The sequence below is a fragment of the Coregonus clupeaformis genome, chromosome 29 (assembly GCF_020615455.1).
Source record: "Coregonus clupeaformis isolate EN_2021a chromosome 29, ASM2061545v1, whole genome shotgun sequence".
Taxonomy (NCBI): Eukaryota; Metazoa; Chordata; class Actinopteri; order Salmoniformes; family Salmonidae; genus Coregonus; species Coregonus clupeaformis.
In genome coordinates, this window is record NC_059220.1 from 35289193 (window position 1) to 35361281 (window position 72089).

The window sequence follows — 72089 nt, forward strand, 5'->3', positions numbered from 1 at the left end:
TGCGTTGATCAAGTCGGCGCAGCTAAGTTTGTGAGCAAATTTGACCTGTTAAAGGGCTATTGGCAGGTGCCACTGATGAGTAGGGCACGTGAAATCTCTGCCTTTATTACACCTTTTGGTCTGTACTCGTATTAGGTTATGAGTTTCGGCCTGCGTAATGCACCTGCCACTTTTCAGCGACTTATGAACAGGGTTGTCTCTGGTCTGGCCGGGTGCGCTGTTTATCTGGACGATGTAGTGATATATGCAGATACTTGGGAGGAACATTTGTCCCGTATTCAAGCCTTGTTGGAACATCTGGCTGCGGGTCGCCTCACGATAAATTTGGCTAAATGTGAGTTTGCTCAGGCGACTGTTACATACCTTGGAAAGGTGGTTGGGCAGGGTGAAGCGCGTCCTGTTCGGGCTAAAGTGGTAGCTATTGATGCTTTTCCACTACCAACTACTAAAAACGAACTGATGCGTTTCTTGGGAATGATTGGGTATTATCGTGGTTTTTGTAGGAACTTCTCTACTGTGGTTGCTCCCTTGACAGATTTGCTGAAAGCTAAGGCTGTGTACGTATGGTCTTCTCGTTGTCAACAGGCTTTTGAAGATGCAAAGAGGTTGCTTACCTCAACTCCGGTACTGGCTGCTCCTCGTGTGGATTTGTCATTTACCTTGCAGGTGGATGTTAGTCATGTGGGGGCAGGTGCAGTTTTGCTGCAAGCAGATGTGGCTAGGGTTGAGAGGCCTGTTAGTTTCTTTTCCAAAAAGTTTAACCATTATCAGTTGAACTATTCGGTCATTGAAAAAGAAGTGTTAGCACTCATATGGGCGCTGCAACACTTTGAAGTGTATGTCGGGTCGGGAGTAGTACCTATTGTGGTCTACACCGACCATAACCCTCTCACCTTTTTGAGGTCCATGATGTGTCCTAATCAGAGGATAATGAGATGGTGTTTATTTTTACAATCCTTCCATCTAGATGTGCGGCACATCCGGGGGACTGATAACGTGATTGCTGATGCGCTCTCTCGTGCGCCCTGTTCCTGAATGTTTATGTGACTGACGATTGTTTGGTTTTCAATTCAATAAATTTAAGATGTTAAAGGGATATTTCCCTTTTTTACACCTTATAGTCAGATGGCTAACAAAAACAAATATGGGGGTGATGGGGGAAATTAGACAAAGGTCAATGTTTGTGGTCAAATCCCCTCAATTTAATAGTGGCTATTTAAACAACTTTGAATCATGGATTACAGTTTCTCCTGGCCCGTGGACTACTTTTAGGGTAAGGAACCACCTGACTGACTATAAGGTGTAAAAAAGTTAACTATACCTTGATTGAAGTTACAAATCAATCATTGCAAATAGGGCATTCATGGTCAAGGATTTCTTATTAAACTGAATCTGATAAGTTTTTCACATAAAGGTTTTTCCATTTTAAAAAAATGACATGTATGACCCCAAACCCAACCCCCAACTGCTCTATGTGCAATTTATCTTAATTTGTTTAATTTCCGCCACAGATGCTGTCATGAATTGCTTCACCGGCGCAACAAAGGGACAAGTGGGAACGGCTTAAAACAGTAACATGGCATTCAGAAAGTATTCAGACCCCTTGACTTTTTCCACATTTTGTTACATTACAGCCTTGTTCTAAAATTGATTAAATACATTGTTCCCCTCATCAATCTACACACAATACCCCATAATGACAAAGCGAAAACAGAAATTTTAGCACATTTATTAAAAAAACAAAAACAGAACTAGCTTATTTACATAAGTATTCAGACCCTTTGCTATGAGACTCGAAATTGAGCTCAGGTGCATCCTGTTTCCATTGATCATCCTTGAGATGTTTCTACAACTTGAATGGAGTCCACCTGTGGTAAATTCAATTGATTGGACATGATTTGGAAAGGCACACACCTGTCTATATAAGGTCCCACAGTTGACAGTACATGTCAGAGCAAAAACCAAGCCATGAGATCGAAGGAATTGTCCTTAGAGCTCCGAGACAGGATTGTGTCGAGGCACAGATCTGGGGAAGGGTACCAAAAATGGGAGAATCTTCCAGAAGGACAACCATCTCTGCAGCACTCCACCAATCAGGCCTTTATGGTAGAGTGGCCAGACAGAAGCCACTCCTCACTAAAATGCACATGACAGCCTGCTTGGAGTTTGCCAAAAGGCACCTAAAGGACTCTCAGACCATGGGAAACAAGATTATCTAGTCTGATGAAACAAAGATTGAACTCTTTGGCCTGAATTCCTCCACGTCTGGAGGAAACCTGGAACCATCCCTACGGTGAAGCATGGTGGTGGTAGCATCATGCTGTGGGGATGTTTTTCAGCAGCAGGGACTGGGAGACTAGTCAGGATCGAGGGAAAAATGAACAGAGAAAAGTACAGAGAGATCCTTGATGAAAACCTGCTCCAGAGCGCTCAGGACCTCAGACTGGGGCGATTGTTCACCTTCCAACAGGACAACGACCCTAAGCACACAGCCAAGACAACGCAGGAGTGGCTTCGGGACAAGTCTCTGAATGTCCTTGAGTGGCCCAGCCAGAGGCCGGACTTGAACCCGATCTAACATTTCTGGAGAGACCTGAAAATAGCTGTGCTGCGATGCTCCCCATCCAACCTGACAGAGCTTGAGAGGATCTGCAGAGAAGAATGGGAGAAAATACAGGTGTGCCAAGCTTGTAGCGTCATATCCAAGAAGACTCGAGGCTGTAATAGAGGCTGCCAAAGGTGCTTCAACAAAGTACATTGACATTTTAGTCATTTAGCAGACACTCTTATCCAGAGCGACTTACAGTTAGTGAGTGCATACATTATTTCTTTTACTTTTCATACTGGCCCCCCGTGGGATTCAAACCCACAACCCCGGCATTGCAAACACCATGCTCTACCAACTGAGCTACATCCCTGCCGGTCATTCCCTCCCCTACCCTGGACGAATTGTGCGACACCCCATGGGTCTCCCAGTCGCGGCCGGCTACGACAGAGCCTGGATTCGAACCAGGATCTCTAGTGGCACAGCTAGCACAATCACAATTCCAGTGGGTCAGAAGTTTACGTACACTAAGTTGACTGTGCCTGTAAACAGCTTGGAAAATTCCAGAAAATGATGTCATGGCTTTAGAAGCTTCTGATAGGCTAATTGACATCATTTGAGTCAATTGGAGGTGTACCTGTGGATGTATTTCAAGGCCTACCTTCATACTCAGTGCCTTTTTGCTTGACATCATGGGAAAATCAAAAGAAATCAGCCAAGACCTCAGAAAAAAAATTGTAGACCTCCATAAGTCTGGTTCATCTTTGGGAGCAATTTCCAAACGCCTGAAGGTACCACGTTCATCTGTACAAACAATAGTACAAAAGTATAAACACCATGGGACCACGCAGCTGTCATACCGCTCAGGAAGGAGACGCACGCGTTCTGTCTCCTTGAAATGAACGTACTTTGGTGCGAAAAGTGCAAATCAATCCCAGAACAACAGCAAAGGACCTTGTGAAGATGCTGGAGGAAACAGGTACAAAAGTATCTATATCCACAGTAAAACGAGTTCTATATCGACATAACCTGAAAGGCCGCTCAGCAAGGAAGAAGCCACTGCTCCAAAACCGCCATAAAGCCAGACTACGGTTTGCAACTGCACATGGGGACAAAGATCATACTTTTTGGAGAAATGTCCTCTGGTCGGATGAAACAAAAATAGAAATGTTTGGCCATAATGACCATTGTTATGTTTGGAGGAAAAAGGGGGTTGCTTGCAAGCCGAAAAACACCATCCCAACCATGAAGCACGGGGGTGGCAGCATCATGCTGTGGGGGAGCTTTGCTGCAAGAGGGGCTGGTGCACTTCCCAAAATAGATGGCATCATGAGGAAGGAAAATTATGTGGATATATTGAAGCAACATCTCAAGACATCAGTCAGGAAGTTAAAGCTTGGTCACAAATGGGTCTTCCAAATGGACAATGACCCCAAGCATACTTCCAAAGTTGTGGCAAAATGGCTTAAGGACAACAAAGTCAAGGTATTGGAGTGGCCATCACAAAGCCCTGACCTCAATCCTATAGAACATTTGTGGGCAGAACTGAAAAAGCGTGTGCGAGCAAGGAGGCCTACAAACCTGACTCAGTTACACCAGCTCTGTCAGGAGGAATGGGCCAACATTCACCCAACTTATTGTGGGAAGCTTGTGGAAGGCTACCCGAAACGTTTGACCGAAGTTAAACAATTTAAAGGCAATGCTACCAAATACTAATTGAGTGTATGTAAACTTCTGACCCACTGGGAATGTAATGAAAGAAATAAAAGCTGAAATAAATCATTCTCTCTACTATTATTCTGACTTAAAATAAAGTGGTGATCCTAACTGACCTAAGACAGAGAATTTGTACTAGGATTAAATTGTGAAAAACTGAGTTTAAATGTATTTGGCTAGGGTGTATGTAAACTTCCGACTTCAACTGTATGTAAATATGATATTTAATATATTTGCTAAAATCTCTATAAACCAGTTTTTGCTTTGTCATTATGGGGTGTTGTGTGTAGATTGACGAGGAAAGAAAATAATTTATTCCATTCGAGAATAAGGTTGTAACGTAACAAAATGTGGAAAAAGTCAAGGGGTCTGAATACTTTCCGAATGCACTGTAAGTGTATACAAGGCAGAAATATATATCACATATATGAAAACGGCCAAATCTTGTAAATGTATCCACATCTATGCGTTTATTAGGTACACCACCCCGTTTACAAAAATGGTTAGATCCTACAGACAGTTACGTGGCCGTTGCATGAATTATAAAGCAGGCAGACTGGCATCGAGGCATTCAGTTACTGTTTGTTTGAATTTTAGAATGGGCAAAACGAGTGACTTAAGCGACTTTGAGCGTGGTATGATTGTCGGTGCCAGGCACGCCGGTTCCAGTATCTCAGAACAGGCCGGCCTCCTGGGCTTTTCATGCACGACAGTGTCTAGGGTTTACCGAGAATGGTGTGACAAACAAAAAACATCCAGTCAGCGGCAGTCTTTTGGGCGAAAACAGCTTGTTGATGAGAGGTCAAAGAAGAATGGCAAGAATCATGGAAGCTAACAGGCGGGCCACCAACAGGTAAATAACGGCACCATACAATAGTGCTGTGCAGAACGGCATCTCGGAACACACAACTCATTGGTCCTTGTCACGGATTGGCTATTGCAGCAAATGACCATACCCGGTTCAACTCCTATCAGCTAAAAACAAGAAGAAGCGGCTCCAGTGGGCACAGCATCATCAACACTGGACAATTGAGGAATGGAAAAGCATTGCCTGGTCCGATGAATCCCGGTTCCTGTTGCGTCAGGCTGATGGCAGAGTCAGGATTTGGCATAAGCAGCATGAGTGCATGGCCCCATCTTGCCTGGTGTCAACGGTACAGGCTGGTGGCAGTGGTGTAATGGTGTGGGGAATGCTTTCCTGGCACACGTTAGGTCCCTTGATACCAATTGAGCAATGTTTCCATGCCCCAAAGAATTCAGGCTGTTCTGGAGGCAAAGGGAGGTCCGACCCGGTACAAGATGGGTGTACCTAATAAACTGGCAACTGAGTGTATATTGCCATATATTACTTTTCCATATGGGCAGATCATTGCTAAACCATGCTGGGTGATGTCCAATTATCAGATCTGATACAAAATATGACATTTAACTATGTGTACTTTGAGTCAGCTCTTAAAAATGAGGAAACGTTTGCCAATAGAACTTAGCAATTTATTACACATCAATAATTACATGACTTCTCCACACATATAGAACACTAGGCAACATGACAACACAGGGTTGGTGAAAAACAACTAGCAACAATCAAACACTTTAAGGAAATGACAATCACTTCAAATCAAAGTACTATATACAAAATACATTACAGTCAATTACACACATAGTTACACACATAGCGCAATGTAAAGAAATATCAGAAAGAGGCTTGGCTGAGCAGTGTTCCCACAAACTAAGTTCTTTAAACAGAACCATCATGTTGGATATTAGGTCCAAAACAGCCAGCTAATACTTTTGGTACAAATTTTAAAAAGATTTGGCCAAAAAGTTATCAGAAGTATCCCTGGTGGATAGTGTGAGGCATGGAGAGTGGTCTATGCTTCTCCAGAGTGCTTTCTGAGAGACCTACAGATGTAGGATCTTAATTTGAGACAGTTTGCTAAAGCAGGAAAATAATCCTGCAGCAACAGGAAATGTGAATTATTATGTGGATTATAATAAATTGACATTTTTGTAGGGGTTGATACATTTCATTCATTAGGGAAAATTAAGTCTGAAATTTCAAAGTGGAAATTACAAACTTTAGAAGCCTTTTTAAAACTGAAATACACTACAAGTTTGCATTTCCTGCTTTGCAGTAAAATTCTCATCAATAAAAAAGTGATCAAATTAAGATCCTACATCTGTAAACCCACCCTGGACTTTTTCTAGTGAGCAGAGAGTATTCTACTAGAGAGTGAGTACACAGGATATGTTTGTGGTTCCAGGGGGTTCTGTTAGAGCTGATCACAGCTCAGTGCCAGGGTGATGTCACAGTGATGTCATATCCTCTCTCTCAGAACCAAACAGCATTGACTTTGTCCAGACCTGAAGAGAGCGTGAGAGAGCACAACATCAACTTTGAGATTAAACAAAATCGTAGCATGCATGTAGACATCAGTGGAGGCTCCTCAGTGAATTTCATAAAAATAAAAAAAAACATTAAAAAAGTTATGCTTTTTAGATAAAACTATACTAAATATATTCACATGTCACCAAATAATTGATTAAAACACACTGTTTTGCAATGAAGGTCGACAGTAGCCTCAACAGCACTCTGTAGGGTAGCACCATTGTGTAGCCAGAGGACAGCTAGCTTCCGTCCTCCGCTGGGTACATTGACTTCAATACAAAACCTAGGAGGCTCATGGTTCTCACCCCCTTCCATAGACTTACACAGTAATTATGACAACTTCCGGAGGACGTCCTTCAACCCTATAAGAGCTCTTGCAGCATGAACTGACATGTTGTTCACCCAATTAAAGAATCAGATAATGAATCTAGTACTTAAAACATAAGCTACAGCTAGCTAGCACTGCAGTGCATAAAATATGGTGAGTAGTTGACTCAAAGAGAGAGAAAGACAATAGTTGAACAGTTTTGAACAAATTAATTTCTTCAAAAATGAAGGATAAGCAAAAGAGATACAGAGAGAGGGAGAGAGAGAGAGAGAGAGCTATATTTCATCATTTATTTTCACTTTCACTTACTTAGCTAGCAAATGCAGCTAGCTAGCTAGTTTTGCCTACTCAAACACCTGGCTCAAACAGAGGGATGCTATGTTAGCTAGCTGGCTATGACTATTCAGCACAACAATGGAACTCTTCCAAGTCAAGGTAAGCGTTTGGTTTTACAAATGTATTACCACTGGGGCCCACCTGTGTAACTGCTAAACTGCTTATTGAACTGTACACTGTAATGTTACCGCATGATTGTAGCAGGTTTACTAACGCGTTATTTCTATTAGCTATGTTGACTATGATGTTACTTTAGCTAATATGGTGACAACGATGTAGGCTGTGTGTAGCGGTTATGATTATGCTTTGGCTTGGAAACTTTTTTTCACCTGGTCACATACAGCTGATGTGTTGTGCATTGAAGTCCACAAGCGAAGGGAAAAGGTGAGAGGAGGAGAGCGCATAGATGCAAGAAGGAATACAACGTGGCTGCTACGAAAGTGAACTGTGTTTACATGTGATCAGGGGTGTATTCATTCCACCGATTCTGTTGTAAATATTACTTCAACAGAAGCAAACGGAACGAAAACGGGGACAACTGTTGGATTAATGATTACACCCTAGATCAGAATGCCAAGAGTGTGCAAAGCTGTCATCAAGGCAAAGGGTGGCTATTTGAAGAATCTCAAATATAAAATATATTTTGATTTGTTTAACACTTTTTTTGTTACTACATGATTCCATATGTGTTATTTCATAGTTTTGATGTCTTCACTATTATTCTACAATATAAAAAATAGTAAAAATAGTAGGTGTGTCCAAACTTTTCACTGGTAGTGTATGTGTGCTCCAGGTCTAAGGCTTACCTGAGTCGTAGATATCCAAGGGTGTGTGTAGAGCTGCTGGCCAGGCTGAGAGGGTCAGGGTGGGGGGTTGGGGCTGGCCTGCTCCACCTCTATCTTCACATCCCTGTGTATCCCTGGGCTCTGGCTGCTGTGTGTGGCACTCTGTGTGCTGTGTCCAGCAGGGCTGTGGGCTAGGGGGCTCTGAGTCTTTACACCAGGCAGGAGCAGAGGGCTGAACCTGGGGTCTAGGCCTGGGCCATGGGACAGGTGGGGATGTAATACTGGGTAGGTGTGGCGGGGGTGCATGTGTGTGTGAGGGTGAGTGTGTGTGTAGACATCGTGGGCGTGTGTGTAGCTGGCAGAGGTCTGAGGGTTGAGGCTGTAGGCCCAGGGGTCCGGGAGAGAGGCTGGAGGAGGGAGGCTGGGCTGGGGCAGAGCGTGGCCCGTCCACAGAGCACAGTCTGGGGCATGGAAGGCTGCTGGGCTGGGGGAGAAGTCTGGGTGGATGGAAAGACAGGGGCTGGTCTGGGACGGGTAACCTCCATCCCACAGAGAGGAAGACAGTGAACCACACTGGGCCTCCGAGAGAGATACACTGTCTGTGAGAGGGAGGGAGGGAAAAGGTTGTAGAGAGTTTACTGACAATTCTAGATAAAAGTAACAAAAAAAATTAATATCAGCAAGAAGAGGTACGTAAATTTATGGCGCACAGAGAGTAAATTACTGTAGATTTACAGGACCTTTACTGTAACAAATTTACAGCATATTACTGGAACACCTGACTATAGTAACATGCTGTATTTCTATAATTTACAGGGCATTACTGGAAGCACAGTGGTTAGTAAACTGTTGCAGACTTACAGTGCAGGTAGCTAGTGCCAACGACAGGCAGTATTTCTATTACATGTGTTTGATATAGATATTTAAACACTTTCAATACCTATTTTGTCATTTGTATTTCACTGGCCTGAACTACAATTGATGTATCCTATTTTGTAACAGTTTAATTAGAATACATGTATTTTGTATTTTCTAATACAAATATATACTTGCAAGTAGCCCACTTAACATTCTCAGTAACGCTAACATAATCTCTTTACTTGCTATGACTGTGGTATATTCTTGTTTACCTTAGTTTTAATACACTCACTGTAAGTCGCTCTTGATAAGAGCGTCTGCTAGATGACCAAAATGTAAATGTGAAAATTAACACTTGCTAAGCACACTGCTCCGTATTATTCTAATGACATCCGCCCCCAAACAAGGCCACATTTTATTAGAATAATACCCAGCAGTGTGCTTTGCAAATGTAAATTTTGACATTTACATTTTGGTCATTTAGCAGATGCTCTTGTCCAGAGCGACTTACAGTATGTGCATTCATTGAACGTTGATTAAAAAAACACATACAATGCCTTGCAAAAGTATTCATCCCCCTTGGCGTTTTTCCTATTTTGTTGCATTACAACCTGTAATTTAAATTGATTTTTATTTGGATTCCATGTAATGGACATACACAAAATAGTCCAAATTGGTGAAGTGAAATGAAAAAAATAAGTTGTTTCAAAAAATTCACAAAAATAAATTACTCAAAAGTGGTGCGTGCATATGTATTCACCCCCTTTGCTATGAAGCCCCTAAATAAGATCTGGTGTAACCAATTACCTTCAGAAGTCACATAATTAGTTAAATAAAGTCCACCTGTGTGCAATCTAATTGTCACATGATCTGTCACATGATCTCAGTTATATATACACCTGTTCTGAAAGGCCCCAGAGTCTGCAAGCGGCACCATGAAGACCAAGGAGCTCTCCAAACAGGTCAGGGACAAAGTTGTGGAGAAGTACAGATCAGGGTTGGGATATAAAAAAATATCCGAAACTTTGAACATCCCACGGAGCACCATTAAATCCATTATTAAAAAATGGAAAGAATATGGCACCACAACAAATCTGCCAAGAGAGGGCCGCCCACCATAACTCACGAACCAGGCAAGGAGGGCATTCATCAGAGAGGCAACAAAGAGACCAAAGATAACCCTGAAGGAGCTGCAAAGCTCCACAGCGGAGATTGGAGTATCTGTCCATAGGACCACTTTAAGCCGTACACTCCACAGAGCTGGGCTTTACGGAAGAGTGAAAAGCCATTGCTTAAAGAAAAAAATAAGCAAACACGTTTGGTGTTCACCAAAAGCCATGTGGGAGACCCCACAAACATATGGAAGAAGGTACACTGGTCAGATTAGACTAAAATTGAGCTTTTTGGCCATCAAGGAAAACAATATGTCTGGCGCAAACCCAACACCTCTCATCACCCCGAGAACACCATCCCCACAGTGAAGCATGGTGGTGGCAGCATCATGCTGTGGGGATGTTTTTCATCGGCAGGGACTGGGAAACTGGTCAGAATTGAAAGAATGATGGATGGCGCTAAATACAGGGAAATTCTTGAGGGAAACCTGTTTCAGTCTTCCAGAGATTTGAGACTGGGACGGAGGTTCACCTTACAGCAGGACAATGACACTAAGCATACTGCTAAAGCAACACTTGAGTGGTTTTAGGGGAAACATTTAAATGTCTTGGAATGGCCTAGTCAAAGCCCAGACCTCAATCCAATAGAGAATCTGTGGTATGACTTAAAGATTGCTGTACACCAGCGGAACCCATCCAACTTGAAGGAGCTGGAGCAGTTTTGCCTTGAAGAATGGGCAAAAATCCCAGTGGCTTGATGTGCCAAGCTTATGGAGACATACCCCAAGAGACTTGCAGCTGTAATTTCTGCAAAAGGTTGCTCTACAAAGTATTAACTTTGGGGGGCTGAAAAGTTTGCACGCTCAAGTTTTCTGTTATTTTTGCCTTATTTTCTTGTTTGTTTCACAATTATAATTTTTTTTGCATCTTCAAAGTGGTAGGCATGTTGTGTAAATCAAATGATACAAACCCCCATTTTAATTCCAGGTTGTAAGGCAACAAAATAGGAAAAATTTCAAGGGGGGTGAATACTTTCGCAAGCAACTGTATCACAGTAATAGCAAGTAAAACGTTTATGTAACCATTACTGGGAATGTAGTTGTAGTTAAGGATACTTTGGTGTTCAAAATATTGTGTATTTGTAACAAGATAACTTCACCCATCTTTGGCTAGTGCAAAGTGCGTTAATCTAATTTTCACAGTAACGTGCCACCAGTTTACTGTGACTTAAAGGAAAATGCAGAGCAATGACGCAATACAATACTGTAAAATTAGCCTACTATACTGTAAGAAAGGAAATGCTACTGTAATCATGTTGGTATTTTACAGTATTTTACTGTAATTAATAGTGATGGGGAAACAAAGCTTCCTGAAGCGTTGAGGCTTTCCAGCCGATTGTGTCAAAAATAGGTTAATTACTCTGAGCTTTATTATCTGTTCACAATGCACATTAGTGACATCTGGTGGTCAGCAATAAATAGCAACGTGTGAATATCAGATAGATTTTTTTCCCTCTACTAATTTTATCAAAATTCTGTGGCACAGCGGTAAATCGTTGGCTTACCAGGTTCACATCATGCTTCCCTTTTTTGCCTTCAAGTTTACTCTTTTTCTAAAACAGAATCTCTGGCATTATTTAGGATGCTTAAGACAGCTTATACTATACTAAATAAAACAAATTATTTGAACAACAGTGCAGAAGGTGTGGTTTCACATAAAACTATTTTCTAAATAGTGTGCCTACTCTACCTGCTAAGCTACCGGTCAGGTGTAATTACATGTACAAAATCCTAACTAGATGTATAAGTACTGTATCCAGTAGAGGTCAGAGTTTGAAAGCAGCTTAATCTAAGAAAGCACCGGAAACACTGTGAAATCAGTGGGATCTCGCATTTTGCAACACACGGTTTGAAAAAGCATGTGATCGAACGAAGCGTCGGACGTCATTGATGACGTACTTCTGATAAAGTGATACACGCATCGGCACACTGCTTCGAAGTTAGCTGCTTAGCCATTTCGACGCATGCCTCGGAGCTCCAGTATCAAACGTAAACTAGTAATTACATGGGATTAGTGCAAGCAGGTTGACTGCTAGGTATTTGTATATTACAGCATACCAATAAATATTTGGTGTTTTATATCACTTGCACTTGTAAAGGCCTTAACAAAGGCTTCTAAACTGGCAGTGACTACAAGGTGAAACAGATCAAAAGGGCATGGCTAAACACTCAACCATTAAAGGTTTGAGACTTGCTGCCACTCTGATTTTTCCCCTATATACATTTAATTGTTAGGAAACTACTAGCACATATCACTTAAATTGGTACAGCACTTTCACTAACAGGTACAACAAGTATAGCCTCTTACAAGGCACACCTCAAAATGTGTTAATGAGCCACAACATCACCATGCACCAACAAAATGTTTTTGGCGCTCAAAAATTACAATATGGTACTGTATTCTGTGGGGGTGGTACTGAATTACAGTAAATTACTGCAGAACAGGTAATACAGTATTTCATTGTAAAATTGCATTGCTCTTTATAGTACTGTACTGTAACATAGAATTACAGTAGCTAACTGTAAACGTTTTGCTGTAAATGTACAGCAATTTGTTACAGTGAAAGATAATATACCTATATGAATAAGACTGTTTTCAGATGACATAATTCAAACTATGAGTAATGATGTGAAAGTCCCTGTGTGTTCCTACCTTTCCACAATCCAGCCGAGGCAGAGGTGTGTATGGGAGTGCTCCTGGAGCTCTTAGTCTCTCCAGTGAAGGCACTGGTTTGGCTCAGAGCCCTAGAGAAATGTTCATCCACCACATCCCCAATGTCACCATGGAAATAGGTGAACAGGACACACCTGGAGCTCAGGTACTCTGCCTCAGCTGGCTGGCTGTCCTTCCCAGTACCCCCACAGCCCCCCAGCCCAGAACCCTCCAGGCCCCGTTGGACCCATTGCTCCCCAGCCAGTCTCCCCCCTCCTCCCCCACGCTGTTGTTGCTGTCTCCCCCCTGGACACTGCTGCTCCACGCTGTCCTGCTGCATCCTACTGTACACACCCAGCTTCTTCTACAGAGAGAGAAAGAGAGAGAGGGAGAAAAAGAGAGAGAGAGAAGGTTAAAGTACGAAAAATGGTTCAGCCATGAGAGCACCAGTCTGTCTGTCTATTTTGCGCCACAACGGTCAAACCACATGATTAAACGTGTATGCCACATACACTGAGCAAAATAGCCTACATCAATGCCGTTGTTCAAAGTCATACTATCCGTTACAAACTTCAATTCTCTATGACCTCCATTTTAAAGGAAAACGAAATTGAAGAATGGGCAAAGTTACAGACCGAAGTTTATTCAAGAAGTTGTAGGAGTGAGACCGAAGTTTATTCAAGAAGTTGTAGGATGTTTCTCAGTGTGTGTTCTGGTGAAAGTATGTCGACTATGCAAATGCTCGTGGCCGTTCCAAAATAACCATTATCAACAACATTCCTGAGAGACAGTGACGAGTTGTCATTAGCCTACATCACCCTTTTGACGGAACGAGGAGATTAATAATCCGAGTCATTATGCATGACCTTCTCTAAATACACGGCGAGAAACGCTTCAATTTTTTCAAATGGTAACGTTATGAGTTTTGTGTTACTCAGGAGTCAGTACTCTTCGCTGTGAACTGACATCTGCGACGTGCCAAAACATTCAGCACGGAGTGTATTCGTGCCTAAAGCACCGTGCGAATTATGGGAACACTAAAATAGTCTAGTATTTAAAAAACAAACAAATATTACGCCGTCAACAAACTATTTCAGAGCAGTGTGTACGTCTAGTCTGGACACCCACCTGCTGCTGGTGCTGCTGCTGGTGCTGATGATGATGGTAGTATGCCGCTTTGTACGCTGCTGCCGCTGCTGCTGAAGACGCAGGGAGGTAGTGAGCTCCATAACTCTGGTAAAACATCACATCCAGACAACTCATGGCTGGGCTGGCAGGGGCTCAGAGAGAAACACAGCCTGGATCAGTGCTCCTCAAACGGATGTAATCCTCACGTCCACCGCTGCCTCCATATAAACCATGACTGTGACAATAGGCATGCTGTCGGTGAAAGGAGCTGTTTGCATAAAGACATTACCGAGCCACTAGGACCAACACCTCGTACTATGCCAAACCAAACCCGAGTGAAAGTGATAATATACATACCCGACAAACTCCACTTGGCCAAGTTATTAGAAGCTAAACTGATTGGAGGAAAGTTTTAACGGTACTGTATGGACTATGGAGGGAGAGGAGGGATGGGACTCAGCGCGCAGATGCCCATGGAACTCATACACGCGGCTCGAAGTAGAGGTATGATGAGTGTAGCTGCCACATTTATTTTATTTAATAAATCCCGTTTTACATCAACAATTGTCACAACGTGCTTTACAGATACCCAGTATAAAACCTCAAGACTTGGCCTCGAGGTTCAGTGAATTGTAATTGTAAGCATCTTCAGATAAGTGAATGTAAATATTCAGCATTGTGTCATGGACTATCTTTAATTGTATGTTGATTGTCATTTTAACCCATTGATTGTAGTCTATCCATTGAGTGTAGTCTATCCATTAAGTGTAGTCGTATATGTTTGGGGAATTACATATACTAACCTATAGTAGAACATTTGGCCTAGTTTTCCATTAAACTTGGCAGGCTCTGACATGACCCCAAAACAGGGAGAAAAAAGAAAGTGGCATATTTGACTGCAGTATAAAAGACTCCCATCAATTCTGTAACAGAGGGATGTCAACATTATTATCTACTTATATAACCATATTCATACTTCACTGAATAAACCAGTGGAACCAACGAACTGAACCACACTGACTGACTGGATTCACCTGACTAGCCTACTCTTTTCCCAATTCCAAATCAAAAGATTTTGAATAGGAATCAGGAATACATTGCTTTTCCAAACACCCACTCCTTTTAGATCTATAATAAGAACCTGTGTGAAGGGGCCAGGGTTTGGTTTGGAACATGGCTCTTAGCTGTCTTTGGTCCTTTGACTAGTGAGGAACTCAGTGGAAGATGTCAATGAGTGATCTGCTGCCACCTGCTGGTGACATCCAAGAGATCACAGCTCTCAGACCGTCAGAGGTCTCACAAGAGAATTACGCCATAGAATTACATATCACTTAATTGAATAGGATCTCTGTGGGTCTCACCACTCCTCTCTGACCCTGAGTAAATCTTGTGTTTTTTCACATGGCTGGTGCTTCTGTTCCAGGCTCCCAGCTATAGACCTGAATAAAGATTGTAAATGGTCCTGGCCTGTGATTTCAGCACCAACTCTGTAGATGGTGTGTCCGTGTCAGTTTTTGTAGAGCATAGACAGCTGTTCTTGAGAGGCATTTGCAGTGGAGAGGAGAGGAGAGGAGAGGAGAGGAGAGGAGAGGGGAGGGGAGGGGAGGGGGGGAGAGGAGAGGAGAGGAGAGGAGAGGAGAGGAGAGGAGAGGAGAGGAGAGGAGAGGAGAGGAGAGGAGAGGAGAGGAGAGGAGAGGAGGTGGGAAGGGAGTGGAAGAGAGGAGAGGAGAGGCTGTAAATAACACAAGTGCTGCTGAGGATGATGGTGATGATGGGTATTATGAGGATATTTGTAGGAGAGGAGAGGTGAGCCTGCAGAGCCAATTCAGGTGCTGCCTGGTCTGGTTCAGACCCTTAGTGTAGAGTAGAGCAGGATAATGAGAGGACTACAGATAACAGAGAGATGGCTGAGTTCGCTGAGTCCACTTGTCTCTCAAGTGAGTTCCATGATGAAGCCTGACGTCCTACGCTGCTGTTCATACACACTGGAGGAGCAGCTGCCCTACACACACACACACACACACACCCACACACACACAGAAATGACGCATACACAGACACACACACACACACAAATGACACGTAAACACACACACACACGAAAACACACACACACTCAGGGGTGAAGATATCAGTGTGTATATCCTGAAGGGCTCATTCCCACTGCTCATCTCATTACAGAAAGACTCAGTGTAAAGGGTCTAATTTACCTAATTCTGCTGTTTTAGAATCCCTGTGATTCTCTTCCTTATGTATGCCATGTATAAATGAATGGGATCTTGATATTATTTTATTATTGATATCAGTGTGTGTTGTTTTGCCCCAGTTTTAGAAAATGGGGTCACACATATGAGATGCAGGAACAGCATATGCTGTGTCTGTATTATTGACTATAAGAGCTGTACAGGTTATGGGGCAAAGCTCTATCTCTCTATTTTATTTATTTCTCTTTATCTCTTTCTCTCTTGCTCTCTCTCTAGCTCTCTCTAGCTCTCTCTCTTTAGCTCTCTCTAGCTCTCTCTCTAGCTCTCTCTTTATCTCTATCTCTCTTGCTCTCTCTCTAGCTCTCTCTCTTGCTCTCTCTCTAGCTCTCTCTCTGCTCTCTCTTTATCTCTTTCTCTCTTGCTCTCTCTAGCTCTCTCTTTATCTCGATTTCACATACACAGTTAGTATGCCACATTGTGCGGTAGTTAGGAAAGGCAATATAGTGGTTATAATATTGATTTCCTGGTTCAGCCCTCTTCCCTGTAGCTGTCAGATATGATGATGCTGTGTGAGGGGCTGAGGCTAAGACAGGCAGGAAACTGTTCCATTCACTTTGATGATGCCGCACGCTGCAGATGGAGGGTGAATTATTCAGTCTTGGTTTGATGATGTGTTAGGCCTGGAACTGTGGCAGAGACAGTGGCGGGTTTTGATGATGTGTTGTTGGGCTGTGGAAGTGGGGCAGTGTTACAGATGGAGAAACACACACACACACACAGAGCTAAAGATTCCCCACAGATGCTTCAGTCCTCAGGGTCTCTCACTAAACACATTTCTCTCAGGGTCTCAGTCACATCTGGAGGTGCGATTCTCTCCTATCCTATCCTCTCTTCTCCTTGCTCTCCTCTTCTCGCCTTAATGAGATCATTATTAGGGGATGTTTAGAAGGGAGGAGAATTACAGGGATTAGAGGAGGCGGGCATGCAGGGATTTACATTTACATTTAAGTCATTTAGCAGACGCTCATATCCAGAGCGACTTACAAATTGATAAAAGCAGTTGTTTGTTTTCTGTCCATGTTATCCTCAAAGAATGAAACTCATCCACTGGGTTAGATCTCAGAGGGCTGTAGTGTTTTGGTCTAAAATATTTTCTTTAGCCTTGTGGAAAACACAGCTCTGATTCACAACAGAAAACAAATAGAGCATGTTGTTAGATGTTTTGGTTACAGTCTCTCTTCAGTACAGTAGTTGCCGTATCACTGGAAATAAATACCATCCTAGTCGTTAGTAGTGAGTAACTGCTGACTGTGAGAAGCTGCAGGTGTGAGTGTTATTAGTAGTAATACGTGATTAATAAGGATGGCATCCTTCATCATAAGAACTGCAGAGTCTGGAGTTTGTAACATGGATGTTGCTCTATTGTAATCCCTTCTGAAGAACACCTGTCTCTATAGGTCTCTCCAGAGTCTCTCTACACTTGATGATGATGATGACCATGATGCTCTAATGGTTCATATCATCTCTCTAATCACCCAGCTACAGTACAAACTAGTGTGTCAGTGTGCTGACTGAGGAAAGGAGAGGGGAGCGAAATACATGAATAGCCAATTAAATAGCCATTAGTACAGCTCTAGTTATTAAAATGGTTGTGTTATATACTGATACTGATCACTGTATCACCGCCTGGTACGGCAACTGCACCGCCCGCAACGGCAGGGTTCTCGAGAGGGTGGTGCGGTCAACCTAACGCATCGTCGGGGGCACACTGCCTGCCCTCCAGGACATCTACAGCACCCGGTGTCACAGGAAGGCCAAGAAGATCATCAAGGACCTCAGCCAACTGAGCCACGGCCTGTTCACCCCGCTACCCTCTAGAAGGCGAAGACAGTTAAGGAGCATCAAAGCTGGGACCGAGAGACTGATAAACAGCTTCAATCTCCTGGCCAGCAGACTGTTAAACAGTCATCACAAGCCGGGCTCCGCCCAGTACCCTGCTCTGAACCTTAGACACTGTCACTAGCCGGCTACCACTCGGTACCCTGCAATGTAAAACATTTCATGTAAATTCTACAGTAACTTACTGGCAGCAATTGGCCAGTAAGTTACAGTAATTTATTTTACAGCACAGCTACTGTCATCCATTTTACGGTAATCCTTTGTACGGCACCAAAAATGTTACTGTAATCTAATTGACAGTATATTACTGGAATTACCCATGCAGCGACATATTACCCAGTGTTCTTTGCAAGTTTTCATTTGAACAGTTACAATTACATTTTGGCTCTTATACATAGCAACTTACTGTTACAGGAGGGGGTCGCAGTTCCGGAGCGATCCACTAGGTGTCCTCCTCCTCCTTATGCACCTTCTCACTCACAGTCTGGACTAATCATGATCCTATTGGTGTCACCTGTGTCTACCTGTTCACCTGTGTATATATGCCCTCACTTCCCCGTGTTCCCTTGCTCAGTTTTCTCTGCTAGTTTCTCTGTGCTCAGCAGTACTAATCAGTGTCTGATCTGAAAAGTATGTACAGGTACTTGAGAAGTGTTCTCCCTGTTTCTTTATTATTTCAGTCGTAGTTACTATTTCGTATTTTGGCTGTCAGCCTGTTTTTGGAGACTTATTTGCTCCACCTTTCTTTTATCGTGTTTAGTCCGTTGTTTTGTATCCTGGCTTTGGGACCACCAGTAAAGATCCTTGTTTCACCATCTCTGCCTACTGCCTACTGTCTATCCTGCACCGCACCTGGGTCACACCTCACACCAACCCTTACACTTACAGTCAGTGCATTCAACCAAGTTAGATTTTTTAAAAACATATCACAGTCATAGCAAGTAAAACTTTTCTGTAACTGTTTCTGATAATGTTGTAGTTAGGATACATTAGTCTTCAAAATAATTGTAATTACAACAAGATATCTTATGATATATCTCTGACTATCGCTGGATAGTGCCAATACAATACTGAGATATTAATAGTAACTTGATTCCAGATTAATGAAACACAGTACAGTACAGTGAAAGTGACTATTAAACTAACACAATTATTTCTACAATATTTTACTGTAATTATAAGGGATTAGAGAAAGCAGGTTGTCTGTATGCATTTGCATATCACAGCATATTAATAAATACTAGGTGTTTTATATCACTTGCACTTCTAGAGGCCTAAACAAAGGCTTCCAAACCGGCCATGATTACAGAGCAAAACAGATCAAATGGACATTAAAAAGTTTAAAACACTCTACCACTGTGATCTGTTCCATATATACTTTTAATTGTTAGGGGACTACTATCACATATCACTTAAATTGGTACAGGACTCTCACTAACGGGTGCAACAAATATAACCACTTCAAATATGTTAATGACCCAGTGATTCCTTCTCCTCCCACAATATTTCGCCACAATGCACCATTATTTACAGTATGCTGCAGTAAATGTATAGCAAAACAGCAATAGAGTACTTTATTGTTGAATTGTATTGAAAATAATATTTGGTGTTTTATATCACTTGCACTTTAGCCCTTAACAAAGGCTTCTAACCAACCATGAAAGGTTTGAGACTTGCTGCCACTATGATCTGAACCCTATATAAATGTTATTGTTAGGGAACCACTACAACGGGTGTGACAAATATAGCCTCTTACAAGACACGCCTCAAAATATGTTAATATACCATGCACCCACTAGTGTTCAAAAGGTTTTTGGCACTCCAAAAATGCGGTATGGTACTGTATTCTGAATGACAGTAAATTCCTGGCAGCAATTGGCCAGTAAGTTATTGTAGAGTTTCAGAACAATTTTTGTAGAACTCTTAAAATACAGTATACTGTATTACTGTATTCTGTGGGGGTACAGCATTCTCACTCATGGGTGCTACAAATATAGCCTCTTACAAGGCATGCCTTAAAATATGTTAACGAGCCAGAGACTCTTTCCCTGACAAAAACATTTCCCCACAATGCACCATAATTAATACTGTAAAACACATTTACGGTATTTTACTGTGCATTCTACAGTGTTTTACTGTTGAAATTACAGAAAGGTCTTACAGTGTGCTTGTGACACTCTGGCTCCACGGACCTTGATATTTGAGCCAGGGTTGTTTAGTTTCATTGTTTGGGTGTATTTCTATGTTGGGGATTTCTGGTTGTGCATTTTCTATGTTTGGTTAATTGTTCTTGATTAGTCGTATGACTCCCAATCGGAGGTAACGAGTGTCAGCTGTCGGCTCGTTATCTCTGATTGGGAGCCATATTTATACTGTGTGAGTTCACTTTGTGTTGTGGGTTATTGTTTCTTTGTTGCTGTTAGTAGTATTCAGTATAGAACTTCACGGATCGTCATTTGTTGTTTTCTTCGTGGTTGCTTTAGGTTAATAAAGTCATCATGTTCACTCGCAACGCTGCGCATTGGTCTCCTCCTTCAGACGAGCGTGACAGAATAACCCACCAAAAAAGGACCAAGCAGCGCGTCCAGGAGCAAGGGGTCTGGACACAGGAGTTATGGAGGCCTCCTAAGGACTTTTGGACATGGGAGGAGATTCGGGCTGGAAAGGGTCCTTGGGCACAACCGGAGGAACATCATCGCCCTCGTGAAGAGCTGGAGGCAGCTGCAGCCGAGAGGAGGTGGTCTGAGGAGGAATATCACCGCCCTCGTGAAGAGCTGGAGGCAGCTGCAGCCGAGAGGAGGTGGTATGAAGAGGAAGCGCGGAGTCGAGGCTGGAAGCCCGTGGTTACTCCCAAAAAATTTTTTGGGGGGGCACATGGCTTTAGGCGCCTGGGCAGCAGGAGGCTGCCACAGGGAGAAAAGGAGAGAAGGCTATCGGATTACGGGAGCCATTGGCGAGTAGAGGGAGGGAAGTTGTGGTGGCACGGCATGAGAGACTGAAGTGTGTTCCCAGTCTGGTCCGGTCCGTTCTTGATCCCCAGTTAAGGCCAGTGGTGGGTGTTCCCGGTACGGTCCGGCCTGTTCCTACTCCACGCACCAGGTCCACGATGTGCGTCGCCAGCCGGCCTGAACTGGCCGTCTGCCCAACGGCGCCTGAACTGCCCGTCTGCCCAACGCCGTCTGAACTGCCCGTCTGCCCAACGCCGTCTGAACTGCCCGTCTGCCCAACGGCGCCTGAACTGCCCGGCTGCCCAACGCCGTCTGAACTGCCCGTCTGCCCAACGCCGTCTGAACTGCCCGTCTGCCCAACGCCGTCTGTACTGTCCGTCTGCCCAACGCCGTCTGAACTGCCCGTCTGTACTGAGCCTGCAAAGCCGCCCGTCTGCCATGAGCCTTCAGAGCCGTCCGCCAGACCGGAGCCGCTAGAGCTCTCCGCCAGACAGGATCAGCCAGAGCCTTCCGCCAGACAGGATCAGCCAGAGCCTTCCGCCAGACAGGATCAGCCAGAGCCTTCCGCCAGACAGGAGCAGCCAGAGCCTTCCGCCAGACAGGAGCAGCCAGAGCCTTCCGCCAGACAGGAGCAGCCAGAGCCTTCCGTCAGACCGGATCAGCCAGATCCGTCAGCCAGCCATGAGCAGCCAGATCCGTCAGCCAGCCATGAGCAGCCAGATCCGTCAGCCAGCCATGAGCAGCCAGATCCGTCAGCCAGCCATGAGCAGCCAGATCCGTCAGCCCGCCAGGATCCGCCAGATCCGTCAGCCAGCCAGGATCCGCCAGAGCCGTCCTGCCAGGATCCGCCAGAGCCGTCCAGCCAGGATCCGCCAGAGCTGTCCAGCCAGGATCCGCCAGAACCGTCTAGCCAGGATCCGCCAGAGCCGTCCAGCCAGGATCCGCCAGAGCCGTCCAGCAAGGATCCGCCAGAGCCGTCCAGCCAGGATCCGCCAGAGCCGCCCAGCCAGGATCCGCCAGAGCCGTCCAGCCAGGATCCGCCAGAGCCGTCCCGCGAGGATCCGCCAGAGCCGTCCCGCCAGGATCCGCCAGAGCCGTCCCGCCAGGATCCGCCAGAGCCAGCCAGCCAGGATCCGCCATCTAGTCAGGTACTGCCCCTTAGTCCGGTACTGCCCGTAGTCCGGTGCCGCCCCTTAATCCAGTGGGGGTTTAGTTGGGGGTGGTCATGAGGAAGGGAATACGGAAGCGGATAGTGACTAAGGTGGGGTGGGGACCACGACCTGGGCCAGAGCCGCCACCAGGGACAGACGCCCACCCAGACCCTCCCCGAGACTGTATGCTGGTGCGCCCGGAGGTCGCACCTTTAGGGGGGTAATGTGACACTCTGGCTCCACGGACCTTGATATTTGAGCCAGGGTTGTTTAGTTTCATTGTTTGGGTGTATTTCTATGTTGGGGATTTCTGGTTGTGCATTTTCTATGTTTGGTTAATTGTTCTTGATTAGTCGTATGACTCCCAATCGGAGGTAACGAGTGTCAGCTGTCGGCTCGTTATCTCTGATTGGGAGCCATATTTATACTGTGTGAGTTCACTTTGTGTTGTGGGTTATTGTTTCTTTGTTGCTGTTAGTAGTATTCAGTATAGAACTTCACGGATCGTCATTTGTTGTTTTCTTCGTGGTTGCTTTAAGTTAATAAAGTCATCATGTTCACTCGCTGCGCATTGGTCTCCTCCTTCAGACGAGCGTGACAGTGCTGTAAAACAAATGTACGGTATTTTACTGTGCATCCTATGGTAATCTACTGCATTCAGTTTACACAGTTTCTTACTGTTGATTAATACAGTAAGTTACTGATAACATTACACAAACGTCTAACAGTGTACCCTGCACCTTAGAGACTGCTGCTATATGTACATAGAGTCATTGAACACTGGTCACTTTAATAATGTTTACATACTGTTTTACCTACTTTATATGTATATAGTGTATTCTAGTCATGGCTCATATTATATAACTACTGCTGTACACACATTTCCTATTCATATACTGTCCATGCTGTCTATACACACCATTCACATACATAGATATTTCTATTCCGGACTCTGACATTGCTCGTTCTGATATGTCTTAATTTCTTGTTCTTTTTTAAACTTTTGGATTATGTGTGTATTGTTATTGTATTGTTAGAAATTGTTGCACTGTTGGAGCTAGAAACGTAAGCCTTTCGCTGCAGACAGGCAGAGCAAGACAGACTGGCAGACTGGCAGGCAGGCAGAGATTATATTGTTTATATTATGTTTCCTATTAAATGGAATAGGTATGTAAATGGCTGTTATATGCAGACTAATTTCAGTCAATATCCTTAACACATGGTCATTTGTAGGTTCATCTTGGGTGGTGGTTTAAATTAAAAATATAATTATTATGTCAAATGACAAAACTCCACATGTTTTAACAAAAGGCTCAATGACCATCCAGTCTAATCCCACATTGTGAGTAATATAATCACAATATAATGTAACATAGTCCAAGATAATCACAAATGTAATTGTTCCTGCTGTTTTAGCTATCATACTGATGTCATACTGCCACGCAGAACCAGAATGTCAATGGGACTTTTAATTGGATCTCACAAAGGGAATCCCGCGCGTGTGTGTCCTGCTCCGTGGTGGCAGAGCGGGGTGATATGTGTCTGTAGTGTGTTAATGAACTGACCAGTGGAGGACTCAGATCTCTCTGGGATGACGGATCAGGCCTTTATAACCAGATAATTACAATAATAATATAATAATATAACTCCTGCTCTATTAAAAATCACCAGTTTGCATATGAGATGATAATAGAGCCAGGAGTGAATACTGAGAGTTATTTAATGAGGCGTTGGAGACTCAAAGACTGTCTGGATTGATAGAGGAGCCTCCTTGACTGGTCCGGCAGGAAGGTCAAACAGGGGGTTCTTGGTCAAGACAAAGAGGTAATTGGAAATGGTCAGGCGGAGAGAAAGAAAGAAATGGAGAGAAGTGAATACATTTCACATTGTAATGCATCTAGTATGTTACATTTAACTTCCATCTTGGTCTACACAGTAATTGTTTCTCTCTGTGCTGTTATTATTCCTAACATACCAGATCAGCAGATTATCCCCTAATTAAAGCACATCCTCTAATCACTGTCTGCTCTGCTTTCTCTTTCCTAACCTGTTTAGACGATAGGCCTCCGTCAAACAGTAGAAAGACTGAATATAATGTAGATTAGATTTACGTTGTCTTGAAGGACTAGAACAGTGGGAAAGAGTGAAAAGAGGCTGAGGCGTCTTTCTGAAGTGAATCGTTTTAAAAAGCACAGACAGAAAAGGGAACAATGGTACAGATAAACAGTTTCTGCTGTGCCAGCACCTTCAGGAATTAGAAAGATTTTAAAACATCTCTGACTATCTGAATATAATTACCTACCTTAATGTACTGGTGTGGGCTCATCCTTGGCATATGTGTGTGAGTGTCGTGTGTGTGTATATGTATGTTTGTGTGTGACTGTATGTGGGGTGTCTGGCTGTCCCCTCTCGAATCTGACCGCAGGAGTCGTCCTCTCTGCCCTTCCATACTTAATGAGTTTAATTCCCCATGCTAATAATATTCACCAGCCTCCCTCCCCTCCCCTGACTGAAACTGGCTCAGCCCAGCCCCTGGGCGGTTGTGGTGGGGTGGTAGAAGGGACAGGGAAGATGAGACTAGGGAAGAGAGGAGAATGGAGGCAGAAGGGTCTGTCGTCTGACTCTCAGTGCTGGTGCTTCAGGAGACCAGGATAGAGGAGAGACACATGTAGGATGTATCCGGTAATGGAGATAGAGACCAGGAGGGGACAGGAGAAGGGCATGTGATGCAGGGCTGAGGCAGGACGGGGAGAGACAGAGGAATGACGGGAGGAACCTGTTACACATGTTCCATACCTGGCCCAGATTGTCTTCCTTGGGCTAGAGGTACCTGTGGATAACAGTTTGTCATTGGCTGGAATAATGAGTGTCTTCATTGACTCACCAGTGAGATGTCAGCAGAGAGCAGGTTTAAACAATAGTACAACATCCCACTTTGACCTACTTTACATTATCACTGGTCAGTGACTCTGCTGAATGAATGGATTAATAGGCTCATTCATATTCACAGACATGTCAATTAACTTAATTTTCTGTGTGAAAGGTGTGTATGTATGTGCATGTGGGCCTGTGTGTGTGTGTGTGTGTGTGTGTGTGTGTGTGTGTGTGTGTGTGTGTGTGTGTGTGTGTGTGTGTGTGTGTGTGTGTGTGTGTGTGTGTGTGTGTGTGTGTGCGTCCGTGCGTCCCCTGCTCCAGGCTGCTAGTGATGAGCTAACCCACCAGGGGAGATAATCTTTCATTACCCACGTTTCCCTGCTGCCCTGTGCCTGAGAGCAACACGCCTCTCTCTCATTCTTCCCACAGGCTAAAGGAGCGGAGTCACTCACTCGATATATTACCCCCCCTGACCCTGTACCTCTCTTCCCACCCCCCCTCCCTCTCTTCACCCTCCCCTCTATGTGTCTCGTTCTAGTTGAAAGCATCCATCCATCAGCTAGAGGATGTTGCTGTTAAAAATCCCCTGCTACCACTTCTAAGTTCTGGGCCTGTCTCCGCCTGTATCTGTCTGTTAGCATAGCACCATAACTCTGCCTTGTTACATGTAACATATCATACACATTATACCAGCCATGAACTCAGGACTGGTGGATGATCATGTCAATTAAATCATAATTTACTCCTGCTTGAATACATGCTGAAAATGAACAATGCTATAGAGTAAGGTTGAATTTGGCCCATGGGTGGTTTTATTTAGGCCCAGAGTTTTCTGAGCAAAGCAATTTAATATATATCTATATATTCTTATTTTTTCTTCGTTTTAAAATTTTCATTGTTGGACGTAAAATACTTTTAAAAAATACCAGGAAATCAGCTCCAAGGGATTTTAATTTAGGAAATCTGTTCCCAAGTATTCCCACGCATAATAGAGACATACTGTATGTGATCGTATACAAATAATAATAATAAATCAAATCAAATGTTATTTGCCACATGCGCCAAAAACAACAGGTGTAGACATTACAGTGAAATGCTTACTTACAAGCCCTTAACCAACAATGCAGTTTTTTAAAGAAAAAAAAAGAAAAAAAAAAGTGTTAATTAAGATTTTTTTTAAATTATAGCAAATAGCTAAAGAGCAGCAGTAAAATAAAATAGCATTAGGGAGGCTATATACAGGGGGATACCGGTACAGAGTCAATGTGTGGGGGCACATAATACCTGATTGGATTTATATAGCGTTTTCTACCAAATTAGGTACTCAAAGCTTTTTACGTAGTAGGGGGAAACTCACCTCATCCACCATCAATGTGTAGCACCCACCTCAGTGATGCACGGCGACCATTTTTGTGCCAGAACGCTCATCACACATCAGCTATCAGGTGGAGAGGTGAGGAGTGATATATGCCAATTAGGAATGAGGGTGATGATTAGGTGGCCATGATGGAATGTGGCCAGGTTGGGAAATTACCCATGGGATTTTGAATAACCACAGAGAGTCAGGACACCCATTTTAACGTCCCATCCCAAAAATGGCACCCTACGCAGGGCAATGTCCCCAAATGTAATAAAAGTTTGAAATTATTATGTTTTAGTCTAATATTATATCTGTTTAGGCCTCTTGCGGTCAATTTGCAATAACAAAATATGTGTTTTATTATGTTCCGGCCCCCCGACCATCCTTTCAAGAAAGAATTGGCCCACGGCTGAATCAAGTTGATGATCCCTGCTATAGAGCAATACAAATCACATGCATCATATTGTAAATGAATCGGAACACTTTGACATATATACAGTTGAAGTTGAAAGTTTACATACACCTTAGCCAAATACATTTAAACTCAGTTTTTCACAATTCCTGACATTCAATCCTAGTAAAAATTCCCTGTTTTAGGTCAGTTAGGATCACCACTTTATTTTAAGAATGTGAAATGTCAGAATAATAGTAGAGAGAATGATTTCAGCTTTTATTTCTTTCATCACATTCCCAGTGGGTCAGAAGTTTACATACACTCAATTAGTATTTGGTAGCATTGCCTTTACATTTTTTAACTTGGGTCAAACGTTCCGGGAGCCTTCCACAAGCTTCCCACAATAAGTTCGGTGCATTTTGGCCTATACCTCCTGACAGAGCTGGTGTAACTGAGTCAGGTTTGTAGGCCTCCTTGCTCGCACACACTTTTTCAGTTCTGCCCACAAATTTTCTTTAGTATTGAGGTCAGGGCTTTGTGATGGCCACTCCAATACCTTGACTTTGTTGTCCTTAAGCCATTTTGCCACAACTTTGAAAGTATGCTTGGGGTCATTGTCCATTTGGAAGACCCATTTGCGACCAGGCTTTAACTTCCTGACTGATGTCTTGAGAGGTTACTTCAATATACTGTATCCACATAATGTTCCTTCCTCATGATGCCATCTATTTTGGGAAATGCACCAGTCCCTCCTGCAGCAAAGCACCCCCACAGCATGATGCTGCCACCCCAGTGCTTCACGGTTGGGATGGTGTTCTTCGGCTTGCAAGCAACCCCCTTTTTCCTCCAAACCTAACGATGGTCGTTATGGCCAAACAGTTAAATTTTTGTTTCATCAGACCAGAGGACAGTTCTCCAAAAAGTACAATCTTTGTCCCCATGTGCAGTTGCAAACTGTAGTCTTGCTTTTTTATGGCGGTTTTGGAGCAGTGGCTTCTTCCTTGCTGAGCGGCCTTTCAGGTTATGTCGATATAGGACTCGTTTTACTGTAGATACTTTTGTACCTGTTTCCTCCAGCATCTTCACAAGATCCTTTGCTGTTGTTCTGGGATTGATTTGCACTTTTCGCACCAAAGTACGTTCATCTCTAGGAGACAGAACGTGTCTCCTTCCTGAGCGGCATGATGGCTGCGTGGTCCCATGGCGTTTATACTTGCGTACTATTGTTTGTACAGATGAACGTGGTACCTTCAGGCGTTTGGAAATTGCTCCCAAGGATGAACCAGATGCTTCTAAAGCCATGACATAATTTTCTGGAATTTTCCAAGCTGTTTAAAGGCACAGTCAACTTAGTGTATGTAAACTTCTGACCCACTGGAATTGTGTTTCAGTGAATTATAAGTGAAATAATCTGTCTGTAAACAATTGTTGGAAAAATGACTTGTGTCATGCACAAAGTAGATGTCCTAACCGACTTGCCAAAACTATAGTTTGTTAACAAGAAATTTGTGGAGTGGTTGAAAAACGAGTTTTAATGACTCCAACCTAAGTGCATGTAAACTTCCGACTTCAACTGTACGTACAGTGGCTTGCGAAAGTATTCACCCCCCTTGGCATTTTTCCAATTTTGTTGCCTTACAACCTGGAATTAAAATGGATTTTTGAGGGGGTTGTATCATTTGATTTACACAACATGCCTACCACTTTGAAGATAAAAAATTGTGAAACAAACAAGAAATAAGACAAAAAAACAGAAAAATTTAGCGTGCATAACTATTCAGCCCCCCAAAGCCAATACTTTGTAGTGCCACCTTTTGCAGCAATTAGAGCTGCAAGTATCTTGGGGTATGTCTCTATAAGCTTGGCACATCAAGCCACTGGGATTTTTGCCCATTCTTCAAGGCAAAACTGCTCCAGCTCCTTCAAGTTGGATGGGTTCCGCTGTTGTACAGCAATCTTTAAGTCATACCACAGATTCTCTATTGGATTGAGGTCTGGGCTTTGACTAGGCCATTCCAAGACATGTAAATGTTTCCCCTTAAACCACTCGAGTGTTGCTTTAGCAGTATGCTTAGGGTCATTGTCCTGCTGGAAGGTGAACCTCCGTACCAGTCTCAAATCTCTGGAAGACTGAAACAGGTTTCCCTCAAGAATTTCCCTGTATTTAGCGCCATCCATCATTCTTTCAATTCTGGCCAGTTTCCCAGTCCCTGCCGATGAAAAACATCCCAATAGCATGATGCTGCCACCACCATGCTTCACTGTGGGGATGGTGTTCTCGGGGTGATGAGAGGTGTTGGGTTTGCACCAGACATATCGTTTTCCTTGATGGCCAAAAAGCTCAATTTTAGTCTAATCTGACCAGAGTACCTTCTTCCATATGTTTGTGGGGTCTCCCACATGGCTTTTGGTGAACACCAAACTTGTTTGCTTATTTTTTTCTTGAAGTAATGGCTTTTTTCTGTCCACTCTTCTGTAAAGCCCAGCTCTGTGGAGTGTACGGCTTAAAGTGGTCCTATGGACAGATACTCCAATCTCCGCTGTGGAGCTTTGCAGCTCCTTCAGGGTTATCTTTGGTCTCTTTGTTGCCTCTCTGATTAATGCCCTCCTTGCCTGGTTTGTGAGTTTTGGTGGGTGGCCCTCTCTTGGCAGATTTGTTGTGGTGCCATATTCTTTCAATTTTTTAATAATGGATTTAATGGTGCTCCGTGGGATGTTCAAAGTTTCTGATATTTTTTTATATCCCAACCCTGATCTGTAGATCTCCACAACTTTGTCCCTGACCTGTTTGGAGAGCTCCTTGGTCTTCATGGTGCCGCTTGCTTGGTGGTGCCCCTTGCTTAGTAGTGTTGCAGACTCTGGGGCCATTCAGAACAGGTGTATAAATACTGAGATCATGTGACAGATCATGTGACAATTAGATTGCACACAGGTGGACTTTATTTAACTAATTATGTGACTTCTGAAGGTAATTGGTTGCACCAGATCTTATTTAGGGGCTTCATAGCAAAGGGGGTGAATACATATGTACGCACCACTTTTCCGTTATTTATTTTTTTGACTTTTTTGAAACAACTTGTTTTTTTCATTTCACTTCACCAATTTGGACTATTTTGTGTATGTCCATTCCATGGAATCCAAATAAAAATCCATTTAAATTACAGGTTGTAATGCAACAAAATAGGAAAAACGCCAAGGGGGATGAATACTTTTGCAAGGCACTGTATAACAATTGAGAAAGAAAGATAAAAGTATATATCTTCTTACTAAAGTCATCATTCAACCCTTCAGCATTCCACATTTTTATTATACATTGCAGAAGATTGCACTACAGTGAGTCTATGTGTAGAACGATACCGCAAAGCCAAATGTTACATTTTTCTGTTATAGAGGTCATTCTCAGGGATTCCCAGTGATTGTACTGGGATCTAATTTCACACATGAGATCTCTCTCGGCTGTTTGTCTTCTGTCTGTCTGTGTAGTTAGTTAGCAGCATGTTAACATTAAACGTCTGTTCGCCTCAGGCAAAACCACCAACATAGATAGAGAAAATAGAGAGATAAAAAAAATTAAACGCCTCAGAGGGAATTTTCATTTAATGTCCTCAACATTTCCCACCTCCCTTCCCTCCAATATGAAATATAGATATGTAATATACAATGAAGACAGCCTCCACAGCAAATACAGCAGTCTGTGGCTAGTGTCATTATGAAGGGGGCTGTAGAGGGCCTGTGTGCTGGGGGCTGGCTGGATGGATCACCTCTGGGCCTGTGGTAGTGGTTGTGATGAGCGCGTTTAGCGCTGTTCCCTGTAGTCTACTACTGATTAGACCTAGCATCTCCCTTATAACCTTAACTAGAACAACGCCCCGGAACGCTGCACTCCTCCACTGGGATGGAGAGGGGGATGAGCTGAGAGCTATTAATCCTCCTCTCCTCTGTCTTCTCAAAGTCACCCCACTATCCTCTTTCTCCTCTGCTATCTTCTCCTCTCCTCCTTCTGTACTTGGTCCCATCCTCTCATTTTGAGCCATAACTCCCCCTCTCTTCCTCTCCTATTCTCCTCTTCTCTACTCCATCCTTTTCCATTTGACCAAATGGAGGGAACTCAGAATTTTCATGGAATTGAGTTGGTTACGGTTCAAGTGAGCAGACTGCAATGTTTCTCATAGCAGCATTAATATGAAAATAAACCATCCTATGAATTTATTCTTTAATATAGCAGGTCCCTGACCTCAGTGGTAACATTATCCAGTGAGATAAGGATGAAATGAGAACAAAATAATTGATGGTGGTCTAAAGCCGTAGGGAGCTATTTTATGTCTATCTAGCCTATGTGGTTGTTTTTATGGACGTGGTACTTTACATTTTCATAGCTTCTTAAAAAAACACACACACGAGCGTGCACAGAAAGACACACATATACACATACACAGACATAAAAATCCAGAGCATTTGCTATATTTACATGTACATAGAAAATACCTCCAACCTGTTTTTTAAAGGGGGCATAATCCAATATGCAAAAATAAAATCCAAAATGCTAATGTAAATGGACTGTGCCTGACCTACTATTGCTTTCAAGTGACTGGTCGGGTGGCTTGGGGTTAAACGCCCCCCAGGGTTAAACGCCCCCCTCCTGTAATTCTTCAACACTTTCCCTGGAAGCCACTAGTCTTGCTCAACTAAAAATGTAATCTGTCTCATCGCAACTTGTTAAATCATTCCAATAAAACGATTTTGAGGTACATTGATCTAATATTTTGTCATTTATTGATCGAATATTTTGTCATTTAGAAAATGTTATATATATATAATATTATGAAGTTATACCTATAAACGTTTTTATATATACCAGTAGGGGAGCCTAAAGATAAATAATCCACTTGGTTAAAGAGAAAAATGTTAATCCGTTTTTAATAAAGTAGTACAATTTAAAGTGAGTATGTTTGGGTTTCTATTTTCATTAAATAACAAAATAAATATTATTTCCCTTCAAAGTGTGTTTGTCTAAGGTTAGCCAATATGCACATAACTAAATCTTACCCAACTTTTCCGTAAAGGAGGTCGTTTTCCCCCAAGTTACCCTCCTCGTTTTCTACTAATCATCACTGATTACTTTTATGGCTTTTATCTACCACAGTTCAGCGTTCACTGTGGGGGTTGATATGAACGGTAAAAGAGCTCAGTTTGCGTCGGAACAGTACCGCACTCTAGAGGAGACTAGAGGAACTGGGAGAGTCCCGTGGTGACGTCAGAGAGTCGGCGGTGAGTCTGGGCTGTCATGTGAAAGGCTGGAACAGTTCGACCAGGAAATCTCAGCTTGTTGATAGAGCTACAGTTTAACTGCCCACCATCTGGAAGCACATAAGTTGTATTTAGTGTTTAGGCCTAGTATTTAGGAAAAAAGGTTTTAATTTGTGCGCCATGGCTTCTCTATTCAAGAAGAAGACAGTCGACGGTAAGTTTGTTTTCCACTGCTAGTAGGCTTGTAACAAAGTAACAAAGTTGTTTGAATTGGTGAGAGCCAGTCCGCCACCAACGAACATAGATAGACCTGCCTACTGAACGAGCCAGTTCAACTGTTTTACCAGTTCACCTGATACCAGTTTGAAAAGTGAAGATGCATGTTTATGTTACGAAATCAACAATGACATTGGTCAACGTGGAATCCTCTCAAGTTAGATTGTGTCACAGTCTGAAACTATACAAATACTATTCCACTTGTCTGTTTATCAGGTGAAAGTTGCTTGTTAAGTTAAAACCGGTGTCACAATTTATGACCATCGTGTAACTGGTGTGAACAGTGTAGTTGCATTAGGCTAAGTTAGTACATTGTTACATTGATTTGATGATGCTGCCTAGTATGTTCAAGGGTTACTTTGTAACTTACCTGCTGACTGCAACAGATTAATTCCATGATGAACAGCATCTAGCAGTGTAAGTCCTGTAAGAAAGCTTTGTTCAGGTTTAGACGGAGCTAGTGAGAGAATAATGTGATCCAGAGATACTGGTGTAGAATTATTGTTACTTCACTCTGTTCAGTAAAAGACAGATGGATAAAAATAAGGTTTATCACACTGTCTACTCGATCCATTCCCTCTACTCTCTAAAAGTTACATATCGGAATATTATTTTTTACTATATGTCGTATCGTTTTGACAATATCGCAATATTATTTTTGCGCCAGTTGGCTGTACTTGCACCAAAACTCCAGTATTTTTCCTTCATAGCTTGTTCTCCATCTTTCTAAATTAGGCACCAAAGTATCTTGATAATATCATATGGTGAGGTCCCTGGCAATTCCCAGCAATGATCATGTCAAGATTTCCATTAGGCTATGTTTGACTGTAAAACACTTCTCAGTTTTCCTGTCTCATAGAGTAGTCAAACATGACGCAAGGGGAAACAAAAAGTCATCAGTCAACCCTGAAGTGTGTGTGAGTTCAGGCTGCCTGTAAAGATAACACAGTACATGCCATGCAGATTTTTGCTGCTGCTGATACTTAGAAAATGTAGCAATATGTTGATAGGATTGATTTTCAGGTCTCTCTTTAAAAATATATTTGTATCTCAATGTGCCTAACCTCGATATAGAAAATAATAGGAAGAAATGTCTCCATCTTATCGTGTATTTCCTTGAGCCATTGGAATACTGTGCCTAATGCCTATCAGTCAAAATGTATTGGTCTTACAGGGTCAGAATGCAACAGAACCCTTCCAATATATAATAAATACATTACATCTAAATCACTAACTTTATTAAACAGAAACCTATTGTAAGTTTCTATATAATCCATTTTAAGTTTCTACCTAATTCAATATTAATAAGCTCTTCCATGACCACGGTCTCATTGATGGAGAATCAATATTCACTTACTGTGATTGTGCTGTACCTTTACTCAAGGCCAGATAGTTGATAGGATATCTCAGCATCTCTATCCCCTCTCTCATTCTTTCTCTCTCCTCTCTCTCTGGGCGTGGGGTGCCAAGGTTGCCCAGTGTCGAGAAGCGGTGGTATCCCGTGGTAGGGCGTGCGGGGTGCGATGGCGGGCAGAGAATAGCTGGTGGAGTTTTGTAGACGATACCCCACCCTCTTTTAGACGTTGTCGTTACGTCACCCTGTACGTAGGTACTACTCTTCGCTCTCACAAGTGGTCCAGCTCTCTCTCTCTCTGGAGTTTTTTGGGTGACGAGGGCACCATTGGTACCTATGGCAAGGATTCTCACTAATTTCAGTTCATTTTTTTCAACATGTTTTACTTTAGGGTAATTTTGTAAGATTTTGGGAGCCTGCTATTCTGCAACAACATTTATCTGCAAAAATGTTACTGCAGTATTCTTTTGGGGGGGAAGTATATATATATTCTTCACTTTCCTAATGCATTTTCCTCTAAAAGCTTGACATGCTTTACAACAACACAACTTTCACTGCTGCATGCTTCAGTTTGGACTTCCACTGCAGGAATTACCTGAACATTAAACAAATGCTTTCCTACTATTTAAAAAAATGTTTTATTTATACCTTTCTATAGTTTTGAGGAAAAACCTTCTTTTGAGGAAAGATAGCTAGTTTTCTGTTGAATATTTAGCGTTTTGATCCAGCAATGAAACAGAGGGTCAATTTAGAGGTTGTGTTAGAGGTTGTTGGTAGCGCTTCTAGTACCCTCTCCACTGTAGAGAGAATCTCTGGGAGTCCTCTCACTCTAGTGAAGGAGTCCAGTGCAATGGTTTAGTGTATCAGCTGGTGGAGTGCCCTAGCGCACTATATGTGTCTGCGGTAACCTTAGAGCTAATAGCAGTGTAGTGGGGGCCATGTCCTCTACCCAAATACAGGAGCTGGGACGGCTGGGACACATTCACAGCAGGGTGTGTGAGAGAGAGAATGTGTAGGACAGTAAGTGTGCCTTTGCCTACAGACATGCCTGGTCTCAGGGACTGCTCTTCAACCAAACTCATAATCCACAGCAGGGTGTGTGTCTTATATTTGGGACTGCTGCTGTATGACTATCTCTTCATGCATGCCTTCACTTATCCACTTAATTTCATGCTTGTGCCTATATTGTCCCTTTTGATGTTACACTTCAAGTTTTTTTTATCCTGCCTTAAAACGTGGATTCTTATTTATTTATTTTTGTTACATTATTGCTGTTGTATGTATGAAGTCAGGAGCCTGGTGTATTTTTATTGGAAACCCTTGAAACAAGACGCATCACATAGTTTACCCTGCCTATATTTCTAAAAGTATAAATAATATGGTATTAAGGAATGTTTTTAGTCTGGGTCTATCTGAAGTATGAATTATCTCAATAAGAGTTCAATCCTGAGCTCTTTTTAGTGTTGGTCCCTCTGTACATTAAGAAAGAACCCAGTTTTATCGTGTACAGTTGAGTCTGGTATTTGGAGCATAGTGTGTGTGTCGGACTGTGTTACACACGCTGTGTCAGGGTAATGGGTAGTGTGTGAGGCAGGGATGGCTTAGAGTCCAGGCTCAGCCCTGTGAATGAGGAATGTCCAGAGCTATTGTCCCTGTCTATCTACCCGTGTGAACAGAATGTTACTCTGCTTCTATAGCTTTACAGAAAGCCCAATGCCCAGCATAACTGTATGTATGTATGTAATAAAAAAACAAAAAAACAGTTTGATTCAATAACTGTGTATGTTCGTAGGGTAAATGTTTTTCTAATTTCTCTCTCTCTCTCTCTCTCTCTCTCTCTCTCTCTCTCTCTCTCTCTCTCTCTCTCTCTCTCTCTCTCTCTCTCTCTCTCTCTCTCTCTCTCTCTCTCTCTCTCTCTCTCTCTCTCTCTCTCTCAGACATTATAAAGGAACAGACTAAGGAGCTTCGAGGTACTCAGAGACAGATCGCTAGAGACAGAGCTGCTCTGGAGAAACAAGAGAAACAAATGGTGAGACCCCCTCCCCCCACACCCTATGAAGTGCTGTAGGATGGCGGCAGGTTTTAGTTTCTCAGTACAACCTTTTCCTTAGATTATTGCTGATTGCATCAAATGTGTGTAAATGACTGTAGGCAAATCTGGCTCCATCCTACCCCCTACCTCCACTCACATCCCTTTCCTGCTCTGTCTGTCTGGCCTAAAGGATGCTTAGCTAACGACTGGGATAGAAAAACAGATTTGGACAGGTAGAATAGCTACAGGGGAAAGAGGAGGTAGAACACGTCCACACACACACACACACACACACACACACACACACACACACACACACACACACTGAGTCACCATAGGGCTGTGTGAACAGCAGAATAGAACATTTCCCACTATATCAGAAGGATGAATGGAAGAGTGGTCTCTCTGTTGTAAACATCACCCAGGCCATAATTACCTTCCCAGGGACCAGCTTTTTATTACTCATTACTATTTATCTTAATTAATCTAGTTTTTATCTTTGTTGTTGGTCTGAAAAAAAAGCTATTCTCTAAGAAGAGAAAGTGACCTATATTACAATTTAGCATAAATGCATTTGTGACAGACACATTTGTGTCTGTTAACGCTTCCTCTTCTGGGGCTGCTGTAGTTGCTATGGGAGACTCATTATTATTATTATTATTATTAGACTCTTAACACAGAGACTACTGGGGCTTTCAGCACATTTGGAGAATAACATTTTTTTTCTTCAACAAGATATCTATATTATTCAGCAAAGTGTATGTACTGGCATGGATCCAGGGATAGCCCATGATTTGAATTTATAGCCACTTTATTCTATAGAACAACTTGGTTCATTATTCAGATGAAAAATAGCATGTTTTGTCACCTCTATCTAGCTGAAATATTGTCCTGGTCAAGTGAACATTAGATCAGTCTGTCTCTATGTACATTGTTATGTGATAGCATCATTTATCTGTCAGTTGTATCTCTCTCTCTCTCTCTCTCTCACTCTCTCTCTCTCTCTCTCTCTCTCTCTCTCTCTCTCTCTCTCTCTCTCTCTCTCTCTCTCTCTCTCTCTCTCTCTCTCTCTCTCTCTCTCTCTCTCTCTCTCTCATGCAGATTGCTTTATTGGCATGAAATACAATTTGTAGATATTGCCAAAGCAGTATAGTGGTACAGCATTTCAGTAAATATAGTACAATGCAATGAGGATAATGAAACACAGTTCATTTCAGTAGTAATACTAATTATAGTACATACAGTAGGAGATACACCACATGGATTCGGTCATATGTAGCAACATTTGAAATTGTGTTTTTTTTACATTGGATAAAAGTAGAAACTCAGAGCTATAAAATTGTATATCATACACTGCAGTTGAGGAACAATGGTAAAGTAATTATTCTTTGAATGTTGACAAACATTTAACCCCACTTGTGAGAAAATGGCCCATAAAAGTTTTGGTACACCTACTGGAGACCTCTTCTTTGTCTACACCCATTCAGCATAGTTCACACCCTCTTAAGCCTTAGCCCCACCCATCTCTTTAAGGATTCACATGTGAGGCCATGTGCTAGTCAGAGTAAATAGGTAGTGTAGTAAACAATCAAAGATTTCAAGATTAAAAGTAGTAGCAAAAAGTAGTAGTAAAAATACACTTTATCTAGTCCTTGGGCTATATCCTAATCTGACTTTGGTGCAGGTCATGTTGTTCTTCACATTACCGTCTCTGGTAAACACACTATATCAAATTAAATCTACGTTTATTTGTTACATGCACAGGATACAGAAAGTGTAAACGGTACAGTGAAATGGTTACTTGCATAGTAGTCTTGTGTTTAGAAATGTAGCTGGCTAGCTATCTTAACAATGAACCATAATCCCAACTCATAATGCCATGCACCATGCATGCATTTGCAGGTAGCTAAAGCTAACCAATGATGTTCAATGTTAGCTAGCTAACAATAGGCTATAACTAGCAATGCAAATGGATTTCTGAGATACAAATAATATTACTACACAGATCATACACGTACTGTTAGCTAGCGAGCCAGCCAGCTAACATTAGCTAGCTAACAGTACGCTTTAACTTGCAATGAAAACACCTTTGTGACAAAATTAGCTAGACTCTTACCCGTATACATGGATGAACGCATCTCCCTCTGTCATGGATGCCATGGTTACCCTTAGTTTGAAGATGTAATCTGGAGACAGGTGTTTTATACAGCAGCCTCCTGTGTTCTCTTTTCGACTCTCTCCACATTTGGGAATCATCTCTCTGGTTCCAACTGGCATTCCACTGATTTCAAAACTCGCTCATCTTCTTCCGAGACAACAACACTGTTGATCGCTGTTTCTTCTGATGACAGTGATGGGGGAAGACTACAATGTCTGGTTCAATTAAAATGTTTTTTCCTAAATCAGGGATTTCCTCATCGTCTGATTCATTTGCAGAGTCGGAGAGAGTCAGCATGGCACGATCGTCCTCCAGAAAGTAGTCCATCATGACTTTTTCCCACTGATTTTTGTCGATAGGGCTATTAACCTCAGGGCAGCAATGCTACACTTATAAAATAAGCCGCGGTAGAAAGGATTATCTACACATACTGAGCAGCTCATGTTATAGACAGAAGCATGCTACATGGCAGACCAATCCGAACTCCTCTCCCGGCATGTCCAGCCCATCCATTATCTCAGCCAATCATGGCTAGCGGGAAGGTTCCTGTATTTTTCCGTGGCTAAACCAACTAGGCTCGTAATTTAACAATTGTATTCGTATTTAAAGATGGCATACAAGTTTGTTATTAAGGCACATGAAAGTTCACATGTTCGCGAAGGCATTTCTGCCAAAAAATGCTTTTTGATTTAAAAAAAACGTTAAAATGCCACTCCTGTGAAGTAGTGACGTGCGACATACTCCTAGTTACTTGAAACGGGTCACATATAATTGTGTCTACAGGTACAACACTACTGCTGTTGTATTGTGTAATCTTTGGTCGATACATTTAATTAAATAAAAATAAGATAAAGAAAGAATGGCTGATAAATAAATAAACATCAAAATGTATGTGGATGATGGTTTCACTATGTATTATTTGTAAGTTATATACAATGTAAATACTTCATGGAATTAATGGTAATGGGATGTCCCTCAGGCTTTGGCAATCATATACATATCTGACAGTAATATTTACGGTTTCTCCCTCACCCAGAATAATTTCCAGCTTTATGTTATTAGTAAATGCACAGAAGTTGGGAATTGATTGAGACTTTCTTGAAAAAAATATTATCTTATTTGGAAGTATTTCTCACAGTAGAGGAAAAAGTGCATCTGTCTCTACCTCCCCTGTCATGCAGTGACCACATAGACTATCTTCTTTGGGTAACCATGTCTTTTTGTGTCTCCCTGTTTCTATAGCCAATTGGTGGTCACTGAGCCTTTATTTGGTCAGGATCTGACTCTGTTTTGTGTTTCTGACAGAGTAGAGATATTCTGCCCATTTGTATTATCTTTCGAGGGCCAAATAGCAATTTAGTTTATTCTGTGTTTTTGTTTTGTTTTCCCAATTTGTCAAATAGGAGGTTTTTCATTTCTGTAACAACTTGATTGATTTCCTTGTGTGTTTGGATAATAGGGGGTTTAGTGTTTTTAACAGCTGACATAGGGGACTCTTATTTTTTTCAGGGTTCAGTTCTTGGGTTTCCAGTGCTTTGAATTGTAAGAATGTTTTGGGGCATAATTTCAAATGGTGCCAACATTTGTTCTTTTCTTTATATTTACAAATGAAGGGAATCGTCTGATTTCCGCTCTGCATGTATTATTTGGTACTTTCTTTTGAAAATGTAGGATGATTCTGCAGAATTCTATATGTAGATTTTGTATTGGGTTTTTCTCCCAATGCTTATAATCGTAATTACAGGTTGGACCCCAAACCTCGCTTCCATATAGTGCAATTGGTAAAATTACACAATTGAATATTTTGCAGAGTTAAATGCTTTGCGGCCTTTTTCTTTAGTGCATTCACTGCCAGACCAAATCCACCAGAGGCACAGCTTTTTTGTCCCGGGTAGTTGTACCATTGGGCATGTTCAACCATGGTATTTCTTAATCAGCTGCTCTGATTTCTGGCCTTTTTCTGGAAAATCACAACTTTGGTTTTCTGAAAGTTGATATTGATTGCCCAGTTGATGCTGTATTCCCAAAGAATGTAAAAATTTTCCTGTAGACCTTGCTCTGTTGGTGACAGTAGGACAAGGTCATCTGTGCCACTCGTCATCCCAGCCTAGATCACTGTTACATATTTCAATGTAATTTTGCTTTATGGCAGATAGCAAATAGAAGCATCATTATTCTTACATTTTCTGTCTATTCTAATCATGAATCTGTTTAGCAGGCAGAGACAGACGGCACCTGTTTGTTTGTCTAAGGGGTAATGTAATGGAAATCTGCCTACTCAGCTGTTTAGCAGAGCGCTCTACCTAAGGAGGAGACTGGATCTGCTGAACAATCATCTCCTTCACTCAGCTCTTCTCCACTCTACATAGCACTGATCATCCTAATGACAGTTTAACCCGCACTACATACTGACAGAGAGAAGGGGTGAAGGGATGGGAGGATTATTCCTGTAAACAACTGTAATAATGATCATTAATAAATGATTGTTTTGAGGACTGGCTCTTCAGAACAAACACATAAACACAGACACACAGGGCTGCAGATGCAACTGTACTGTTTCCCAGGGGACATAGCTTTACAGCCTTGCAGTGTGTGTTCCCTCAGGCTGAGAGGCTGTTTTACCAAAGCTAAGAAAGGCTGCTAGCTCTCAGGTGTTTAGACCATCGACAAATCACAGTATTTACACTGTTTATACTCTAACAGGGCTCCCTGGGGAAACTGATGTGTATGTGTTGTATATTTGAATGTATATGTAGTAATGTACAGTATGTGTCTATATGAGTGTAGTGAAGTTGGCCGTTTACAGCCGAATGCAAAGCCAGTCAGAAGCTCCCCCTTGCTAATCCCCCTATTCCTCCCCTCCCCTGTAGGAGATTGAGATCAAGAAGATGGCTAAGTCTGGGAACCGCGAGGCGTGTAAGATCCTGGCCAAGCAGCTGGTACAGCTGAGGAAGCAGAAGAACAGGACATACGCCGTCAGTTCAAAGGTCACCTCCATGTCCACACAGACCAAGGTCATGAACTCTCAGATGAAGATGGCTGGCGCCATGTCTTCTACGGCTAAGGTAAAGAGCACCACACACATGCGTGCATTCACACACACACATTTTAGATGTTGGGCCTCCAAAAGTCAGACATGTTTTTATTGTATTGTAGCTCCAAACACACATATCTGTGTAAATGTGGCCAAAAGCAGACCGACTAACCCAGTTAAAACATTAAAACAGCTTCTCCAAAACAGCAGAGTTCACAGGATTCCTCTCCTCTCTTCATCTCTGAGTGTGTGTGAGAATTAGTGTGTCTATATATCCTGTCATCCCCTCAGGATGTGAATGTTTGTCTGATTGGGTGGAGATTCTCATTTCACCCTCTTCCATCCTATACCTGTTCACAGCTCAGAGACACAGATCAGATGACATCCTTACACATCTTAGTTGTTATCAATTAAGTAATGTATCTGGTAATGTATAAAGTAGCATATCTAATTAGCCCAGTTATAGGACTATTAGCCCATTATGTTTAGCGCTTTGAATGTGAACTAGTTACAGTCGGCAAGTATTTATTCAAGAAATTCAGAACTAAGAACAGATATAGCCCCTGGTTCACCCCAGACTTGACTGCCCTTGACCAGCACAAAAACATCCTGTGGCGTACTGCATTAGCATTGAACAGCCCCCGCGATATGCAACTTTTCAGGGAAGTCAGCAACCAATATACACAATCAGTTAGGAAAGCAAAGGCTAGCTTTTTCAAACGGAAATGTGCATCCTGTAGCACTAACTCCAAAAAGTTTTGGGACACTATAAAGTCCATGGAGAATAAGAGCGCCTTCTCCAAGCTGCCCACTGCACTGAGGCTAGAAAACACTGTCACCACCGATAAAACTACGATAATCGAGAATTTCAACAAGCATTTTGCTACGGCTGGCCATGCTTTCCACCTGGCTACCCCTACCCCGGCCACCAGCTCTGCACCCTCCGCTGCAACTTGCCCATGCCCCCCCCATGCTTCTCCTTCACCTAAATTCAGATAGCTGATGTTCTGAAAGAGCTGCAAAATATGGACCCCTACAAATCAGCTGGGCTAGACAATCTGGACCCTTTCTTTCTAAAATTAGCTGCCGAAATTGTCGCAACCCCTATTACTAGCCTGTTCAACCTCTCTTTCGTATCGTCTGAGATTGGAAAGCTGCCACGGTCATCCCCCTCTTCAAAGGGGGTGACACTCTAGATCCAAACTGTTACAGACCTATATCCATCCTGCCCTGCCTTTCGAAAGTATTTGAAAGCCAAGTTAACAGATCACCGACCATTTCGAATCCCACCGTACCTTCTCCGCTATGCAATCTGGTTTCCGAGCTGGTCATGGGTGCACCTCAGCCACGCTCAAGGTCCTAAATTATATTATAACCGCGATTGATGAAAGACAGTACTGTGCAGCCGTCTTCATCGACCTGGCAAAGGCTTTCGACTCTGTCAATCACCGCATTCTTATTGGCAGGCTAAATAGCCTTGGTTTCTCAAATGACTGCCTCGCCTGGTTCACCAACTACTTCTCAGATGGAGTTCAATGTGTCAAAACGGAGGGCCTGTTGTCTGGACCTCTGGCAGTCTCTATGGGGTGCCACAGGGTTCAATTCTCGGGCCGACTCTATTCTCTGTGTATATCAATGATGTCGCTCTTGCTGCTGGTGACTCTTAGATCCACCTCTACGCAGACGACACCATTTTGTATACATCTGGCCCTTCATTGGACACTGTGTTAACAAACCTCCAAACGAGCTTCAATGCCATACAACACTCCTTCCGTAGCCTCCAATTGCTCTTAAACGCTAGTAAAACTAAATGCATGCTCTTCAATCGAACGCTGCTTGCACCCGCCCGCCCGCCCGACTAGAATCACTACTCTCGGCGGGTCTGACTTAGAATATGTGGACAACTACAAATACCTAGGTGTCTGGTTAGACTGTAAACTCTCCTTCCAGACTCACATTAAGCATCTCCAATCCAAAGTTAAATCTAGAATCTGCATCTTATTTCGCAACAAAGCCTCCTTCACTCATGCTGCCCTCGTAAAACGGACTATCCTACCGATCCTTGACTTCGGCGATGGCATATACAAAATAGCCTCCAACACTCTACTCAGCAAATTGGATGTAGTCTATCACAGTGCCATCCGTTTTGTCACCAAAGTCCCATATACTACCCACCATTGTGTCCTGTATGCTCTCGTTGGCTGGCCCTCACTACATATTCGTCGCCAAACCCAGTGGCTCCAGGTCATCTATAAATCACTGCTAGGCAAATCCCCGCCTTATCTTAGCTCATTGGTCACCATAGCAACACCCACCCGTAGTATGCGTTCCAGCAGGTATATCTCACTGGTCATCACCAAAGCCAACACCTCCTTTGGCCGCCATTCCTTCCAGTTCTCTGCTGCCAATGACAGGAAAGAACTGAAAAATCTCTGAAGCTGGAGACTCTTATCTCCCTCACTAACTTTAAGCATCAGTTGTCAGAGCAGCTTACCGATCACTGCACCTGTACACAGGCCATCTTTAATTAGCCCACCCAACTACCTCATCCCCATATTGTTATTTATTTGGCTCATTTGCACCCCAGTATCTCTATTTGCACATCATCTTCTGCACATCTATCACTCCATTGTTAATACTAAATTGTAATTATTTTGCACTATGGCCTATTTATTGCCTTACCTCCATAACTTACTAAATTTGCACACACTGTATATAGATGTTCTATTTTTCTATTGTGTTGTTGACTGTACGTTTTTGTTTATCCCATATGTAACTCTGTGTTGTTGTTGTTTTTTATCGCACTGCTTTGCTTTATCTTGGCCAGGTCGCAGTTGTAAATGAGAACTTGTTCTCAACTGGCCTACCTGGTTAAATAAAGGTGAAAAAAAAAAAATATATATATTCATGTATTAATGATCAATCTGTTTCTAATCAGAGCGTTGTCTCTGTGTGTGGTAGTTAATTAGTCATGATCGGGATGTCTGATTGGCTGGTAGGAAACAGAGAGGTCTAATTCTGTGAAACCTATCTGTAACAGAAAAATGTATGTGTTTAGGGAGGACCGCTCCTTTGTGTGTTACCAGGCTGAGCTGGCAGAGAGTAGCTGAATGTGTGCATTGTGTACCTACCCCACTATGACTCCTGCTACTCTGGGATAAGGCTTCAGTCTGGAGGGAAAACATTAAAGTCTCCCCAAAACAATGGGTCTGCAGAGAGACCCACTAACAACAGGGACACACTTGAAAAAAGTTTGAGAGCAATATACAAATGACATCTAATTAGATGTGGCGTGTGCTGCTCATTTGGCTGTTTTTGGCTCCGGCGTGAAACTAGGCCATGGCTGATAACACACAGGAAGAAGAGGCAGAATCCCTCTGCGTGTTGATGATGCGCATACATGCTCTGGGAGTTGTGTATTGTGTCTGTGTAATATAACAGTTTTGGTGGTGTAAGTCTTGTGTGTCTGTATGTTTGTCCAGACGATGCAGGCGGTGAACAAGAAGATGGATCCTCAGAAGACCCTCCAGACCATGCAGGACTTCCAGAAGGAGAACATGAAGATGGGCATGACAGAGGACATGAGTAAGACCTGCTGTCATTGGCTCCCTAGCCTAAAAGTTTAACATTTAAAAGATGCACAATAGTAACGGACCAAAAAAAACTGTCAAAGTCCGAACCAAAAAGCCCATACAGATCAATGTGTTAGCCTAGTGGTTCAATGACCTTTTAACGGTAAACTGACTAGTACCTCTGTTTGTCTATCTGCCTCTCTTTTTCTCTGTCTGCCCCCTTTCCCCCTCTACCCCTCTCTCTCTCTCCCTCCCTCCCTTGCTTCCTCCAGTCAACAATACATTAGATGAGATATTTGAGGAGTCAGGAGACGAGGAAGAATCTCAGGACATTGTGAACCAGGTTCTGGACGAGATCGGCATTGAGATCTCTGGAAAGGTAAGACATACTGCCCTATGCCATTCCCAAGTCACTTCTCCCTATAAGCAGTCCTCTGGAAAGGTAAGACATAGTCCTGTACCATCTCAAAGCCCCCCCCCCCCGGTCTGGATGCTTTGAGGTGTAGCAGACATATAGACAGACAATAGGAGGAGAGCGGGATAGCCCTTAGCCTGCCTGTCTTAATGGGAAGATAGCCTGTAGACCAGTGTTTCCCAACTCCAGTCCTCGAGTATCCAACAGTAGGGCCGGGACGATACCAGTATTACGATACTCGTTAGTATCGTGGCAAGGAAACAAAACACAAAGTGGATTTAACTTCTTTAGGAAAACAGCCCTAATGTTGTAAACATTATGTTGTCATCCAGAGTCACATTTATTTATTTTCCAACCTAAAGCACACAATATTTTACATACAGCAGGTTTTTAAAGGACCAAAGAGTTCTGTCTGCCTCGTGTTTTCATTTTTGTCATGTAAAAAATATTGCGATACTGGTATCGTCATAGCCCTACCAACAGCACACATTTTTGTTGTAGCCCCGGACAAACTCACCTGATTCAACTTATTGAGGGCTTGATGTTTAGTTGACAAGTTGAATCAAGTGTGTTTGTCCGGAGCTACAACAACAATGTGTGCAGTTGGGGGTACTGGAAGACTGGAGTTGGGAAACACTGCTGTAGACTGTGCCTGTCGCCTGCCTGCCTGTCTTTATGGGAAGATTGCGTGAAGGCCCCTAGTGGGTTTGTGGGGGAACTGCAGTGGGGTTGCCAAAATTCAAATAAAAATACATGTGTGTTTTTGTGTGTGTGTGTGTGTGTGTGTGTGTGTGTGTGTGTGTGTGTGTGTATGAGTACAGATTATTGTATGGGATAATATACAAACGGTTTTGAGAAAGATTTAAAAAACATTTTGAGTAGATGTATTTATTGGTTTATATTAATTTAGATAAGAGATGAATGCAATGAATTAAAGGTTAGTTGTTGATGTAAAAATCTAAATGTACAGATTTTAAGGTTGTGTCATTAGATTTGGTTGAGGTAGCGAGAAATTCATGGGGGGAAAAAATGGGGTCCCCGCTGAAAAAGTTTGAATACCACTGCTGTAGACTGCCTGTAGCCTGCCTGTCTTTATTGGATGGCAGCCTGTTACTGTAGCCTGCCTGTCTTTATGGGATGACAGTCTGTGTCTCCTGAGTGGCGCAGTGGTCTAAGGCACTGCATCGCAGTGCTAACTGTGCCACTAGAGATCCTGGTTCGAATCTAGGCTCTGTCGCAGCCGGCCGCGACCGGGAGACTCGTGGGCGGCGCACAATTGGCCCAGCGTCGTCTAGGGTAAGGGAGGGAATGGCCGGCAGGGATGTAGCTCAGTTGATAGAGCATGGTGTTTGCAACGCCAGGGTTGTGGGTTCGTTTCCCACGGGGGGCCAGTATTAAAAAAAATATATGTGTTCACTAACTGTAAGTCGCTCTGGATAAGAGCGTCTGCTAAATGACTAAAATGTAATGTAATGTAGTCTGTGCCTGTAGCCTGCCTGTCTTTATGGGATGATAGCCTATACCAGGGGTGTCAAACTCATTCCACTGAGGGCCGAGTGTCTGCAGGTTTTTGTTTTTTTCTTTCAATTAAGACCTAGACAACCAGGTGAAGGGAGTTTCTTACTAATTAGTGACCTTAATTCATCCATCAAGTACAAGGGTGGAGCGAAAACCTGCAGACACTCGGCCCTCCGTGGAATGAGTTTGACACGTGCTGTAGACTGTGCCTGTAGACTACCTGTGTGGTGATAAATGAGAGGCAGTTACAGTGACTGTCGATCTGGCAGAGAACCCACTCCCCCTGGGGGACAGCATGTGTTACTATACCACTGCTCTCTATGCAGAAGGGCTACTGTGTGTTGTAAGCCCAGTGCCAGTGTTAACCTGTTGTAATGTGTGTCGTAAGCCCAGTGCCAGTGTTAACCTGTTGTAATGTGTGTTGTAAGCCCAGTGCCAGTGTTAACCTGTTGTAATGTGTGTCGTAAGCCCAGTGCCAGTGTTAACCTGTTGTAATGTGTGTTGTAAGCCCAGTGCCAGTGTTAACCTGTTGTAATGTGTGTCGTAAGCCCAGTGCCAGTGTTAACCTGTTGTAATGTGTGTTGTAAGCCCAGTGCCAGTGTTAACCTGTTGTAATGTGTGTGTTGTAAGCCCAGTGCCAGTGTTAACCTGTTGTAATGTGTGTGTGTTGTAAGCCCAGTGCCAGTGTTAACCTGTTGTAATGTGTGTGTTGTAAGCCCAGTGCCAGTGTTAACCTGTTGTAATGTGTGTCGTAAGCCCAGTGCCAGTGTTAACCTGTTGTAATGTGTGTGTTGTAAGCCCAGTGCCAGTGTTAACCTGTTGTAATGTGTGTCGTAAGCCCAGTGCCAGTGTTAACCTGTTGTAATGTGTGTGTCGTAAGCCCAGTGCCAGTGTTAACCTGTTGTAATGTGTGTGTGTTGTAAGCCCAGTGCCAGTGTTAACCTGTTGTAATGTGTGTGTTGTAAGCCCAGTGCCAGTGTTAACCTGTTGTAATGTGTGTGTGTTGTAAGCCCAGTGCCAGTGTTAACCTGTTGTAATGTGTGTGTTGTAAGCCCAGTGCCAGTGTTAACCTGTTGTAATGTGTGTGTCGTAAGCCCAGTGCCAGTGTTAACCTGTTGTAATGTGTGTGTTGTAAGCCCAGTGCCAGTGTTAACCTGTTGTAATGTGTGTGTCGTAAGCCCAGTGCCAGTGTTAACCTGTTGTAATGTGTGTGTCGTAAGCCCAGTGCCAGTGTTAACCTGTTGTAATGTGTGTGTCGTAAGCCCAGTGCCAGTGTTAACCTGTTGTAATGTGTGTGTCGTAAGCCCAGTGCCAGTGTTAACCTGTTGTAATGTGTGTGTCGTAAGCCCACTGCCAGTGTTAACCTGTTGTAATGTGTGTGTCGTAAGCCCAGTGCCAGTGTTAACCTGTTGTAATGTGTGTGTCGTAAGCCCAGTGCCAGTGTTAACCTGTTGTAATGTGTGTGTCGTAAGCCCAGTGCCAGTGTTAACCTGTTGTAATGTGTGTGTTGTAAGCCCAGTGCCAGTGTTAACCTGTTGTAATGTATGTGTGTTTCAGATGGTGAGAGCCCCAGCAGCAGGGAAGAGTCTCCTTACTGCTTCTCCTAAACGGAAAACGCAGATCTCTGACGACGAGATAGAGAGACAGCTCCGAGCCCTGGGAGTGGACTGACACACACACATACACACACACACAATCTGCTGCAGCAGGCAGCCTGCTGAAGGGGTAGCCTTCATTATGTACTTACAGACGGTTGACTCTGGAAAAGTGACCTCAATGTTCACGTTATATTTTGTGCATGGCTTCTCCATTAGTCCTGGGAGTACCAATCCTGTGGGAGGATGATAAAGTCATAGAAATAGAATGAAGTAATGATGATTGTTCTCTGTGCTCTCACATTTTTAGGTACAGTACTATAGACGCTGGTGATGTCAGACTACTGACAATGTGTCTGTCTAGTTCCACTGACATTAACTCTAGGAGCTACTGACAATACTGACATTAACCCCAACGAGTAGGGTAAGGACTTTTTCAATAATAAAAATGTTGCTTGAGAATCTATGGAATTAGCAGGATCAAACTGGATACGAGTTACGTACAGAGATTCAGTTTAAAACAAAAACGTGTGAAATAATAATCTAATGCTAATTCAAACTAATAATCATTAACATGATATATCAAAGAATGGTTCAGTTGAATTGCCTGTTATGTGCCACTGAGTTGTTCTCTAATTTGAAGATATTGTCTGTGTTTTAGTTGATCTCTGTGTCCTGTCTTTCTGAAGTGGGATTGAACCAGCAGTCTCTCTGTCCTCCTCATCTCTCTCTTTATCTTGGCTGCTGTGCAGTTAATATATCTGTTGTTAGAGCTGTTTGTTTAAACCACACACACACACATTCTAGAGTGGACAAGGAGTTTGTGAAGATTACACTGATCGTTTTGTCTTCCTGACGCTCTCTCTCTCTGTTTCACTCCACCATGCTGTAAGAGCAGGTTAGGAGACAATGACGTATTGTGCAATGTCAGCTAAACAGCATTTCATGCATCCTAGAATGTTCCCTCTCATGGTTCTCTTGTGGTTTTCTAATGTCTACTAGTATATCACTGTATAGTAAAATAATGATCTTAATGATTGTTACTGGAAAACATTGACTGGCTCACTATCGTTACATCAATTTCTTTTCAACTTGATCTTTGGTGTAATTCGCCATACAGGAAATGTAAATGAATGAAGGTTGTTGTCACACTTTTTATCCACCATGTATGTCAACTACTGTATGTATCCTCTGTATCTGTACAGTTCTACTGTTTAGGGTTGATTACTTTTATAATGAATAAAATGGCTTAATGAACAAAAACAATTATGTTTTATTGTCACTAACACCGGATAGGTGCAGTGAAATGTGTTGTTTTACGAGCTGCTGCTAAACAATGACCTCCTTCACATCATTGGTGTTTTTATTCCGTTTTGAAGAGGACAGCCACATTAGAAGCATGGAGACCCAGAGCAGTAACGACACACTCCAGAGGACACACTCAAGGGCTGGAGTCAATTTGAATTTAAGGGGAGTCAATTCAGGAAGGGATTTTAACTAGAGATCCTGGTTCGAATCCAGGCTCTGTCGTAGCCGGCCGCGACCGGGAGACCCATGGGGCGGCGCACAATTGGCCCAGCGTCGTCCAGGGTAGGGGAGGGAATGGCCGGCAGGGGATGTAGCTCAGTTGGTAGAGCATGGCGTTTGCAACGCCAGGGTTGTGGGTTCGATAAAATAATGTATGTGCTAACTGTAAGTCGCTCTGGATAAGAGCGTCTGCTAAATGACTAAAATGTAAAATGTTAATGTAAATGTTAATTGAAAATAAAAAAATGGAAAAACTTTTGAAAGAAATAGCTTCTGCTCAGTTTATTTAGATGTCATTGAAAATAGATGCTGTTTTTTCAAATTTTGAATTATTTAAGTTTACTTCCTGAATTGACTGCCTTCAATTGGAATTGACCCCAGCCCTGACACACTCACACAGCTTTGTCCCGCTGGAGAGCGCAGCCATATAAACCACAGGCTGTGAATTAGCATATAGAGCTCATTATGTAGGGTTCCTCAGCATCAGTAGTCCCACAGTGCATCCCACCCTTTCTCAGACCACAGAGCATGCTCCCTTCTTATTTTAGCCTTATTTCATGTATGTCCCATTGAGATTACTCTGTCTACAGTCCCAGTACATCCCAATGAAGACATGGGAGAGTGAATGGATCCTGGGGGAAGGGGCTATGGAGATTCATTCAGTGATTCCTCCACCAGAGAGCTATAAGACAGGAGCCACTCTACAGTTACAGTGGGGAAAAAAGTATTTAGTCAGCCACCAATTGTGCAAGTTCTCCCACTTAAAAAGATGAGAGAGGCCTGTAATTTTCATCATAGGTACACGTCAACTATGACAGACAAAATGAGATTATTTTTTCCAGAAAATCACATTGTAGGATTTTTAATGAATTTATTTGCAAATTATGGTGGAAAATAAGTATTTGGTCAATAACAAAAGTTTCTCAATACTTTGTTATATACCCTTTGTTGGCAATGACACAGGTCAAACGTTTTCTGTAAGTCTTCACAAGGTTTTCACACACTGTTGCTGATATTTTGGCCCATTCCTCCATGCAGATCTCCTCTAGAGCAGTGATGTTTTGGGGCTGTCGCTGGGCAACACGGACTTTCAACTCCCTCCAAAGATTTTCTATGGGGTTGAGATCTGGAGACTGGCTAGGCCACTCCAGGAGCTTGAAATGCTTCTTACGAAGCCACTCCTTCGTTGCCCGGGCGGTGTGTTTGGGATCATTGTCATGCTGAAAGACCCAGCCACGTTTCATCTTCAATGCTCTTGATGATGGAAGGAGGTTTTCACTCAAAATCTCACGATACATGGCCTCATTCATTCTTTCCTTTACACGGATCAGTCGTCCTGGTCCCTTTGCAGAAAAACAGCCCCAAAGCATGATGTTTCCACCCCCATGCTTCACAGTAGGTATGGTGTTCTTTGGATGCAACTCAGGATTCTTTGTCCTCCAAACACGACGAGTTGAGTTTTTACCAAAAAGTTCTATTTTGGTTTCATCTGACCATATGACATTCTCCCAATCCTCTTCTGGATCATCCAAATGCACTCTAGCAAACTTCAGATGGGCCTGGACATGTACTGGCTTAAGCAGGGGGACACGTCTGGCACTGCAGGATTTGAGTCCCTGGCGGCGTAGTGTGTTACTGATGGTAGGCTTTGTTACTTTGGTCCCAGCTCTCTGCAGGTCATTCACTAGGTCCCCCCGTGTGGTTCTGGGATTTTTGCTCACCGTTCTTGTGATCATTTTGACCCCATGGGGTGAGATCTTGCGTGGAGCCCCAGATCGAGGGAGATTATCAGTGGTCTTGTGTGTCTTCCATTTCCTAATAATTGCTCCCACAGTTGATTTCTTCAAACCAAGCTGCTTACCTATTGCAGATTCAGTCTTCCCAGCCTGGTGCAGGTCTACAATTTTGTTTCTGGTGTCCTTTGACAGCTCTTTGGTCTTGGCCATAGTGGAGTTTGGAGTGTGACTGTTTGAGGTTGTGGACAGGTGTCTTTTATACTGATAACAAGTCCAAACAGCTGCCATTAATACAGGTAACGAGTGGAGGACAGAGGAGCCTCTTAAAGAAGAAGTTACAGGTCTGTGAGAGCCAGAAATCTTGCTAGTTTGTAGGTGACCAAATACTTATTTTCCACCATAATTTGCAAATAAATTCATTAAAAATCCTACAATGTGATTTTCTGGAATTTTTTTTCTCAATTTGTCTGTCATAGTTGACGTGTACCTATGATGAAAATTACAGGCCTCTCTCATCTTTTTAAGTGTGAGAACTTGCACAATTGGTGGCTGACTAAATACGTTTTTCCCCCACTGTATAATGCCTGAGTGAGTCTTGCACAGTATGTACATGTTGACAAGTGGGCTGGATGTTTGTATTCACAGAAACACATCAAGACATCAGTGAATATGAAAAATGTCACAGTCATACAGTGCTGGGTGCATGTGTATTTGTCTGACACAGCTCCCTCTTATTAGGCTCTCGGAAACACCAACTGCTTAATAAATTAATGAACAAATCATTACATTAAATGCATGTCAGTGCACAATCCATGAATTAATTAATTGCATCTCTGATAAATTAGATTTTTAATTAAATCATATTACAACTTTTTTCTCTTTTTTATTTTTATATATCAACCCTGTACTGAATGATTGATTGTAAGACAATGACAGGCACTTCTGGCCTGCTTTTGAGCCCAGCTCTACACTGATGCTGCAGTATAATGTCTCCAGTATGCTACAGGGACACAGGTGCTTGTCTATCCATCACTTAAATCGGCTCCTGTCCTCTCCACACTGTTGGTTTGTATGTATTTATTCATGGAAAACACATCAAGAAATCAGTAAGTATGAAAAATGACACATGTACTGGGACAGTGCGTTTTGATTTCTTACATATCAAAATGTCTGAGAATGTCTATATAGTTCTCTCTCTGGGTTGAAGATGTCTCCAACTTGAAAACACATCTGTCAATAAATTAATGTTCACATACATAGTCATTCAGTTTTATATATTACATTTCAGATAACTAGATCATGATAAAGACACATGGGAATGTATTACTATCATGTGTTTATACAACGACCAGACATGGAATCATAAATTGTTATACTGTGATTTAGGCACTTCTGGGAGAAATAGTAGTAGGCTGCAGGTACTTCAAGAACAATATGCTTTTGGTCCAATTAAAGAATGAGGTCACACCAGAACTCAAGTAATTTTTGGCATTATGGGACAGATAGGGGTTAGGGTTATCTATAGGTAGGACTGTCCTTGGTCAGGTAGGAGCTGTGGTGAAGGCTGGTCTTGACCCGTTTCTCTCGTTGCCGACGGTTACAGAACCAGACCCGGACCACCTCCTTCTCCAGGTGTAGCCCCTCGGCCATACGGACGATCTCCTGAGATGAGGGCTTGATCTTCTCCCCGAAACTACGCTCCAATGCCTCCTTAGCCCCCAGACTACAGGAGGAGAGGGATGCAGTGTATAAAGAGGGAGAAAGTATTTGATCAAACATATTTCAAGTATCTCTGTAATTGTAATGTGTTTTATGTATTTAAAAAAAAAAAAATTGTCATTTAGCAGACGCTCTTATCTAGAGCGACTTACAGTTAGTGAGTGCATACATTGATGCAGAAGAGAAAATTGCGAGGGTAGTTACCTGATAGTGGTTCTTCGTTTCCTCTTACGCTCATTCATGCCCATTTTCTCATTAAACAGAGCTGTGGAAAGAACAACATTAAGGCCACATCATTAGTCATTCATGGCTGTCCCTCTCTCCCAGGGTAAGATCATGGTTGTCCACTCACCCCCGGCCTGCTCTGCTTCATCCAGCCACTTGGCCAGGATGGCCTTTAGCGTGCAGGCATTCTTGAAGCTTAGCTGCAGGTTCTCAAAGCGACAGATGGTTGTCTGGCTGAACTCTGAGCCATGCACCGCAGCCAGAGCCTCTCCAACGTTAGTTTGGGTGTACCCTTTCAAACAGAACACACACACACACACACACACACACACACACACACACACACACACACACACACACAGTCAGCCATTACATTATGGTGAGCATGTGTAACTGTTTTAAACAGGTCAGGACAGACAGACAGTAGCTATCTAACTCACCCAGTTTGATCCTGCGGAGTTTGAAGTCGTTTGCAAACTTCTCCAGCTCTCGTATCTGAGGTGAGTCCATGTCGGGGGGGTCGTCTGGGGGCCGGCTCCTATGGCGGAGGTCCTTGGTGCCCCCCAGGGGCGGCTCCTCAGACAGCACGGCTGGGGGCAGGGGGGGGAAACTGTGGCTCAGAGAGCACGACCCCCCACCCAAACCATGCTCTGGAAACTTATACAGACAAGGGGCCAATGAACCTAAATAGATAGAGAAACATCAACTGTGACACCAGCTAAATCCACTAGAGGGGAGTCTAGCTTTTTTAATGGTGTGCTGTGTGTGTGTGCATATGTGTGTGTGTACCTTGCAGTGTGTTTGCTCCGTTGACCATGTTTGGGTGCGGGACGCTGCAGGTCTGGAGGATTCTGGTCTGAGATATACTGGCAGACAGCATCTCCTGAGCTAGGGAGGAAACCATCATCATCATCAGCAGCATCGTCATCATCATCATCATCATCATCATCACCATCATCATCACTGACCTGCCATCATGCCATAAGTGGTCTGTTGGTTGCTGTAGTGACAGGGTGTGACGGGGTAGTGCAGGCCGGGGGGACCGTTGCTAAGGGCGTTGCCGAGGGTGGAGGTGGAGAGGTGCATGTGGGAACGCTTGGATGACTGGAGGAGAGACAGACCTGATGGAACTGGAGAGAGGTAGAGGGGAGGGAGAGAGACCTTAGATCAGTTTAGACAAGGCTTTTTGCTGTACCCATGTCATTGTCCATGGGTGCACCTGTTTGTGAAAGAAACTGCATTGAGTGATAGCAATAGAATGGTGGTTGATTTACATTCTTTGTTGTAGAAGCTGTAGTGTTGAATTAGTTATAGTGTGGGTTCCTTTCCAATGACGATGGACAGAACATTTGATCTCAGTCAGCAGGTGTCGTGTTCTTCTGTGAAGTCTTTTCTCATGGTGAATGTGGACTGTTAATTTAGCTCTCAAACTGGACAGGCTAATAACACTCCTACTGTCCTCCATACCACAGTAATAATAATCTACAGACACACCAGGGAGAGACTGTGAATCTTATAAGAAACTGTGCAGACATTACTGTTCAGATGCATCTTCAGCTGTAGAGTAAGACGTGTTTGTGTACGTGTGGGCGTGTAATAATAATAATAATAATTTGGTGGTGCTATTTCATGTGTTTTTTACATATCCCAACTCTCCCTGAGACCCCCTTCGGAGAGTCAAGTCACAGCCAGGGTCTGCCAACGGCGACCCTGGAGCAGTTTGGGTTAAGTGCCTTGCTCAAGGACTCATCGACCGATTTTTCACCTTGTCTGCTCAGGGATTCAAACTAGAAACCTTTCAGTTACTTGCCCAACGCTCTAAACGCTAGGCTACCTGCTACCTGTGCGTGTGTGTGCGCATTCGCATGCCAGTGTGGGGGTGTGAGTTAATACATTTCTGTCAGTCTGCAGCCCGGATGGCAAAGTGGGGGTCACACAAACCGCGTCAGTGATGACACCCCACCTACGCTCTCTACACACACACACACAACTCTATCCTCCTCTGTGGAATCTCTCCAAGGCCAAGAGCTGGAGATATTCTATCTACAAACATCTAAGAGAGATCTTCACGGTTCTACAGGGTTCAGCTATAATAACTCTGCTAATATCCACCCACACACACACAGCAAAAAGACAGCCTTCAACACAGTTACACCACAGAGAACATGACCCAGCACAACTGTTAGAAGACTGGAAATGGTTTAGAGGGATAGAAAGAATGCGTTATCAGAGGTTAAGGCTCAGAGGTTATGGGTTAGGGTGAGAGGTTACCTGTGGACACCATGTTGTGAGTGTGTGTGGAGGCGGAGGAGGGCAGGCAGTCGGCAGCGGAGGCGTGGTGCATGAGGAGGGGCAGGGAGTCGCCTGCCAGGGTGGTGAAGGAGTCCGCGCTGAACGCCTGGCACGACATCACGATGATCTTACGACCTCCTTCTCACTTGGACAGGATCAGGTAGATTGACCTGCTCTGCTCTTCTCTGCTCTCCTCTCCTCTTAGCTGTTCTCAGGTAGACACTCAGGTGCTGACTTCTTGTAGTTTCTGCCCTGGACAGGTAAAAGCTGCTGTGTTTGGCTGGTCCCCGTCTCCTTCTAGCAACACAGGTCTACGCAGGTCTGCTTCCCATGTGTCTGTCACCTGGCCAGTATCTGCTCTGTGTTCCTCCCTGGCCTCCCTGTGAGCCCACCTGAGTGACGCCCCACCTGTCTACTGCAGGTATTTATACCCTGCCCTTCTCTGCCCCCCCACCACCGCCACCTCATCCATGTTAATGCCCCCCACCCAACCCCCCATAGCTCTGGTTGTATCTGACCCTCTGCCTCCAGCCGTCCAGCCAGTACAGGGAAAAGCCTGGATTAGTAGCAGAGAGAAATGGGTAACTTAATCTTCTCTCTACCTGGGTCTCTTTGGGTCCCGCCCTCTCTCTCTCAATCGCTTTATTTCTCTCTCTCTGGGTCTCTGTCTCTATTTCCATACAATCTGATGATATGGATAGATATTCTGAGCACCAGACTCTATAGGGAACAGATATTCCCATCTGATACCGTTTCAAACTCTATGTTTATGAGAAGAAACTGTGCTAGGGTTACATTAGTAAAGACAGAATAGTCATGAGTGCTACTGTAAAAAGAAGGTACACTACATATCAATAGTATCAACTATTCATATCTATACGTTTTAAAAACGAGCTGTTCCATACATTTATACTTTCTTTCTGAGCTTTCTAGCAATGTCCCTCCCTGCAGAACTGAATACTAGATTTAAAAAACTTATAGCAAAACATTTTAATTAATTTAAGCTTGTTTTATATGATTGACCTGGGTTGTAGTGAAAGAGGCAGAGTATGTGTTCATAAGTGTGTTTGTACCCTAACCATCTGTCTGGCAGGATTAGGAGGGGAAGTGGAGAGGATGTGCCTGGCATTGTTTTGGCATTGTGTCAATTATGTTGGTATTGGGTGTGTATTTTGTGGCCTCTATGTGTGTTAACTGTGTTTGCATGAAAGACAACAGAAGTCATCATCTCTGATTAGTAGTTCATCTGGAGACGTTTGCCTGCGTGAGTTTCTGTCTGGCCCTGAGTCACACTGCTGGAGAAAAGACTTCAGTCCAGCTGTTGTTTTTGTGATTGTTAAAGTGAGAGTTAAACCAGTGAAGTCACACTGTTGTTTAAGAGACAATAAGCTGTTGTTGTAGGGACAGTAGGTGGGCAGCAGGTGAGCTGATGTCAACACCTACCCAGAAGGTAGAGCATCACGTGGGCACGCTCCAACCTGCCTCGTAACACCACAAGGAGCTTAAAGCAATGCTGCTTTACCTTGACAGATCGAATTGATTTGTAAAGCTTAGAATACAAGCAGTATTCAATAATACAATGCAATTTTAAACTGTCAGAATTGATAAATCATGGTTGATCCCTATGCCTTTGGCAAGGTGCTTAGCTGCGGTTCAACTGTGTTTGTGTGTGTGTGTGTGTGTGTATCCTCAGCAAGGTGTTTAGCTGTCTAAGCATATCCAGAGGAGCAGGCCCTTTAACCACAATGAATAGTCTCAGTAATGTCCCCTATTGTAAAGACTAATGTCTGGACGGAAGGAGCTGGATCCTTGTAGCAGAGAGAGAGAGAGAGAGCAAGAGAGAGATTACTGGTATACAGGAGAGAGGAAAGGCAGGGTAAAGAGATGGGTTAGGGAGGGTAGAGAGAGGGGTTAGGGAGGGTAGAGAGAGGGGTTAGGGAGGGTAGAGAGAGAGGGATTAGGGAGGGTAGAGAGAGAGGGGTTAGGGAGGGTAGAGAGAGGGGTTAGGGAGGGTAGAGAGAGGGGTTAGGGAGGGTAAAGAGAGGGGTTCGGGAGGGTAAAGAGAGGGGTTAGGGAGGGTAGAGAGAGGGGATAGGGAGGGTAGAGAGAGGGGTTAGGGAGGGTAAAGAGAGGGGTTAGGGAGGGTATAGAGAGGGGTTAGGGAGGGTAAAGAGAGAGGGGTTAGGGAGGGTAGAGAGAGGGGTTAGGGAGGGTAGAGAGAGGGGTTAGGGAGGGTAGAGAGAGGGGTTAGGGAGGGTAGAGAGAGGGGTTAGGGAGGGTAGAGAGAGAGGGGATAGGGAGGGTAAAGAGAGGGGTTCGGGAGGGTAAAGAGAGGGGGTTAGGGAGGGTAGAGAGAGGGGATAGGGAGGGTAGAGAGAGGGGTTAGGGAGGGTAAAGAGAGGGGTTAGGGAGGGTATAGAGAGGGGTTAGGGAGGGTAAAGAGAGAGGGGTTAGGGAGGGTAGAGAGAGGGGTTAGGGAGGGTAGAGAGAGGGGTTAGGGAGGGTAGAGAGAGGGGTTAGGGAGGGTAGAGAGAGGGGTTAGGGAGGGTAGAGAGAGAGGGGTTAGGGAGGGTAAAGAGAGGGGTTAGGGAGGGTAGAGAGAGGGGTTGGGGAGCTGTGAAGAGGAGCCTTTCCCATGGTGGAGGAACAAAGACCCTCAACCTAATTAGTGATTGAACCATGAGCCGGCAGGGACCTGTCCCCAGCACCTGCCCTGCTCCGACCCCTCACAGACACACACAGCCTGATCTACCAGAGCAGTGGGAACAGGACACATACACGTCTTCTCACAGGTATCACATCATATACACACATGCACCCGTACAGTACTGAGGCCAGGTGATCTGTGGGTAGGTGTGTGTGTTGGTAGCTTTCATTACAATTCACAATGAAATAACATATAATCATTTCCAATGGCATTATAATCTCATCATACAGTACAGTTATATAACATAGTGTAAAGCACTTGAAGCGTACATAGTTTACATAAAAGTTGTACTTTCTTTACACAAGCAAAGCTTCATTATATTGAACTGGGACATTAATGTCACCTGAAACTGAAGTGGTTTTCCCTACGAGGCCAAACAGCAGAGTCATGTTTAACTCCTGTTTCCATTATACAAACCTGAACTATAACAGAGCGCCTGGCCAACTGATGAATATAGAGAGCAACCCTATGCTTCCATCGTGCAGCATCTGCCCTGAGCGGCCACTGCCTTTGAGCTCTACTGCATTAACACACAGCACCAGGGCATGAGGCTAATTTCATCAACATATTCATCAAACTAAAGGTTAGCCTGGATAAATACAACTCTCTGCTCCATTTATCTGCTCTCATTTAGTAAATGTCACAGCCAAATGTTTTCCGGCCAAATGAGATCGTCTCTTTTTGTTTGTTTGTTTGTCTCCTACGGCACAGATTACAGGAAGTGCATTGGGGGTGATTCCTCGGTCAGTTTACATGGCATTTTACTGGTTTCATATCTGTTTGGTTTGTCCTTCTGTCACTATGGAAAGACTTGGAAAACAAGAGGAAAAAGGTCGAATTTAGTGAAACATAGTAGAGTGCAGTTGAGCCACATCAAGAAAGTAACGTTTCTGGATAATTATCAATATGAGAATGTCATCTTAGCCTTCTTTTTTTTATGTGCATCCTGCTACAGTTAGCGCATACTGTAGTTAAACAAACAAGAAGTTCAATGCTCTATTAGTTACTGAGCACATGAAATTCTCTTACCACAGAAACCTTGTGAGCAATAGAAATAAGCAAGGAGACGAATAAGTCATAGCCTGCTTTTAAAGCAAAGTTCCCCTGGAGAAATGTAGAAAGTTATCAGAATATGACCTACCAGTCCATCAGGGCATATCTCTCTGGTCAGTCTGGTTTCTTTTATCTCTCTCTTTCTTTTTCTCATTCCTTTGACCACCCAGACACTGCACCTCATCAGTCTGAACACGCTCTCTGCTCCCTCTGAAATACGCCTCTGGTAGTATATATATATATCTGACTGGTAATATATATTTATCGGACTGGTAAATATATTTATCGGACTCAATGCTGAATGTTTAAAGATACTTTTATTTTACTATCAATATACACCACGAACACACCCGAGCCCCCCCTCTCTCCCTCCATAGTTATAGCTGTCTGGGTACTATATTTTACTGAAAGGCTTTCTCTCTGTCTACATACACAGATACAGCTAACAATGTTATCATGATAATGCCAAGAGTGCAGTGTAGGGTCATATATTTATAGACATTAAAGTAAACATGCACAGAAACTATTTCATCACCAGTTCTCTCTACATCGTTTCAGACTGATTGCTTTCAGCTACCTTTATACCGTCAAAAGAAAATTTAATCACCTGGGAACTGAAACAGTGCCTTTCATTTATAGTCATGGCTACGAGAGAGAGAGCGAGCGCAGAGAAGGCTAGAGAGAGAGAGCGCTAGAGAAGGCTAGAGAGAGAGAAGGCTAGAGAGAGAGAGCGCTAGAGAAGGCTAGAGAGAGAGAGAGAAGGCTAGAGAGAGAGAGAGCACTAGAGAAGGCTAGAGAGAGAGAGAGAAGGCTAGAGAGAGAGAGCACTAGAGAAGGCTAGAGAGAGAGAGAAGGCTAGAGAGAGAGAGAGCGCTAGAGAAGGCTAGAGAGAGAGAGAGAAGGCTAGAGAGAGAGAGAGAAGGCTAAAGAGAGAGAGACTCTAGAGATGGTTTGTATATACTTTATAAGAGCTTTCCAGATATGCAACTGAAACATACCATGGTGTAGTAGATTGTAGCTAAGCAACAGGCGCTCTAGGGAAACTGTGTCCACATGGTGGGTTGGCTGAATGAGCTCCATACTACCCACAATACACTTGGGGTTTCTGTATGTAGTTATTACAGCAATATGATAGATGGATGGGCAGGTCAAATGTTTTGAAAGGGAACTACAACACCATTCAGAGTGCTTGATATAACCATAGGGGATTCAAGAGCAATGTCCCTACCTGACCACCAGGGGGACACGAGCGAGCGAGAGCGAGACTGTCCTTGCTGCATGTATAGTATGACAACCATGACTAAACAGCCTGATTAGGGAGCTGTCGTTGATCAGTGCCATGCAGGGTATGCAGGGTTTTTAATATGCCGAGGCAGATAAAAGATGACATGGGCAGCACTAATGACTGGGGACGGCTGTTTGATTTAGACCAGGGACTGGGGATGGGAGAACTGGCTATTTATACTGGTCAGGCTAGGGATGATGATGATTAGGGACAGGGCTGTGGTGGGCACTTTCTAATGGTCCAGGATTGATACTGTAGAGCTGTGCTGGGCTCATTCAGACAGAGAACAGGAGATACAGATCAAACAGACCACTGCTCTTTGTCGCTGATAAAAGACCCACGTCGCTAAGTTACGCGTGTGGGGGGAGTAGCAAAGAGGAGAGCTCTTGAGCAGAGACGTGAAACTGGCTCCAAACCTTCACTTCCATCTTACCATCTATCCATCCATCCATCTATTCATGAGTCATGACTCACACATGGTGGCCCCCGCCATCTGCTCCAGCCCATCTGTAAAGCACCCCGGGTAGTTTAGTTTTTGCTGTGAGACATGGTATGGCTTGTATCAGCCGGCGTCTAACATTGTGGTTAAACTATCATCTGTGTTTGAGAAAGAAGACACTGTATGATCGTGTTAATATCACCCTGGATACTTTTAACAGCAAGAGTCCGTAAACATGCATCCCACTGGGCATAAACTGGTTGAATCAATGTTGTTTTCACATCATTTCAACAACAAAAAAAATAAAAAAAATGTTCACCTAACTTTGACCCTAAATCCAATGAGATGGTTACATTTTTGTTAATTTCACTTTGAATTCACGTTAGTTGACAATATTATAAAATGAGAGACAGACGCCCAGTTAATGAGGCTATAGCCACTGCTAATCCAGTTCATTACCATACATCCACCCTATTTAACTATGAATTCCACGGTTCAGGAAGCTTTTTGAGCTTTGTTTTCTATGGACCAAGTAGTAGTATTATGTAGCACTATAATAAGCAGACCTTCCCCTCCCAGAGTCCAAGTAGAGCACACTTCATACAGCTAACAGTCTGCTACAACCCATGTCTAGTCTGCAACAACCAGCTTCTAACCAATTAGCACAGGTCTTTAGTGTGAACAGAGAACACAGCTACAGTGCTTGTTCCTTATTTTCTCAAGCCCCCAGTATCAAACACACACACACACAAACCCAGGATTGTTTGGTCCCCCACTGAGATCATAACATAATGAATGTGGAGAGTTTCAACGTTTTAATTAGCTGTGAAACTGCGTCTCCCTGAATGACGTTGGATAAATACTTTTTTCAGACGTCTGTGACTGCTGAGATGTTAAGTGTATTCTATCACCCATGAGCTTCCTGTGTCTGCCAGACTTACTTCCACCTAACCCCACACTAATGACTAACACAGATTAACTATAGAAGAGGAGAGGGTGATGTGGTTTAATTGTGTATATAATAATTGTGTATATGGTTAACCTGCTAAGATCATTATGATGGAGGTAGCTTGCATAGTCCCCATGTCACATCCTGACTGCCTGTTGATCATCACACATGATTCACATGTGCTATTGACCTATTAGTGTCACACACACACACACACACACACACACACACACACGCACTACTTGTGTGTCAGGAGGTTTAGGTCCTGTGCTCATCTCTGTGGGTGGTAGAGAACAGTCCCCCCCCCCCCTCCATTCTTACCATCCATAATGTTGATGTTAGTGTAGTCAGACATGAGGGTGAGGTTCCATTCCCCTCTATCATGGACCAGGACCAGCTGGTGGAGACAGTTGCCCTGTGAGAAGGAAGGAAGCAGGAAGTGCTGTGCCATAGTTCTAAATCCCCTATTTTCCCCCCTCAGAGTCTGATAAACCCACTAGCAATTATTTCGCTCCAGTAGAAGAATATCTGAGTCATTATCCTGTTGTTACGAGCCTCCACATCTGCTGTTGCTGGTTTGGTCTGCTCTGTCCAGGGAAGGGAGGGGAGGAGTGCTTTCTTTGTTAAATCAAGGTTTCTTAGGAATTTACGGTAACATACTGTATGTTACCGTAGAAACAGCAGGATATTTTTTACAGTGTACTGTAATTCCACCCCACAGAATACAGTATCGTACCATACCCTTTGACCATTATTATATATTATAACATATTTTTGAGGCTATATTTGTTGCTCCCGTGAGTGAGAATGCTGTACCAATTTAACTCCTATGTGGTTATTGTGCCCCATAAATTTAAAATGTAAGGGTACAGATTGGAGTGGCAGCAAATCTTAAACCTTAAATGGTTGAGCATTTTGCCATGACCTTTTGTTCTGTTTTGCCCTGTAGTTGTTGCCAGTTTGGAAGCTGTTGTTAAGGCCTCTAGAAGTACAAGTGATATAAAACACAAAATATTAATAATATGCTGTAATGTGTAAACACTTTAGCTAGCAGCCAACCTGCTTGCACCAATCCCTTGTAATTATAATAAAATACTGTGAAATACAAACCCTTTTTATAACATTATTGTGTTGAAAATTAAAGATTGTTTGCACAGTCAACTTGCACACAGCACTGACACACACACTTACCCCACCAGACATACCTCCATGGCAGTGGCGGCTCCTGAAAAAATTCTCAGGGGGGGCAATTTTTCTGATGATTTAGGTGACCTACACACATTTTTAAAAAGATATGTCCAGCAACAACATGAAGACAGGGGCAGCATATAAGTCAATACTGATATACACATTACTTGCTTCAAAAAGGCCTCATGGTTGAATTGGAAATATGTGCACCTGAGCATAATTCACAACAAGCAAGCAGGAGCTTTTGATAGAGGCTACTGAAAACATTGATGCAAGTTATTGGTAATAAGAAATTTTTATAGACTTCCATATTCTGCCCTCTTGTATAGATTTGTGAAAATGAACAGTGATAGACATTTTGCCTGAAAACAGAATTTGAAAATAATTTCTAGAAAAGGTAAACACAGCTATCTGTATGGCTTTGTAAAAATGAACAACCATATTCTGGCCAATTGTATAGATTTGTAAATATGAACAACCATATTCTGGCCAATTGTATAGATTTGTAAAAATGAACAGGACAGATTATTATTATTTTTTTAACTTTTTTTAAAATGAAAAATAACTATTTTAAACAACATCAACTGTGAACTGATTTGGGCGTGTGTGTGTTAAAGAGACAGACAGGGAGGGACAAAGAGAGAGAGAGGCTACATTATGTCACGATCGTCGTATTGAACAGACCAAGGCGCAGCGTGATGAACGAACATACTTTAATTAGTTAAAGTGTAAACACGATACAAAACAAGAAACGACTCGTGAAGTCCACGGTATCAATGACCGAACACGGAACAAGAACCCACAAACACAAAGGGAAAATAGACAGTATAAATATGGCTCCCAATCAGAGACAACCAACGACAGCTGACACTCGTTGCCTCTGATTGGGAGTCACTCTAGCCAACATAGAAATAAACACACCAGAATTACCAACATAGAAATAAACACATAGAATGAACACACCCTGGCTCAACATATAGAGTCCCAGAGCCAGGGTGTGACAGTACCCCCCCCTAAAGGCGCGGACTGCGACCGCGCCTCAACCTGAACAAAACAGGGGAGGGCTGGGCGGGCATACCTCCTCGGCGGCGGTTCTGGCTCCGGCCTTGACCACCACCCTCCAATACACCCCCCATAGCGCCCCTGGTCCAGTCTGGCCCCGCCGGCTGGAGCTGAACTGGACTTAGCAGGAGCGGTTAGCTTCAGCTCCATAGTGGAGCAGTTGACCGGTACCTTACCAGGCACCGGTGACCCAGGCACGGGTTGTGCTGGACTGACGACGCGCACCCCTGGCTTGGTGCGTGGAGGAGGAACGGGCCTTACCAGGCTGACAACGCGCACCCCTGGCTTGGTGCGTGGAGGAGGAACGGGCCTTACCAGGCTGACGACTCGCACCCCTGGCTTAGTGCGTGGAGGAGGAACGGGCCTTACCAGGCTGACGACTCGCACCCCTGGCTTGGTGCGTGGAGGAGGGACGGGCCTTACCAGGCTGACGACTCGCACCCCTGGCTTGGTGCGTGGAGGAGGAACGGGCCTTACCAGGCTGACGTCTCGCACCCCTGGCTTAGTGCGAGTGGCAGGAACAGGCCGGGCCGGGCTGGTGACGCGCACCGTAGACTTGGTGCGAGTGGCAGGAACAGGCCGGGCCGGGCTGGCGACGCGCACCGTATACTTGGTGCGAGTGGCAGGAACAGGCCGGGCCGGGCTGGCGACGCGCACCGTATACTTGGTGCGAGTGGCAGGAACAGGCCGGACCGGGCTGGCGACGCGCACCGTAGACTTGGTGCGAGTGGCAGGAACAGGCCGGGCCGGGCTGGCGACGCGCACCGTATACTTGGTGCGAGTGGCAGGAACAGGCCGGGCCGGGCTGGCGACGCGCACCGTAGACTGGTGCGTGGAGCAGGGACAGGCCGAACCGGGCTGTGGAGACGGATAGGAGACCTGGAGTGAAGAGCGGCCACAACCCGTCCTGGCTGAATGCCTACCCTCACACACTCTGTGTGAGGCATCCGCACAGGACGTACAGGGCGGTGTATCCGTAACCTGGTGGCCTTCTGAATCCGCCCCTTTTTTGCCTCCGTCAGCCCCGTCGTCCATGCCGTGTGCCCCCCCCTAAAAAATTTCTGGGGTTGCCTCTCGCCTGTCCGACGTTGACCCGTTTGGCGCCGCTGCTCCTCTCTACGGCGCGCCTCCACCGTCTCTTCTCCCGGCGCTTCCTCCCATGTCCAGCCCAAGAGCTGCCCCTGGACACGCTGCTTGGTCGTTGCATGGTGGGTTCTTCTGTCACGATCGTCGTATTGAACAGACCAAGGCGCAGCGTGATGAACGAACATACTTTAATTAGTTAAAGTGTAAACACGATACAAAACAAGAAACGACTCGTGAAGTCCACGGTATCAATGACCGAACACGGAACAAGAACCCACAAACACAAAGGGAAAATAGACAGTATAAATATGGCTCCCAATCAGAGACAACCAACGACAGCTGACACTCGTTGCCTCTGATTGGGAGTCACTCTAGCCAACATAGAAATAAACACACCAGAATTACCAACATAGAAATAAACACATAGAATGAACACACCCTGGCTCAACATATAGAGTCCCAGAGCCAGGGTGTGACACATTACTTGTACTGAAACTGTTCTAGCTTGCTGCATGATCAAATTCAGCTGATGCGCATAGCAATGCACGTAATGGGCATTCTTGAAATGCTCACGCACCTTTTTCTGCACACCAGCCTTCTCTCCCCTCATCACACTGGCTCCATCGTAAGCTTGCGCAATGAGTTTGACTTTCTCGTCGTCGGCAAAAAGACTGTTCAGTCTCTCCAAAAGCACACTGGCGATTGAGACTGAGGTTGATTCCGAGATGGGAAGGAACTCAAAAAAGCGCTCCTGCACTTTGTGGTTGCTATCTATGTACCTCAGCACAAGCACCAGCTGTGTCTGTGTAGAAACGTCCGTGGTCTCGTCAGCTTGGATAGCTACGAAGTTCGCCGACTTCACCTCCTCCACAATATGTTCCCTCATGACCGCTAGCATACACTCCAGTAGCTCGTTTTGAATGGTCTTTGATGTGCCCTTGAAAACTTTAGCATTTTTAAGATGGTCATCAAACACCTCATCTAATTGTGCCACAAAGTTGACAAGTCCAAGAAAAATACCAGGGTTGGTGGAGCCCTCAGTTTCATCTTTGCCTCGCAAAGCTAGCCATCTTGACAGTAGTACGTGAATTGATTGACGCTGCTACCCGCTCTTTTCTTAGTTATGTTCATGGTTACTTATGTTACGTATGACGAAAGCGCGTAAGTGCAAGCCCTCCCGGAACCCATAGAGATTGTATTGAAAGCTCTGATATTTGAAAAAAAAAAAGATTTTACATGAGAGTCTATGAGAGACTCCTGGGCGATTTTCAACCTGACTGAAATCGCCCCAAAAGGGGCGGGGCCATTTGAAGCACGACTTTAGCCTGATTGGACATTTAGTGGCAGATCAGACGTCTAGATTAGAACACTGATAACTACTGTTGCCGTGATATAATTGATTAGACAAAAAATCCCTTCCTTTTCTCGTTTGGCAGTGCGTCGCCCATATCGCCTTAATGAACACACCGCCCCTGCTCCATGGGTATTTTCACAGTCCCTAAATCCAGAACGAATTCAAGGAAACGTACAGTATTATACAGATCCAAGATTGCATGGAACTCCCTTCTATCTCATATTGCTCAAGTGAACAGCAAACCTGGCTTTATAAAACAGATAAAGCAACACCTCACAGCACAACGCCTCTCCCCTATTTGACCTAAATGTACTGATAAATGCTACTGAATGTAATATATGAAAATGTAAATGATAAATGTAGGCCTACAATAGTAGGTATCTGTGTTTCTTTTCCTCAGTATGGAGTCTTTCTTGTTTTACATTTATGTGTTCTGTCCTGGAGCTGTTCTTGTATATTAATGTTCTGTATTATGTCATGTTTCATGTTTTGTGTGGACCCCAGGAAGAGTAGCTGCTGCTATCGTAACAGCTAATGGGGATCCTAATAAAATATCAAATACCAATGAATTTCATTCATTCATTCATTCCGAGTACAGTAGCATTTACTTTTTTTACGGTATTGTACTGTGTGTCATTACACAGTACTTGCTTTGATACCATATTTACAATACCAGTCAAAAGTTGACACACCTACTCATTCCAGGGTTTTTCTTTATTTTTACTATTTTCTACATTGTAGAATAATAGTGAAGACATCAAAACCATGAAATAACACATATGGAATCATGTAGTAACCAGAAAAAGTGTTAAACAAATCAAAATATATTTTGTCACCCTTTGCCTTGACAGCTTTGCACACTCTTGGCATTCTCTCAACCAGCTTCATGAGGTAGTCACCTGGAATGCATTTCAATTAACAGGTGTGCCTTGTTAAAAGTTAGGGATCCAGCTTTTGTCAAATTAACGTCAGATTTGACTTTTCGTAGCAGGTTAGGATAACTTATGCAGCAGGTTAGGAGTATTAACATAGCAGGTTAGGAGGATTAGGTTAAGGTTAGGAAAAGGCTTAGGGTTAGATCAAATGTAAAAAACTTTCCAGTAGTGTACTGTTAAAACAAAGTTTCTTTGGAATTTACGGTAACATACTGTACTTTTTACAGTAACTTACAGGTAACTGGCTGTCAGTAAGATACCATAGAAACAACATGATCCCTTCTAACTGTAAGTCGCTCTGGATAAGAGCGTCTGCTAAATGACTAAAATGTAAATGTAAAATGTAGCCATGACCTTCACTGAATGTGTCAACATGAATGACTGCTCCTGTCTGTCAGAATACCATATCTCCACCATGGTTTAATCAATATTGTTATCTTTTCCAGCAACAACTCTTCTCCCCAGCAGGGGGAACAGGGTGACATGTCAGTTTCAAGGTTTAAATTACTGTATCCAGCAAATAATTCTAATGGGTTGCTGGTAAAACATTGTTACATTTTGCAGCTTCTTTGTGCAGCTTCTTTGTGCAGCTTTTTTGTGCAGCTTTTCCCCTCTATCGTTCACCCCATCATCTGGCTCTGTCTGGTCCATGTTGGTCTGTTGTTGCCTGGCTGGGTCTGAGTCTGGCTATGTGAGAGAAGTGGTGTAATGGCTTGGCTGGCTGAGTTGACTGGTGCTGGACTTCTCTCTGACTCATTTCCCCTTTGACAGAAATGTGTCGGTTCCTGCGCACTGTGTGTGTGTGTGTGTGTGTGTGTGTGTGTGTGTGTGTGTGTATGTGTGTTTTGGAGCGCAGACTGAGCCAAGCTATTATCCTATTTAGCTACTGAAGTGCGGACTGCAGAGGTAGTGTCTATTTATATCATCATATTGTCTCTCTCTCTGTGTCATGATGAATATCGAAAGGAAACAATCACTAACTTGTCTGTCAATATATGAATGTGGCCCTATGGCTCAGTTTGGCAACCCTTTAAGACAATTCTTACAAAATTACCTCCAGCTCTGGCTAAAAAATGTATTTATCGATTTATTTCTACATAATCATTACCTCTTAGAGAAGACAGGAACAAATATTTCAGGTCATGTACTTGATGGCTTACAACATATGCTTGTGAAGGGGACCAGTGTGGTGTCAGACAAGTGGAGAGGTTTCTACTGTTTCAGAGGCTACTGATGCCACAATAATCATACCAACACACAACACATACTACTAAGAGATACATCTGGGTCTAAGGAGATGAACTATGTAGTGTTTTACATTACATTTGAGTTTAGGACCTGTACAGGATGCAATATAGGTAACGTTGCATCTTTTCTTAGAACTCACTTATAACTAACAAGGTTTCTTATAACTCACAGCGTTATAAGAAAACATACCTCCCGTGGCCCCTGATACAGACCGCGGAGGGTTTGCCTGGCAACAGTGTTTCCATCTATTAATATTTCCCCATGTTCAAAACATTATTACTATTAAAGAGTTGTGCCTTATTCACAATGGTATACAGTGGTGGCCTTTAAACACAGGGAGAATGTTCTGTTCTTTACACCAAAGGAGAGGAATATTTTCTATGCTTTCAGGGTTACTTCTGACAAAAGAGAATACATTTTGTGTCGTAGAAGTGACAGGAACAAAATGGGCTATTGTGTAGGTTATTTGAGAATGTTCTGCCACAGTATACATAACTACTAGTTTATTAAATGTTATTTTTTCCACCCCAGCTCCACACTTCATCCACCCCTCATCACATCATCTCGTCCCCAGCTGGCTCTCTAGCAATTGAGCCTGGGGATGAGGTTACTCATCACATAACATCTTTATTATTTGTGAGAAATTAGGAGGATTTGTTTGATCTGATTAGTTAGATATGTACTGTAAGCACCATGCTGCTCTAACAGTCACAGAGTCACTGACAGGGATGAAAGGGATGGAATACAGTGGCAGTGGCAGTTCAGTTCCTTTTTTCAGTATCCCTCTCCTGATGAAACAGGGGCACGTGAAAGGTTATTGTGTGTGTGTGTGTGTGTGTGTGTGTGTGTGTGTGTGTGTGTGTGTGTGTGCGTGCGTGCGTCCGTCCGTCCATGCGTACGTTTGTGTGTGTGTCAGATTTTAAGGATTGCGATTGCAGAGAAGGAAGGATTCCCCCTGGTGGCACTCATCATCGCTATGCAGATCGCCATCATTACTTAGGTAGTTGGCAGGACGCACACACGTATACATACACACAGACACACATACAGAAACACACACACACGAGGTGGCAGGACAGAAAGGGAAGAATCTAAACAGCACATATCATTAACACATATGGTACATCAGCTAGTGATGCTCAGCAGGTCCTCATCATCCTTTCACTCATTTATAAGAGACCAGAGACACAGCTGGAAAGTTGTCCCTTCCACAGAATATCCTATACGAAACAACTTAGAATAGCAATCCTCTTATATCTACAGTTGAAGTTGGAAGTTTACATACACTTAGGTTGGAGTCATTAAAACTAGTTTTTCAACCACTCCACAACTTTCTTGTTAATAAACTATAGTTTTGGCAAGTCGGTTAGGACATCTACTTTGTGCATGACACAAGTCATTTTTCCAACAGTTGTTTACAGACAGATTATTTCACTTATAATTCACTGAATCACAATTCCAGTGGGTCAGAAGTTTACATACACTAAGTTGACTGTGCCTTTAAACAGCTTGGAAAATTACAGAACATGATGTCATGGCTTTAGAAGCCTCTGATAGGCTAATTGACATAATTTGAGTCAATTGGAGGTGTACCTGTGGATGTATTTCAAGGCCTACCTTCAAACTCAGTGCTTCTTTGCTTGACATCATGGGAAAATCAAAAGAAATCAGCCAAGACCTCAGAAAAACAATTGTAGACCTCCACAAGTCTGGTTCATCCTTGGGAGCAATTTCCAAATGCCTGAAGGTACCACGTTCATCTGTACAAAAAATAGTACCCAAGTATAAACACCATGGGACCACGCAGCCGTCATACCGCTCAGGAAGGAGAAGCGTTCTGTCTCCTAGAGATGAACGTACTTTGGTGCGAAAAGTGCTAATCAATCCCAGAACAACAGCAAAGGACCTTGTGAAGATGCTGGAGGAAACAGGTACAAAATTATCTATATCCACAGTAAAATGAGTCCTATATCGACATAACCTGAAAGGCCGCTCAGCAAGGAAGAAGCCACTGCTCCAAAAAGCCAGACTACGGTTTGCAACTGCACTGACAAAGATCATACTTTTTGGAGAAATGTCCTCTGGTCTGATGAAACAAAAATAGAACTGTTTGGCCATAATGACCATCGTTATGTTTGGAGGAAAAAGGGGAAGGCTTGCAAGCCGAAGAACACCTTCCCAACTGTGAAGCATGGGGTGGCAGCATCATGCTGTGGCGGTGCATTGCTGCAGGAGAGACTTGTGCACTTCACAAAATAGATGGCATCATGAGGAAGGAAAATTACACGCATATATTGAAGCAACATCTCAGGACATTAGTCAGGAAGTTAAAGCTTGGTCGCAAATGGGTCTTCCAAATGGACAATGACCCCAAGCATACTTCCAAAGTTGTGGCAAAATGGCTTAAGGACAACAAAGTTAAGGTATTGGAGTGGCCATCACAAAGCCCTGACCTCAATCCTATAGAACATTTGTGGGCAGAACTGAAAAAGCGTGTGCGCGCAAGGAGGCCAACAAACCTGACTCAGTTACACCATCTCTGTCAGGAGGAATGGGCCAAAATTCACCCAATTTATTGTGGGAAGCTTGTGGAAGGCTACCAGAAACGTTTGACCCAAGTTAAACAATTTAAAGGCAATGCTACCAAATACTAATTGAGTGTATGTGAACTTCTCACCCACTGGGAATGTGATGAAATAAATAAAAGTTTAAATAAATCATTCTCTCTACTATTATTCTGACATTTCACATTCTTAAAATAAAGTGGTGATCATAACTGATCAAAGACAGGGAATTTTTTGAAAAACTGAGTTGTAATGTATTTGGCTAAGGTGTATGTAAACTTCCGACTTCAACTGTAGATCTTGTTTTCTGGTATCAAGAGTGTGTTATCTGCATTACTGAGAGCTGTAATGTGTAGTTTGGACTGGTAGTGACCGTGCCCCGTATTACTGATACTCCTTCAGTCCCGTCAGTAGGCCTATCTGGCCAGGAATGCCATCTTTCTGACTTAGAAAGATTGCTATACTTATAACATCTCAAGACTTACTAAATATATTGAAGGGAAAATCCACTATTTTTGGTATTTTTTTCATTAATCCACTGTTGATACAGTCCCAAAATGCACAAGAACTGTTCATCGGGAGCTTCATGAAATGGGTTTCCATGGCCGAGCAGCTACACACAAGCCTAAGATCACAATGCGCAATACCAAGCGTCGGCTGGAGTGGTGTAAAGCTCGCCGCCATTGGACTCTGAAGTGGTGGAAATGCGTACTCTGGAGTGATGAATCTCGCTTCACCATCTGGCAGTCTGACGGACGAATCTGGGTTTGGCAGATGCCA

At 43.4% G+C, this 72089-nt stretch overlaps 3 protein-coding genes across 3 annotated transcripts; 1 reads left to right on the forward strand and 2 right to left on the reverse strand.

Annotated features, from left to right (window-relative positions):
* Window positions 1–6334: 6334 nt before the first annotated feature.
* On the reverse strand, window positions 6335–14313 carry LOC121572836 (transcription cofactor vestigial-like protein 3). Its single transcript, XM_041884869.2, has 4 exons — window positions 13910–14313; window positions 12782–13145; window positions 8121–8698; window positions 6335–6625 (listed from the first exon to the last, which is right to left on the reverse strand). Exons 1-3 carry the CDS (start codon window positions 14042–14044, stop codon window positions 8175–8177), a joined length of 1023 nt encoding a protein of 340 aa, XP_041740803.2. The 5' UTR covers window positions 14045–14313; the 3' UTR covers window positions 6335–6625; window positions 8121–8174.
* A 17694-nt stretch (window positions 14314–32007) lies between these two features.
* On the forward strand, window positions 32008–49206 carry LOC121571730 (charged multivesicular body protein 2b). Its single transcript, XM_041883375.2, has 6 exons — window positions 32008–32200; window positions 35554–35645; window positions 40677–40871; window positions 44323–44425; window positions 44685–44791; window positions 47903–49206. The coding sequence occupies exons 1-6, from the start codon at window positions 32167–32169 to the stop codon at window positions 48014–48016; spliced, it is 645 nt and encodes a 214-aa protein (XP_041739309.1). The 5' UTR covers window positions 32008–32166; the 3' UTR covers window positions 48017–49206.
* Window positions 49207–52181: 2975 nt separating this feature from the next.
* On the reverse strand, window positions 52182–55814 carry pou1f1 (POU class 1 homeobox 1). Its single transcript, XM_041884870.2, has 7 exons — window positions 55419–55814; window positions 54116–54277; window positions 53937–54035; window positions 53588–53830; window positions 53275–53439; window positions 53127–53187; window positions 52182–52926 (listed from the first exon to the last, which is right to left on the reverse strand). Exons 1-7 carry the CDS (start codon window positions 55555–55557, stop codon window positions 52719–52721), a joined length of 1077 nt encoding a protein of 358 aa, XP_041740804.1. The 5' UTR covers window positions 55558–55814; the 3' UTR covers window positions 52182–52718.
* Window positions 55815–72089: the final 16275 nt, after the last annotated feature.

Excerpts from the sequence above, each read along its gene's own strand:
- pou1f1 (XM_041884870.2), bottom strand. The coding sequence starts at position 55,557 with ATGTCGTGCCAGGCGTTCAGCGCGGACTCCTTCACCACCCTGGCAGGC. Across the intron at positions 54,278-55,418 it reads TCACAACATGGTGTCCACAG|TTCCATCAGGTCTGTCTCTC; the intron begins GTAACCTCTCAC and ends ACCTCTCTCCAG. Across the intron at positions 53,831-53,936 it reads CGGAGCAAACACACTGCAAG|GTTCATTGGCCCCTTGTCTG; the intron begins GTACACACACAC and ends CTATCTATTTAG.
- LOC121572836 (XM_041884869.2), bottom strand. The coding sequence starts at position 14,044 with ATGAGTTGTCTGGATGTGATGTTTTACCAGAGTTATGGAGCTCACTAC. Across the intron at positions 13,146-13,909 it reads AGCAGCAGCACCAGCAGCAG|AAGAAGCTGGGTGTGTACAG; the intron begins GTGGGTGTCCAG and ends CTCTCTCTGTAG. Across the intron at positions 8,699-12,781 it reads CTCGGCTGGATTGTGGAAAG|ACAGTGTATCTCTCTCGGAG; the intron begins GTAGGAACACAC and ends TCCCTCTCACAG.
- LOC121571730 (XM_041883375.2), top strand. The coding sequence starts at position 32,167 with ATGGCTTCTCTATTCAAGAAGAAGACAGTCGACG. Across the intron at positions 44,426-44,684 it reads GGGCATGACAGAGGACATGA|TCAACAATACATTAGATGAG; the intron begins GTAAGACCTGCT and ends TGCTTCCTCCAG. Across the intron at positions 44,792-47,902 it reads GCATTGAGATCTCTGGAAAG|ATGGTGAGAGCCCCAGCAGC; the intron begins GTAAGACATACT and ends TGTGTGTTTCAG.